We start from the raw sequence: 72,089 nt of genomic DNA on the forward strand, positions 1-72,089 counted from the left end.
TGACTTAATGTTGTAATATTTTTTAGAGAATATTCAAGCAGATACACATCTGTACATATTGATGGGTATATAGAATAATGAGTCACACTTCTTAAATCAGGCCCAAATCAGTTCAAATCCTCTCACTGACATTTAGTAGCAGCCAGATCTTGGGAGAGTTGTTTATTTAACCTCTCTTACCATCAGTGTCTTCATTTATAACAGTGAGAAAAATAATTTTAGGCTTAAAGACAACATTTTTAAATATCTGTCACTTATTTCTTAGTCCACTTTATCACTGAAAATATCCCTTGATGTGTGTGTATATGTATGTTCAGCTATTCTATAAGAATGAAGGATTTGTAACGTCTCATACATAGGTTTGATATTTAGAGCTTTGGCTCCAATCAAAAATATTTTCAGCTTTATAGATAAAAGGAGCATTTGGGGTGAAGTGAAAGAAAAATAGTCATCCAACAAAAAGTGATGATGCTTCTAACATCTTTTTACCAAGGTGATTTTTGCCTTTTATGGTTAATTATCTACCAAGTGCCTTTTACCCCCTTGCTGGGGTCATCATGTTCTATTTATTTTGAAGTCCTTCCAGAAACATTTAAGGAGATAGCAAACTCCACTTGATCACTGGAATTTAGAAGGGGTTGGATACACAATGCTGATGTCCAACAGAACCAATGCACCTCTTTCCGACGTGTCCAAAACTCCAATTTTCTTTTTGCGTATAATTTTACTTAAAAAAAAGAATTGAAGTTTGACCTTATTCTATGTTAATACCCATTAGCTTGTCAGCAATTCTTCTTCTTATAAAATATTGCATTTTTAACTCCTTCCTGGAGGCTATGTTACCCAAGAGAAAATTTTTGCAGAATATGATCATATTTGAACCAAAATGTTGATTCTCAATTGCTACTGTTATTTAGTTTTCACTTAGAACTGATGTCATCTGGTAGAAGCAATCATTGTTAACACATACATCAATCTGGATTGTGTTAACTATTGAAAACTCTAGTTTATTTCATGGATCTCCCTTGTGTATATTGGCACATTTAGTGATGACCATTGGGCTATGATAAATTTGAACTCCTGCAATTAGGTGTAACACCATTTATTTGAATAAAATTGTGGACTCTCTCTCTTTTAGATATTCACTATCTTTCAGCTTCTCTAAAATCTGACTATTTTCTTGTAATAATAAATTACAGGGTAAGAAAACATAAGATTAGTAACTGAGAAAAGAATGGATAACAACAAAGAAATGAGTGACACCAATACTAATAACATCCAGCAGTTCCGAAGCATTGTCCATATGATAAACACTGAGTTAAACACTCTATGTCAGAAACCTCATTTAATCCTCATGAACAGCATATAAATTAGAAATAGTAATGTATTTCCATGTAACTGATGAAAAAACTGAGGTCAGAGGGGTTACAGGATAACCTACTCAAGATCATAATTGCAACACCAGACAGATGTGTGTGATGTATCGTATCAAAGTGGGCAGAGCTGGGCCCCAAGGAATCATCTATGTTTTGTGTCATGTCATGACACATGCTTCTAACCTTTACTATGGATTTGGCACAGTCTCTGTATATTTGTATCACTCATTCACTATTTCAATTCTGGGCAGAAGCACCCACTTGACAGATGCTGTGGGGATTTCTTCCCATGCACACCTAGGGCTTATCATAACAAAGTGGGGTTTTAAAAATGTTAAATTGGGTTATAGTTAGCTCCTAGAGGAACTGCATTTGTCCACATTGACTCATCTTCATTCAAATATTCAATTATGTTTTTTATTTGATCAAAAGGCATGAGTTTTGCATACATATATAGATATACACACTGACTGGATTTAAATAGGTATTGATGTTTAGCACAGCATTGGTTTAGAATCACTACTTGTTTTTATTGTGGAAGAAAAATGTACAGAAAACTTCTATGTTTACAACTCCATCACTGGTGCTAATCATGTTTTTATTATAATATCAACATTTAGGTAGCTAGTGTCTACAATCAAGTAGTAATATACTTGGATTTTTACAAGATGTTTATATTCTTTCATCTTGAACTGCATAACTGAGAATAAATTTCTATCATGTGTTATTTTTTTAAAATATTATTCTTTCATCTTTTAAATGAAGAGCAATCATTGTTATGCACTTATATATGTCATTTCACATTGTACCATGTGCATTTGAAATTTGGCAAATACCGTGTTAACATCAACAAATGATGGTTAAATTAAACTCAACTCGGCCAGTATATGTGTCTCTGTGTGTGTGTGTGTGTGTGCATGCGCGTGCGTGTGTATAATACAAATTTGATTAAAAAAAAATTCTAGAAGTCAAGGACAAGAACTGTCTTAATCATTTTTGTTCTAGCAACACATTGAAAATGTATATCCTCCTGAGTAGAAAGATTTGGCAGCATATACTGCTATTTTGCCTCTTCTTTTAAAGTTGAAATATTTGTATTAAGTTTTTGCTTGTGAACAATGAGAAACAATCAATTAACTCAAAAAGAAAGAAGTTCAATAGAAGGATATCAGCAAATGCACAGGGAGGTGAGTGAACCAGAGGAGGCTGGCCAGAGGAAATACAGATCCCATCCCTACTTCTGGTTCTGCCTTTCCTCCCAAGAAAGGGATGCTGCTGCCTCCACTTCAAAATAAACTGTGAAGTGTCTACACCTTTCTCATTACTCACTGAAGATTCCAAGTCCTGAGCAAAAAACGCTGATGTGCCACAGAGAAGCCAGGTCATGTGACCACATGTTAGTTACCAAAGAAGTAGGAGGAGAGAACACTGGGCATTTGGATTTCTGAGTTGGGAGCAGCAGAAACAAAAAGAGGTGGCAAATGTCTCCTGGGAAATGATTAAATGGGGTTGATCACCATTGATTTCAGTGAAGGGTTATTTTCATAACTAGAATACGTTCATTTTAGAGGCGGAAAGCAAAAATAAATAAGGCCAGAAAAACTGTTCAAACATACTTTTTTGGCTACTGATTAACTTTGGGATCAAAACCATAACAGTTCCTTGGTGAAAATGAGAATGTCCAAACTACCTGGCACTTTTCAGGTAGAAGAGGTTATCTGTCCAAGTGCAGTTACTGAGCTAAATGAAAGGGGCAGGTTTGTCATAATAACTTTTAAGCTTCTTCCCACTTGTATTCCTGGGGCTTTACTAGAAAAACAGAAAACAAAAAAATCACACTTTTATATTATCTGTGGTTCTCCTTTCAAGTTTGATAGCTGATTTATTACAAAAGGTTTCAGAACAAACTGAAGTCATAACCAAATTCCACAATATAGCTGTTGCAATCATTTCTGCCCAGCCACATGTTTTCAAAAGAAGAAGAAAAAAAAAACTAATGAATCTGATAAAATCTTATACATGTTACCATATAAACAATACATGATTTTAAAAACAAAAGAAATTCTTATAGAAATGGACAATTGAATGGAATGTCTGGAGTGATGAAATTAAACATACCAGGGCTTTTTACCTATGAATGAAGTTTTAACACATAGACTTGACATAGCTTTGACTTGTTTATTTTATTCACACTTTGTTTAAGCATTTTCATAGTTACACCACAATTTCCTTTCTCTCTCAATATAATGAAATAATAATGATTACAACCACCACCAACATTAAAATGACTTTGTTGAATCAAACCCTTTAAAACAATGATTTAGTTTGTCTTTGTAATGACATGATATCAGCTTTTTAAAATGTTCTTTTTATTTTATTTGCTGAAGTCTCACCATATTATTTAATCATAATGGGGATAGTGAATATCCCTGCACAGTCTCTAAGCCGGTGCCTGTCACCTGATTGGTAACACATGAATCTCTGTTGAATGAAATTTGATGAAGAAACCATTTATTATGTAATGCTAGATTAAAAGTAAGATGTCACAAAATGTTATATAGAAGGAGTCAGTCAAGATCGAGTACATCCTATATAATTCAATTTTATGAAGTTCGAGAACAAGCAACATTTATATATGGTGATAGATATTAGTTTAGTGGTTTATCTCTGGAAAGGGTTTTGACTGGAAGGGTCAATAAGAAGCCTTTTGGGGTACTGCAAATGTCTTTGGTCTTATGCTTTGTGCATATTAAATTATGCCTAAAAATAAATCATAAAACAATACATACGTAGAGTTACTGATAAATTTTAAATATGTGTGTGGGAGCGTTTAATTACTTTGGAGAACATTCAAGCATATTAAAGGTCTTTTTGTCTTAGATGCTGCAGTTATGGGTAATTATGTTTTTATATCATATATTTTATAATTTTCTGTTATGATTACTTATATACTTTAATAAATGAAGCCAAAGATTTTATCATTGTATCACAATACCTATGAAGTCTTATACAGAGTTTATGCTCAAGAAAAACGAGTACAATTATTTGGCCAGGAATAGAGCTGTTATTCTGAGTCAGAGGTTTTGAGCAGAAATAGATATTTCAGTTCACTTCATATATTTGTGTTTTGGATAAATGTCTACTTTCTTCTCCATAGTACCCTTAGTGGCTAGAATAGTTCTTGACACAGAGTGGGATGCCTATTAAATATTTGTTAAATGAGTGAATGAATCTCATGCACACTAAAATTATTACAATGAGCTTAAGTATAACTTGAAGCAGAACTCAAGTGTCCTTTACCTGTAATGAAATTGTGTTTGTCTCTGCTCAGATAGGTAGTGAATAAACAATGAGGCATTCTCTTAAAGAAAAGCCCTCCTAGTTTCAATAGCAAGTCATGTAGCATAGCAAGAATAAGGGATGGGGATTAACATCTGACAGATTCATTTGAAATCCTGATTTTGTCGCATTGTCTTTTTGTGAAGTTTGCCTGGCTGCCCAAATATTCAAGTCCAATTTTCTTTATCTGCAAAACGGAAATGCTTCTGAAATTGAAGTAGATGATAAGAGTCAGCTCCTACTAAGCATTTGCTATGTACATTCTCTGTGCTAAAAGCATTGCATATGTTACCATATTGCTTGTATGCAAAGTATATGAATTACTTAGCATAAAGCTCAATAAAAATACATTTCTTTTTTATGGCAATTCAATTCTTAAGACCATTCCAATTAACTTTCTACATATTTTCTATTGTCTAATTTCTTTTCTTTGGGTTTTGTAAATTATTTTAGATTGTACTTTGTTAGCATTTCCCTAAAGACTTTAAATTTCTTAAAGGAATGAACCTTTTGCTTTCTGAGTGGTATAAAGTTCAACGAATTACCGAATCTTAGCATGGTCAGTGATGACATGTAATCTTTCCCACAATAAAGGCAGTATTTCTCTAATGATGACACATTTGATGGATTTAGGATACAGGATTTTTTTGAGATAGGGTCTTGCTGTGTGGTCCAGGCTGGTCTTGAAATCCTGGGCTCAAGCTATCCACCTGCCTCGGTCTCCTGAGTATCTGGGACCACAGGCACACACCACCATGTCTGGTGGCTTTATACTTTGAGTGAAGCACAGTTATTCTCTTCTGAGATGCCAAGTTCCATTTTTTGACAACTCTGTGCCTTCCACTCTTAGACCATTCTTTTTTTCTCTGAAACAACATAGTTCTCTGACAAGCTGGAGATGGTTGCATATGAAAATCCCCATAAATTGATCATAAAAATAACAAATAGGGTAGTGATAGCTCTATTCTATAAATTGAAACTTTATAGGGAGTGGCATATTCGATTTAAGAGTTTTGACTCAGAGAAAGGTAAAGATAGTGGAATCTGGAATAGGTTCTGATAGAGAAGAAGGGTGGTTGATTAAAAAAAAGTGGAAGAATTTCTTAACTTCCAGGGACTGGTGCCAACATAGGAGATGTCTTGGCTAAGAAACTGGAGAAGTGACATTTGCAGAGAAGATGCCATGGAAGAGAAAGACAAACACATACAGAGCCTCCTCCTTGAAAGTAGGTTTGAGAAAGGTGACAGGTTGAGTGGATGGATTCAGGGACTCTAGTCACACTAACAGTGCCAAAACCGATAGGAACTGATGTCCCTGGAGTTTCTCTATAGTGAGGGGACTATCAGTTCCTTGTGGAGTGTCTGCTTTGTGTCAGCTTCTCTGCTAGGCATTTGGAGGAGTTATTTCATTTGGTATTCGGAGCAGCCTCCGTGTTAGGAATCATTATCCCAGATGAAGAAGCAGAGGCTGAGGGAGATGAGGAGGGGGAAAGAAGAGAAAAAGGCATAAAAACTTTCCTCCTTTGGAACACAAATGAGAATGAGGCATGAGTTTTTTAAAAGTACTGAGATTTCTCTCTACACCCCCTCCCAGCTTTTTTTAATGTCCTCAAAAGGCTGGGATTAGGAATCCTCCCACAGCCCATGTCTCCTGAGAACTTACATAGCACTGCTTCTGATTAAACTAACAGATTAGACCCAATAGCATAAGGCACAGCTTCTATCCTTTGAGAAAGAGCAAGTAAGAATGAAGTGTTAGGTTGCAAAGCTAATTATACATTCTGTTCAAGTGTCAACCATCTGTTGCAATTGTTTAAAAAGCAGACATAAGTCAACTGTTGGGGCGGGATGTTTATTGTAGTGAACACACAGGAAGCTTTCAACACCCTTGGAGAACCCTTGCTCTACGACGTGCCTGTAGGCTGCAGTGAGATTCCACTGATGTCTTGAGAAACCCACCTTTTCGAGGGAGGGTAAGTGATAGCTCCAGGTAGCTGAAGATTAAGGACTAGTCACAGAGACTCCATCAGCACTGGAAAAGACCTTAAACATTATGTGATCCACACTCAGTGTACAGATGGGAAAACAGAGATACAGTGAAGACAAGGCACTACCTATTACTTATAATCTTAAAATTTTCTGCAAAAATTTTGTGTCTGCACATAGAGCCCTCTCTAAAGGAAAGGGTAGAACACTATTTTTATTTTTCTCTGTACTTTATGGATAGTATAATACTCAATGCAGAAAAATAAAGGAAAGTTCTTCTCAACATTGGAAAGTCAACAAAGAGAAGGAAGTTGTCCAAGGGTGTGCTGCTAGTAATGGTCAGGGTCATTTGTAAAACGTTGTAAAAATATAATTAGTTGTAGTGTGGATGAAGGTCAGGATGTACAGAGAAAGCGGCACATTCCCTCCTACGCCAGAGTCATACTGTTCTTTTCCTTATCAATTTCTTTATTGAATAAGCTGAAAGTTCTACCAAACTTAGGCTGCCCATAATTTTTTTTGTTAAGAACAACTGGAATGAGCCTGGAAGTTATTTTCACGTACAAAATGGGAGTCAATTGACATCCAACAATAAGGAACACTAACTCAAACCAGAAAAAAACATTTTCTTCTGATTCATTCTATTTCTGAGTGAATAATGAAGTATTTTTGATAAAAGCAAATTTTGCCTTTTTGTATTAATGAATATATTTAGTTTCTGAGACAATCAAGGGGAGATTGTTGTAGGCATCATGGGGGGGACTTCCTCCAGCCCAGTTGCACTGGAGTCTGCAACCACCGTGTAGAGGTGGGAAGCGTTCTCTTGCATCCCTGGCTTCAGATCACTCACCAGAGATGTGCATTTCACTATCAGCATGTCACAGTGCATAGACTGAGTTATCTTTCATTGATTTGAATGAAAGACAACTTCCATGTTTCTTTTTGTAATTCTATAATTGGTTTTTAGTTTTGCCATCACTAGCAGCATGTCCATGTACAACTTGCTTCTCTCTTTGTTGATGTTCCAATGCTGAGAAGAACTTTCCTCTTCTATTTTCTATGAAAAATTACAAAATCCCTTCACTTGTTCTTCACGAGACCTATTACCCAGACTCTGGGACTGTTTCCTGTGGAAGCATTCCTGTTGTCAGTGACCTGTGAAAATAACATGCTCAGGTTTGGCCAATGGAATTTCTGAAGAATAAGTGATGGTTCTAATAACACCTTGCCACTGAGTTCCTATTTAATTGAATCACACTCAGGGAGTCAGGTAAGAATAAGAAGTTGTTTCAGATTAATTACTTTTCCTCAAAACTAGACATGATTTTAACTCAGGACTTCAGTTGGCTGCTGAGTCTTTCTTTTATAATTTTCCCCCTATTTTCATATTCATGTCTTGGGCATTGGGTCCTGGGTCAACAGAGGAATACCTGACTACAATTTTCCAGCCACCTACAGAGTCATTTCAGCCATTTCCACGACTTTTTCAAAGAGAGTGAAATGGGCACTACTTTTCAACCTGAAGTGTGGCTGATGAAGCTCAGTAGAGCTTCTACCTTTGAAATTAGATTGGTGATTTTTTTGTGTGTCAAAAGGAGTGGTCACTGAGGTTCATACAAGGACAACTTTAAGGTGTTTAAAAAATACTACCCCCTCTTGGGGTTTGGAGTTGAAGATCTCTCGGTGGGACTTAACTAGAAATTAGGTATCTTCTTACAGCTTAGAGAGAAAATAAATGAAAAAAATTATTGCAAGAAAACTCACTGGTTTTTTTCCACTTCATTTTCTTTACATTTCGTTCTGATGTCAGAGCTGCTGTGGCTGTATTAATGCCTCGACCTCACGATTATTTTTACCCTGTTTTCTTTACTGTTCTTACAATGTGAAGACCATATCGTTGCCTCACATAAATGCTGCTCAAATGACCACCTCACTCCCTCACTCAGGGGAATGCTACCCTCAGTCTCTATGCTTTTAATATCAAGAAAAATAAAACTATCAGTGTATCTTTTTTATTTAGTAGCGTTTATTTGCATACTACCCCCTAAAGATTTAAAGTGCATTTTAACAAACAAAAAACAAAACAAAACAAAAAATATATATAATAAAATAATGAAAAACAAAATGAGAGTAAGAAAACAGGAGTAAGAGGAAATATTATTGAGAATAGAAATTCAAAATCATGGTGAAAAATGAAATTAAGTGTTCTGCCACATTATGGCCACTTTCCCACCTCCAAGTTGGCCTCAATTTTGTTGAAAGCTAAGCATTATAATTTATATAGTTTTCATCATGGAAAGGAACAAGATAATTATTTTATCTTGAGTGTTTTCATCCAGATCTTTATTATAGTTGATGTGCAATGTCCCAGTTTTATTTTGCATTCTCTTAATTAGAGTGAAAATATATTACAGTTAATGTTAAAAGTAGTTTGTGTTTCAGTAAAAATACATAATATGACAAATAACAAGTCACAAGGAGTGAATAGGAATGAGAGAATGCACATAGCTCAAATCCATGTAACTAAATTTCTCCAAATTCTCTCAACAGTAGCCTTTGTTGTTAGCAATGTGTTGCGATACCATAAGGAGGACTCACAAATTAATGTCATCACAAAGTTCAGATGAGTGTGATCGCCTAATTGCCCCATCTAGGGCAATGTGACCTTCACATACTGAGTTAGTCCTGTTGCAGACTAGAAACTCAAGGAGCTCCAGGTAAGGAGTGTCTGCCCTCCTCCTGATCTTGCTCCTCAGCCTGAGTAACTGGGATCCGGTCTTTTCTGGTATTCTGGCAAAAACTGGGTCACTACCTTAGAACAATGTCTAGTTATCCCTTCTCTTAACTGGGTGATATGTTTTGCTTTCATCATACTTCTTAGGCACTCTAATTTTTACCCTAAATCCTGTTCCTGTGGTTTGTCGTCTGCTTTGACCTTTGTCATGAGTGTTCTTGATACAATACCAGCCAGATCAATTCATCTTCTTAGTAGCTGTAGCACTGACTTCCCTTTTTTCGCCTCCTCCTCTAGGGATATTTGAGGAATAGTTTGGTCTGCAGGTCTCCACCCCTAACCATCTGAATTATTCAAATGTCAACCCAGTTAAATTCTAGTAATAAATGTTCATCTCTGGATGATTTCTTTTTCTTTTAATCAATCATTAGAAGCTTATTACTTTACAGAATGGTTCTAACTATAAATAGATGTTTTTCCCAGGAGCTCTCCCTCAGGAAACTCGGATGTTTGGGCAGTTCTTTCTTTTCTTTTATTTTCTTTCTTTCCCCCTTCCGGTCAATGTATTAGTCATCCTCCCAGGAGAATTTTGAAATCATGGGATTCACCCCAATGCATCTTTATCAAAAACCTATTTTATTTTATGCAGATTTATGCCCAGGCCCTTTTCATACATTTTATATTATTTCATCTCAAAAAAGTCCTTATAAATTTGCTATTACTAGTATCTCTGTTTTACAAGTGATAAGAATGACAAACAGAAAGTTTATGCTATTTGCCCAGGGTCACAGAATTAGTCAATGACAGATACGGAATTGGACTTGTAAATTTCTTCTACTTTCTCTCTTAGGGGCCAACGTTATGCAAATATTTTAATACAGTGTTTCTGTTTCAAAGTATGATTGTTTCTTATGAATTCAAACTGATGTATTTCAAACTTTATATTTCAAAGATGAAATCCAAAATCATCTGGCTCAAATATATTATATGTTAATGGTCAAAGTACTCCTGTTGAAAATGTCGAATTTTGTGTTCGGTTACAGGGAATATGGAATTCCTAGAGAAGGAACCAATGGGGTATTTTTTCCACAAGTTTTATTTGAAGGCCTGATGTTGCATTTTATTTCTTTTTAATTTTTTTAAATTAATAGATTTAGGTAAACAAGTGGTTTTCAGTGATATGGATTAACTGTGTAGTGATGAAGCTTGGACTTTTAATGTAGCCATCACCCAAATGGTGTACATTGTACCCAATAGGTAGTTTTTTTAACCCGAACCCTCCTCCACGCTTCCTGATTCTGAGTCTCTAAAGGCAATTATACCACTCCGTATGCCTCTGTCTACCCGGAGCTTAGTTCCCACTTATCAGTGAGATCATGCAGTAATTGGTTTTCCATTCCTGAGTTACTTTACATAGGATAATAAACTCCAGCTCCATCCAAGTTGCTACAAAAGGCATTATTTTGGTTTTAATGAAAGAGCAAGGTACGGCACACTGTGGCTCACACCTGTAATCCCAGCACTTCGGGAGGCCAAGGTGGGAGGATTGCTTGAGCCCAGGAGTTCAAGAGCAGCCTGGGCAACATAGTGAGATTCCATCTCCACAAAAAATACAAAAAAAAAAAAAATTTATCCAGGCATGGTGGCGCACGTATAGTCCCAGCTACTTGACAGGCTTAGGCGGAAGGACTGCTTGAGCCCGGGAGCAAAAGTTGCATTAAGCTGAGTTTGGTTTGTGCCTGTGCACTCCAGCCTGAGTGACAAAGTGAGACCCTGTCTCAAAAAAAAACAAAAAAAAAAAAACACAAAAAAAACCCAAAATGAGTAGTCTTCTATGGTGTACATATACCACATTTTCTTTATCTGCTCCTCAGCTAAAGTTAGATTGGTTCCATGTCTTTGCAATTGTGAATTGTGCTGCTATAGACATACAGATGCAGATGTCTTCTTGATATAGTGACTTCTTTTCCTTTGGGTAGATGCCCAGTAGCGAGATGGCTGGATTGAATGTATAGTTTAGTGCTTTGAGAAAACTCCATACAGTTTTCCATAGAGATTGTACTAATTTACCTTCCCACCCACAGTGTATGTGTTCCCTTTTCACTGCATCTGCACCAACATCTATTGTTCTTTGACTTTAATTCCGACTGGAGTAAGGTGATATCTCATTACAGTTTTAAATTACATTTCTTTGATGATTAGTGATGTTGAACATTTTTTCATAAGTTTGTTGGACATTTGTATATCTTCTTTTAAACAATGTCTTTTGTGTTATTTACCTATTTTTTTAATGGATTATTAATTTTTTTCTTGCTAATGTGAGTTCCTTGCAGATTCTTGGTACTAGTCCTTTTTCAGATGTATAGTTTGCAAATATTTTCTTCCATTCTGTAGGTTGGCTGTTTACTCTGTTGATTATTTATTTTGCTGCACAGAAGCCTTTTACTTAACTCTTATTTATCTACTTTTATTTTTGTTGGATTTGCTTTCAGAGTCTTAGTCATAAATTCTTTCTTATGCCAATGTCCAGAGAAGTTTTTCATAAATTTTCTTCTAGAATGTTTAATGTTTTGGTCTTATACTTAAGTCTTTAATCCATTTTGAGTTAATTTTTGTATATGGTGAGAGACAGAGATCCAGTTTCACTCTTCTGCATGTGGCTATCCAATTTTCTCAGCACCATTTATTGAATAGAATATTTCATCCCTAGTGGATATTTTTGCCTGCTTTGTCAAAGATTAGTTAGTTGCGTGCATTTTGCTTTATTTTTGGTTTTTCTGTTCTGTTGCATTGGTCTATGAGTTATTTTTACACCAGTCTCATGCTGTCTTGCTTACTATAACCTTGTTAGGTTATATGAAGTTAGGTAAAGTGATATACCTCTAGATTTGTTCTTTTTGCTAGAGATTGTTTTGGCTATTTGGGTTCTTTTTTGGTTCCATACAAATCTTAGATTGTTGTCTCTAGTTCTGTGAATAATAACATTGGTTTTTTGACAGGAGTTGCACTGAATCTGCAGATTGCTTTGGGCAGTGTGGTCGTTGGCCAGCTCGCCAGTGGGAATGTGTGTCACTGAGACAGTCTCTCTCCTATTCAGGCTCTGGAGACTTACAGCTTTCTGTCTGACTCACAGTACTAGTTGCTGCTCACTGATCCTTTCAAATAATTCAAAGTTTCTTTCACTATTTCTGTTGAGTTCCCACGTTCTTCTTGGATGAAAGATCACCATGTGACTCTCTACACATTATCTTTCTCTTTCCACATGTTGAGGCATGTTAACCAAGCCTCCAAGCTAACATCTTAAAAATGCATTTTATTTCTAATTCTGGTTTCTTCTGGTCTGTTCTGTACCTTGCCCAGGGTTAGGCACACATCAGAAAGATGTCTTTGGCACTCTCCCTCCAACAGTGAATAGCTAAATGGCGAAAGTTGTTAAGGTGGGAAGACTCATCTCTGGCCAGTCTGTTTTATTCTCTAGGTCTGGGATTCTGCTTTTGTCTCCATGACCAAAGTACTAATTCATCTTTTACAGGAGAGTTATATTCTGAAAACCTTGCAGTTAAATTTTTTGTGGGACCAGTTGTTTTGCCAAACTATAAAAACAATTCCGCTTCAGGAATAGAAGTTTCCTGCCATGATTGAAATGCTGCTCTGCTCTGAAGATAGTGCTATTTAGAACCATGGGATTTCACCATTTGACCTACTTTGTGGATTACTCCATGTTAGGGATGGTTCACTAATCGTACAAGGCCCTGGAGGCTGACAGGAGCTAGGAGAGGAGGGAGGGAGGACTTTCTACCCTCAACAACATTCTGCCTCTCTCAGTAACTGGGATGTGCCCAGATCCAAAGGAAATTCATCCAAGAAACCATGAACTCTTCATTTGCTTTATCACCTTAGGTATAAGTTGTTCCATTTTTCTTTTATATATTCATTCACTCTCTTCATTTTTCCTTTCTCTGACCTATAACTTATTTTCTTTTTCCATTTTAATATCAACAAAAATCCACAAAACAATGATTTTTTTAACCCTAAATCCTAGTAGTTTTTGCTGCATCTCTTCTCTTGGTTTACTGCCAAGTTGTTGAATGCCTAGTGGAAAACCTGAAGTTTCTGTGTTCTTTCATGCTATTCACTCTGTTTGGCTATGTACTTCATTACCCTCGTAGAACCCTTCTGAATCTATTCCTCAGTGCACAGAGTCCTAAATACTATTTGTCCTTATATCAGAAACATTAATACTGTTAAGTCTTCTTAAAATGTCCTTTTGTTTGAAAATCTTACCAACTGTGGTTTACTTTGCATGTTTTTGTTTTGTTTTGTTTTGTTTTCTTGTCTATTTCTGAAAATAAAGAGTGAGCTTTCTGAACTCAGTAAGCAAAGACTTGGGTTTGAATTTCCATTGATTAAGTTACCAGCCACTTACTCTTGGACAATTTATTTATTTATTTATATTCCCTAAGCACCTGTTATCAATACAATTTTATTGCTCCTATTGTTGTTACCATTATCATTCTTCTTTACATTTCCCAAAGTTCTTCCTCTTTTCTTAAATTTAGCTTCCCCTTTGGTTGACTCTTGGCTCTTCGTCTTGTACATATACCCTTGCTTATCTTTAACGAGTATGTATATTCTGGTAACTCTCAGTTTGTATCTTTGGTTTCATTTTATTCTATAAATTCTAAACTTTTATATGTGACAGCCTAGTAGACAACTCCCACTGCTTCTAGCACATATAGCAGCAAAATGAAATATATTTTAAAAAATAAGTAACAAGGAACAAACACATAATAATAAGAAAATCACTATAAATTTACTCTGCCACCTGTGTTAAAATCTGGGAAGCATCTTAGACTCCTTCCCATGCTTGCATCTAACTCACCTGTAGATTTTAACAAAAAGAAATTCTGTAGATTTTAATAAATTAGACTCTTTTTCCATTTTCATTCCTGGAGCTTGAGTTCTTATCTCAGCTGGATTAGCACAAAAATTTTATCAACCATTCACACCCTTCTCCATCCTCTATCCTAAGGTCAATCTTATGAGAGTAATCTTTTCCAAACTATAGTAAAAAATGCATAAATAATTAATATCATGTGTCTCCCCCATCAAAAACTCCTTTAGGGTCTATATTGCTTATAGGGCCCATTCCCAGCTACTTAGCCTGGCTTAGAGGGTCATGCTCTGAGTCCTACCTACTCTTACTTAGAGGTTGCATGGTATAATTGTTAAGAATAGGGCTCCAAAGTCATCTTGTCTGGGTTTAAAATGTGCCTTCACCTCTTCCTCCCCATCATCTTGGGGACATGGGATAAGCGTCTCCTGTTTAACCCTCCGAATCTATATGTCACCCTTCACCTGCTCTGCCAATTAGCTCCCCTGCCCTCTGGAGCCACCAAGCTCCCCAGCCCTGCAGTGCCACTCAGATTTGGCCATTGAAAGCCACCTGCAGGACCTCCTCAGGACACCAAGAGAGTACTCCTTCCCTGCTGGGCTGCACGGGTTGATAGTGCTACTGATGGCCACAGCTCCAATTAGATAGACTTCTCCTATTTCTTCTTTCTGGGTTCTGATAATTGCCTTCTCTTCTTCATGGACTGAGGATCATAGCATCTTTTTCCATATTGCCACAGCCCCATGGTACTGTACCATCCATGTTGACTTCCCTAAACCCATGGTTTTCAAATTTCAGAGTGCATCAGAATCATCTAGAGGGATTTTAAGAAGAGAAATTGCTGGACCTTATTCCCAGAAATTGGGATTTTGTAATTCTGGGATAAGGCCTGAGAATTTGCATTTCTTACAAATTCTCATATGATGCTGACAGTGCTGATCTAGGGAACCCAACTTTGAGGACCATTGGCTTAAACTATGTTCACAGCTTTATAAATAGTCCCTTTATTACACACTCCAGAATCATCCAGTTTGAATGTTCTGTGAATTCACCAACTGAATTGACATGCCACTAAACTCTCTAGAACTCAGCTTTCTAATCTGCTAAATAATATAAATAGTAAAATTGTTCCAGTGTCACAATTCAATGGAAAGATGAAATGAGAAAATGGGTGAACAGTATATGGCACGAACCAAGAGCTCCAGATGTAATAGCTATTGTTACCAAGTTGCAAAGTCTCATTCTCGCCTGCTTTCCCAGGCATACCCTGTATTTCAGCCAAATGCAAGTAATTAAAATTGCTCAAAAACAAACTCTCACATTTCTATGGATACCATGGTTAATGTAGGTGCTTTAGCCTGAAGTACTCTCTGGCAGCTTTCCTGCCTCTTATGTTTGTAATTTAATGCTTCAGGACTCAATTCAAGACTCCAGTGCATTCTTAGAATGAATGCTTTCACTTTCACTTCCTGATGCCATCGTACTTTTATCCTAATTCGGTTTTGGTCTTGTCATAGGACATTGTTTTCATGCCATTTTTCCCCGCTAGACTGTTGTGGGTAGCGATAGTGTCTTATACATGTTGGTAACCACAGTTCCTTGTCTAATACCTGAAGCAGAGTAAATATTCAATAAAGTTGAGTCAAATGAATGCATCAATTATTTCTAGGCTTTGTTTCCTAAGAGTGACCATGTTATTTAGTTTTGCCTATGACATTCAGAAAAATAGAAACCCAAACCCAAAATGTCAGGAACCATTAGTACTGTAGTGGCAATGTGCACCTTTACTGTCACTGTTTCTCATTATCTGAATAAGACAGCACAAGGAAACAGATGGCTTGGGAAGGCATAAAATAAACATGAGTAACACAAAACCTGCCATTCAATAACGCTAATCACACCACAGATTTTGGACAGTGACGTCTTCTCCACTTGCTAATAAAACTATTGTGAAACATATGTTCTGGGAAAAGTGAAAATAGATAAAAGAAAGTTAGAAAAATTTCAACCCTGCCACTTGCTTTAAAATACTTGTCTTCCTGGGATGCTTTGCTACAAAGTCAGTGAGTATACATTAAAACTTCTCCATTTCAGAAGGCTCTCATACCATATACAACCTTTCTATCACTTACTTTAAAAACCAACCTGTGCTTTCTCTGAAACCCTGTCATTTTTGTTTGCAAAAGTATTTCATATTCTAAGGCTGACATGATTTGCATAGGTCTAGGTTTCTTATTTCGTGCAGATATGACAGCTTTTCAACAAAAATATTTTGAAGCCATTATGTAGAATTATTATTTTATGGCTTTTCTAAAGGCTCGTTTTGACTTTTAAAAGTTTTATACTGTTGCATGTTTAGAATTTCAACCTTCAAATAGACACATCAAAAGAATCAGTGGAATTTTTGATTCTATGCAGAAAGTTTTATAATATAATGTATTTGAAATAAAAGTAGTATGACCCATTTCTGTACCAGAGAACATGGCACCAGGTCAGTTTCACTATTGGAAAGCATTATATGTAATTTTTCCCTTATTACATTTTTTACCTTAGTCAAGTCTCCACTTGTTGCTCCAGTTAAAACCCTGGATTTTGAAAGTCATATCATTTTAAAAATTTATAAAATATAATATCTGAAATCATTTAGTATTTGAATATTTTTAACTCAAAGATATTTGACTCTTAGAAAAAAGATACTTGATAACAATCCAAACACAGTACTTTTTTTTGGATCCAAGTTAAATTCTTCTGAATTCAGCCCACAAATACTTGGCACTACTTAAGTCTCTGGGTAGAATGTAAAAACTGGCTCATCCATCAAATATTTATTTGGTACTTTCTGTATTCCAGGCATTGTGCTTGGCCCTGGTGGTACAAAGAAGAATGTCAGACTTGTATCACTTGTTTTCTTGGGTTTACCAGAAATCATTGTGAATTGAAGGAGGCGGTTCCTTAGAGAAGTGGCTAAGGCTCAATGAGAAGTCAATAGGAACTGAGTGTTACAGGAATGCAGAGAATGGAGGGATGAACTGAGAGAGAGTCAGAGAGATTATTCAGTTAAATTGAGAGGCACCAGTGGGAGATTACTCATGGAATCTGAGAGCAGAGACTTACAGACACAGGAAATCATGCTGAACTGCATGCAAAACATAGAGAAGTGAACTCCCATGTACTTTGAGACAACATCAGACTTTAAAATCCATAAGTAAGTGGCTGTGTATAGTTCATGTTCCATTTTAGCCTAGCTAAATGTGTCTAGCACAGTGCATAGCATACTTTTATTGGACATGAAATACTAAATGAAAGAGTAAATGAATGACTAAACTACAGCTTTTGTCCTGTGATAATGAAAGAGGTAGTGAGTCCTCAAACTAAAAATTTTGGCCAGGCATAGTGGCTCAAACCTGTAATCCCAGAACATTGGGAGGCCTAGGCAGGAGGATCACTTGAGGCCAGGAGTTAAAGACCAGCCTAGGAAACATAGTGAGACCCAGCCTCTATAAAAATAATAAATTAGCTTGGTGAGGTGGTGTGCACCGGTAGTCCTAGCTGTTTATGAGGCTGAGGCAGTAGAACTGCTGGAGCCCAGGAAGTTGAGGTTGCAGTGAGTCGTGATTGCACCACTGTACTCCAGCCTGAGTGATAGAGTGACACCATGCTTTAAAACACACGCACACACAAGCACACACACACGCACACACACACACACCTCAGTAGGTTAGGAGTTTGTTGGAGTATGTGTTATGATAATTACTTAGGATTTTATGCTGCAGGATATGAAGGATCATTATGGCTAAATATTAAATCAAACTAAACTCTGAACTGATTAATACATTCTTCTTTCAAATAAATATTTATTGAGCATCTACTGTGTACAATTGAAGTGCAACTAAACTCTGCCTTCTGTCCTCCTGAAGTAGTCATTCTAATTAGTATTATAACAATAAACAGGTATAAAATAACATAAATGTTATAATTATAATTTGTCGTAAGTATTATGAACCAGAAAGTCAGCCAATTACCTCTGCTTGCTGAATCCTACCAGCTTCCTATTTTGTGAATAAAATGATATTGTTACACACTCATGGTTTTTCTTTACGTAGTGTCTGTGGCTGCTCTCAGGTTATGGTGACAGAGTTGAATGAGTGTGATAGACACCTTAGGGCCTGTGAAGCCTAAAATATTTCTACCTGGGTTTTTGCAGAAAGAGTTTGTCAATCCTCAACATAAATGAAACAAATGAGGAGCAGAGATGAAAACAAACAGAGAGTAGACCACGCCAGACAGGATTCCAGAAATAACCTTGGTAAGCAGGTGACATTTAGGCAAGGGTATAAAGGATGAGCAGAAGTCAGCCACATGGAGATAGAGAGGGGACCCTGGAACAGGCAATAATGTGAGCGAAGGCCAAAGGCTGGAATGGCCTTAGCCTGTTTGGTGTCCTCAGATATGAGCAATGTAACTTGGGGACATGATCAAACAGAGAAGGGGGTTGTTATCAGATGATGTTAGAGATAAATCAGATTTATCTCTCTATCAATCTGTCCATCTACTTCTCTAAGGAGATAAACCTTGATGGGATTTAAAAAATCAGCTTAAAAACAACTCATGCAGACCTTAGTCTATCAGTAAACACTTCTTGGATTTTCACTATGAATATTGTTAATAGACATAACGGGTATACTGATGACAAAGATAGGCTCTTCTCCAACAGTGGCAATAAAGCTGGCATGAAGAAGGTTATTTGTGAGGCAAAGCCAATTAAATCTGCATTTACGCTGATTTTGCAGTGATTCTAGAGTAATTTTTTTTTCTTTTGAATGGCAGAGCTGGCAAAATGCTAACAAATTCAATGTACCATGCACCACATGAAGCCCAGAGAGTATTTCTAGAAAATGATGATGGTTTTCTAAACTAGTTGAAAAGGGGAGGGTTATTTTAGCCCTAATGCACTCCACTATATCAAGTTGGTTGCTTGAATTATTTATGTGTGTATTGCGATTTTTAAACGGGAGCATCAGAGACACTTAAGCCACTGAGAAGTTAAAGACCTTGTAGGTCGTTCAAGGAGAATGTTAACTAGGGCAAGCGGCAGTGGCTGGAGAAATATGTCCAATCCACTTCACAAGTCACAGGGGTTTGGCTGTCAGTACCGGATATGAAGATGGATTCGGCTATTTTTCAACTCCATGAACTGAGGCACTTACTACCCTTACCCCAAGCCTCAGTTTCCAAATCTCTAACCTTGGAATCATACATTCTGGATTAGAATTTACTGTAAGATTTAGTAATACGCCAAAATAATGTAATAAATAGTAAATATAATGAATTCTAACTATTGCTATGATTATTACTGTTATTTTACTCCAGAAAAATCCAATAAGCATAAGAATGCAAACTCAACACTAGGAATTTCACTGGGTCCAGAACACCTTGGTTCTTGTGGTACTGAAGAAAAAATAAATCCCACATAACTTAAAATCTATGGGGAGAAGGCCAGTGTTTTATGAATATCTATGAGTGCTTGTTAAAATACTGTGCCCTAAGCCCCATTCTAAAATTCACTGAATCAGAATCTTCTAGGGAACAGCTAGAAAGCTACTTGTTTAACAGATAACCACGTAATACAAATTGTTTGATATTATTCAGTGATCATCCATGCAAACACATATATGAATTCCTGCATTAAGAGAAGCATAAACAAAATGCATTAGGAAATCCAAGGTGGGAAAAATACCCCTAAATAAAGTCCTAATTTTCTGACTCTGAGAATGTATTTAGGAAAAAGACAATTGTTATATACAATTAAAAATAAAATGAGCGAGACTAAATGATAAAATATATCTGAACCAAAAAGCAAGCTTTATATCTGAATAATAAAATACTTATTTTCAGGTAAACTTCTTCTAGGATTTGCAATTGAGAAATGAATTTTCTCATCAGCTAAAATATCATGAAATTTAAGTCACAGATGCTCTGTGAGAAGAAGGAGTATGTTTTGCTCAAATCTAAATAGTAAAATACAGCAAGCAAACAAAGACCTGCCCTTAACATGTATCATGACATGGTTGCCCCACTTTCCAGGAAGGAATATGCCACAAGAAGTCAGATGTTAACATATTTAGGTCTCGCAAAGTTCTGACAGTGCTGAGGTCAACATAGCCATTGGGAATAAGAATATCCAGCCCATATTTTTTTTTAACTTCTATTTTTAGGCTCAGGAGTACATGTGCAGATTTGTTATATAGGTAAATTGCATTTCATGGGGGGTTGGTGTACAGATTATTTTGTCACCCTGGTAATAAGCATGGTATCTGATAGTTTTTTAATCCTCTCCCTTCTCCCACCCTACACCCTCAAGTAAACCCTGGTGTCTGTTATTTTCTTTGTGTCCATGTTTTCTCATCATCTCGTCACTTATGATGATGTTTTCATCACAAGTAAGAACATGCGATTTTTGCTTTTCTATTCCTGCATTAGTGTGCTTAGAATAATGGCCTCTAGTTCCATCCATACTGTTGAAAAAGACATAATCTTATTCTTTTTCATGACACCACGGTAATTAATGGTGTATGTGTGTTTTCTTTATCCTGTCTACCACTAATGAGCATTTACATTGATTCCATATCTTTGCTCTTGTAAGTAGTGTTGCAATGAACATACATGTGCACATATCTTTATGGCAGAATGACTCATATTTCTTTGGGTATATACCTAGTGAAGCAGACACCAGAGGTTCATTGTCTCACAGCCAAGGAGATAAAGGACATGGACAAACAAAGGGTGAGGTTTAGAGTAGAAATTTAATAGGTGAAGGAAAGAGAATAGTTCTCTGCTACAGAGAGGGGCTCCAGAAAAATGGGTTGTTGTTTCAAAGTTTGGATACAGAGGCTTTTATAAGAAACCCATAGTGGGTTGGGCATCTCATTTGCATAAGGCGTGCATTTCTGGTAGTTCCACCCCATCCTCTTAGTGTGTATGTGGGCTCTTAGCTTGAGTTACTCCATGTTGCTTTGTTCCCTTTACTGTGCATGTGTCAGGAGACAAAATTTTCCATTGTGGGCATGTGTGGGAAAGTCTCCTGTGTAGCCTTTCTCATCTATGTGCCTGTGGGGATGTCTTAGGCAAGCCCCCTGGGAAAGTTCCCTTATCTGTGCCTGCAGCTTGATTTTTCAGGCTATTCTTTTGTTTGAAAGAATTTAACCAAGGACCTGCTCTAAAACTAGGACCCACCCTGTCTTCCTGATTGGTTTCTTCCTTTCTCCTCTCTCACTAGTAATAGGATTGTTAGCCCAGATCTTAAAACCCATCTGAACAGCCCAAAGTCAGATCTGGGGACAAATACACAGAAAAAAAAAAAAAGGCAGATCTTGAACTTTATTCTACGAAGAAAAGTCAGATAAAATAGCAGTGGTAAGAGGTAGTTGTAGCCAAAGCAGTAGTGGTAGAAAGGCAATGGTGAAGCAATGATGGATTACACACTTACTATAATATATTACCAAAACCTTGAGTGCAACATCTCCATTAATCATCTGCCATCTTTTGCATGGATCCTAATGTTGTCTCGATTTTACAGAAGAAGAAAATCAGCTGGGCTCCAATCAAGTGCATTTCATTAGGTCAAAAGCTTATAAGTGGTTATGCTGAGATTTGAACCCATGTTCTCTAACCTCTAACCTTATTTCAATTTAAAATTGCATCTCAGGAAGTAAGAATGAGAAGTCTGATTCTATTTCTTGTTGTTTGACTGTGAACAGCTATTAGACTCATCTCCTTGTTCTCCACATCTAAAAAAAAAACGCAAGCAAGCTTTCCTCCCTTGGCCCGCATAGGAAATTAAAACTGTGCACATCACTGCCCACCTGGAACTCTCACTGTGGGACCCATCCTTTAACAATAAAAACCCAAACTGTTACCCACAAAAGGGTGAATTCAATCACTTGCTTGCAGTGACAATCCAATGACCACAACGAAGGAGGATTTAACAAGGAGATTTTGTTCCTTGTAAAGAGTAATACGGACACCCACCGGGGTAGTCCCTTAAAGCAATGTCACCTCGAACAACAGGGAAAACAGGGCTTTCATTAGGCTGGTGAGCTGAGTCATTGTATGTAGAGGTGGAGTAAAGGCAGAGCAGGTACAATCACCAATCATGCTTCTGCATATGTCATGTGTATAAGAAATAGCAGATAGGCTCCTCCCAGGGAGGTGCTTTTAGTGTTGTAGTGAAGAAACTTCACCATGGTTCATCTCCACCTCAGGTGTCTCTGGGTCCAACAAGTTTTTTGTCTTTCCCAGGCTGAACTTCTTCCAGACACTTTTTGAAACAACAAGAACTCAAAGTTCAACCATTACAAGTGGAAATTTTTTCACAGTACATACCCTAAAACCCAGGAATCCTGGGTTACAAAACCAATTTTCTTTCTATGCTATCTCAGGCCATATTTTGACCTTCTTGAAAGTCCTGCCCTGATTGTCCCAGAGATTTAAATTATATAAGTAATAAACCTTTTAAACCCTCTTGGGATGTGTGTGTGTGTGTGTGTGTGAGAGAGAGAGAGAGAAAGAGAGAGAGAGAGAAAGCGTCATTAATCTTGACATCCAAAATAAATTTTGGGTGGGAGTTTATCTGCCTCTACAGGTGACCATAGCAAATGAAATGTGTTATTTAACTTGTCTCCAACTTTTGTTTTTTCCCCATATGCAATATTTTGATATTCTACACTAAACACCCTCATCTCCATCCTCCTCCCTGTTTCACTCGGGACAATCGTTTTAATAGCAAATGTTGAACGTAACAGGTCTTCCTCTCTGAACATTGGAAATTATCACTAACCAAGTACAGCCTCATGTCTCCCTGAGATCTGTGGCAACTCTGGCATTCTTCTTACAATTATTACTTTCCAGACAGCCAGAGTTGATTAATGTTGAGAAAATAGATAAAATATTTTTACTGTCCTAGACGTATGTGTTTGTGTTAGGACAAGCAGGGAGCTGTGGCTGTTCTTCAACTGCAGTCTGGGTATATAAGATGACTGAGATAGAGTAGTTGTTAGAAATACTAAGCAATAGGAAAGGGACACTGTGTCTCAAAAGTCCTTCAAAGAGGCAGGAAAAGTAAGTAATGTCAGAAATATATCTGAGATATAATAGGGACTTCAGGAGCTTTGCTTTATATAGTTGAGACCTGTAGTTCTCGAATATGTATTTTTCTCAGATTTGATTAAAAAAACAAATAATGAAGCAACAGAAAAACTTATTTTCCTTAGCACCAACTGAGTAGCACCCATTAGAGAGACCCCCGTAGGTACCTTTACATTCTTGAGAAAATATCATGATATTAAACTCAGGGTGTAACAGTTGGTAGAATATCCCTTGAAAAATATTTTGCCTTTCAGCTGCGAAAGTTTCTCTAACAAAGTGGATGTTAGAAGAAGCTCCCAGGCACCCCTGGCTATGTCTAGAGCTCATTATCTCCTCATTACAGGGAACCTGAGGGGGATGAGGAAAATGCATTCGGAAAGATGCATTCATGTTTTATTGATTGCCAACAGAGCTCAAGTCTCTGAATTCTCACACTCTGGGATATTTTGTTAGGAAAATAAGCACAGTAGGCTCTTGTTTACATGCCCTCTTCCTTCTGGTACAATTGATTCCAGCACAGCACAAAACTGAGCATCTTCCCCAATTAGGTTCTCATGAGCCACCAACACACAAGAACTAAAGCAAAGCTTTCAATAAGCACATTGCTTATTGTCTCAGAGGATCTGAAACATATCCCATTCATTCAATCCCCTCTTTTGATGAATGAGAAAACCTGGGTCCAGAGAAGTTAATTGGCTTGTCCCTGGTCACACAGCCAGTGGTGACAGAGCCTAGGTTAGAATTCAGGGTTCCTGATGTCTTCAATCACACCTTTTTGGTTATTCTAACCATATTATTTATATTTTCTTATTTATATTATTATATTATATATAATATAAATAACCATATTATTTATATTATATGTATTTTCCCATTTCTGGAGAAAAAAGGTAATAAAATGGTAATTTTAAACTGTCCTCTATAATTACAACATATAGAGTCCATTTGGCATGCTATGATAACTCAGTTTGTGGAGAACTCAGATTATATTGGGAGGTAGCAAACTGGGGAGGCAGTATGCTGAGGCTATGACAAATAACAGATTTGTGAAGAAACTTAGGAGATTTCATCCTGACATAAAGATACAACATAGTGGAAGCATGATAGCTGTCTTGAGGAAAAAGGAATTGATTGACTCTTCAGGGCAGAAACAGGTAGAACCAATGAGAAAATTGTTATGAGCATGGACTTTGGAATCAGAAAGAGTGACTAGGATAACTTTGGGCAAAATATTAAACTTTTTGAGTTTCAGTTTCTGTGCCTGTAAAATAGAGATAATACTTAACTTATGGAGCTAATACTTAGAACAACTTTATAGGGTGGCTGTGAAAAAGATATTAGACCATATTAAGAATGACTCTTCATGAGGCACTTACTGTGTGGTGTTTTAAGCATTTTACATGTGTACATTCATTTTTGTCCTCCCACAACCCTATGAAGCAAGTGCTATTATCTTTTTTTGGATAACAGAAAAACTGATGCACGGAAGAAAGAGTTTATAGTTGGAAGAGTAAAGATTTTTGGGTTTTGGGTTTTATCCACTAAGTCAAATTGGCTCCAAGATTCGTGATCTTCACCACTATGTTAGAATTACCATACTTTAAGAGTCCTTTACTGAGTGCATAATAAATGCTCAGTAACGTCTGTAAAATGATAACTTCTATAACAATAATAATTACTATTGTCATAAAACTAAAGATGATAAATAAAAAAAAAAAAAGGAGGAGGAGGAAAAAGGGACAGAGGAAGAAGGTAATTAAGAACTTGCCTAAGTTCACATATGTGTTGCATCAGCCAGAAAAGGCTACATTTTGCTAACAACTAGCCACAAAATCTTAGTGGATTGATACAATTCACTTCTATTTACATTGAATTGTTCAAGGTAAGCCACAAATCACACTTCATATCAGAGTGAATAGGGAAGTTCCATAATATTTGTGCTTAGAAGAAATTTAACGGTTATGAACTGTCTTAATGACTTCTATTGTCAGTAAGTAGGAGAGCCAGAAATAGAAACTGGGTTTTAGTTTTTAAGAAAGAAAGTTCTGCATTCATTTTCTATGGCCACATCACAAATTATCATCAATTTATCAGATTAAAGCAACTCATACTTTTCTCACATTTCCCAGGTCAGAAGTCCATGTGAGCTCAACTGGGTTCTCTAATTAAGGTCTCATGAGGCTGAGATCAAGGGATGTGCAGGGCTGAACTCAGACTTGAAGAAAAAAATCATTTTCAAGTTCATTCAGGTTGTTGACAGAATACTTTGTTTGGAAGGTCCCCTGTTTCCTTGTGTGATTCTAGAGGCCATCCCCAGGTCCTTTCAGATGGGCTGTTCCATCTTCCAATCAGGAACAGTGTGTCAATTAATCTCAAACTTAATTTCCTTGGTTTCTCTTTCTGTCACTATCCAGATAAAATGTCCTGCTTTTAACAGCCTATGCAATTATTACGTTGGTGCAAAAGCAATTGTGGTTTTTGACACTACTTTTACTCGTTCAGGCCCACCCAGCTAATCCCTTTAACCAAATCACTTGTGCTATATAACATACACAGCCATGGAAGTGATAGTTCATCATATTTCTGAGTTCTGAGTTGTCTTACTCAGTTTGAGCTGCCATAAGAAAATATCAAAGACTATGTACCTTATAAAAAATCAGAAATTAATTTCCGGCTGTTGTGAAGGCTGGGAAGTCAAAGATCAAGGCACCAGCAGATTCAGTGTCTGGTGAGGGCCTGTTTTTGCATAAATGGCACCTTCTTACCCTGTCTTCACATGTGGAAGGGGTTAGCTGGCTCTTTTTCATTTATTTTATAGGGGCACTAATCCCAATTATGAGGGTTCTTCCCTCATCAACTAATCAGTTCTCCAAAAACCCCACCTCCTAATATCTAAAATAATTACAACATATACACTTAAAGGAGGTTCCAACATTCAGACCATAACATGAGGTTAAAGTGGAACATCTCTGATGGACCATTTTAAAAAATTCATCTGCTGCACCATAGCATTCACCAAAGGTGGTATGGATTGTCTTCCAAGGCAAGTGTTTTCTTAATTGCAAGCAAAAGTCACAGCCCAGGATGGAAGATATTCTTTCAGTTAAGTTGCAGAGAGGATATTTTGGCTTCCTGGAGCCTAAATTAAATACTCAATTGTTGACTCTTGTTTATTTTTGTTTTTTATTTCTTACATAGTAGAAATAAATGAAATTTAACTGTATTAGCTTGTAACCTGTAACCATATCACTGAGTGATTCACTGTTTAGGTAAGAATGTGTGTGATTATATACCACATATATATAACTGTATTAGCTTGTAACAAATTACCCCAACATAGTTGCTTAAGCTATCCAAATTTATTATCCTACAAGTTCAAATTTATTATTCCACAAAGTGGAAAATGTGACAGAGGCCTCACTGGACTAAAATGAAGGTGTCATCAGGGATGTATCCTATCCTTTCTCAGGTTTTAGAAAGACTCATTTCCTAACTTTTGTGGATTTTAGAGGCTATCCACATTCCTTGACTCATGGTCTCCTTTCCCCATCTTCAAAGTCTACAATACCAGATCAAGTCCTTCTCACATGGCGTATCTGCCCCTTCATTTGTAATTGCAGCTCTCTTTAACCAAGTGTCCTGTAAAGGTTCTAAATAATTATTTGTTTTTAAGGACTCATTTATTTAGATTTGGCTAACCCAATATTCCAGGGTAATCTCCCCATAACGAGAGTATTATCCTTGATCAGATCTATAAAATTCCATTTGTGATGTAAGGTAATACATTCTCAGGTTTCAGGATTAGGTCATAGACAATTCTGTGGATTATTTTTCTGCCTATTACACTGACTTAACCAAGCAAAAGTGGAAATCTATTCTGAGGATTTTTGCATTTATCAGGTAAATTTAGGATTTCCAAAAGAGTTTGGGATTATAAACCAGGAAAACAGCTGCAATCTCTCCTTGTGTGTTTTCTCTGCTCTTTCTGAAAATCTGCTTCACTTTTTCTTCTCACAGAAACCACCTTTTCTGTCTACCCAGTCCACATAACAGAAAATGGCTGCTTCACATCTCTTGATTCTAGGATATCGATCTAACCACTGGCAGAGATTGTCTTGGCTATTTTCTCAGACCGTATTTTCAAAACAAGTAATAGTGAAGCCTTGGTGTAATAAGCAACACTGAGTAGTAAAGGATTATGAGGCCAAATAACAGCTGCTAAAGATCAACCACAGGGTTCAAGGGTGATTACTCATAGACGGGAAATGTTGGCTTGTTCCCAAGCAAGAGGTGTCCATTTCATGTCAATTTGACTATGATTTTTGTCGTATTCCCGCCATAACTATGGTCTTTTCTACCAGAGTAAGATTACACATTGCCAGAAGAAATGTCATCAGATACCATGAGGCTAACATGATGCATATGTGTGAAGCAGCTTTGCATGTGCAGCTCATTGATGCATTAAAACTAATTTTGTGAATCGCAAAACATGAAAGAAATCAGGCAGAATGCACTGAAGAGATGACAGAAAGTTTTATGTGCAGGAAAAAATGGAAAAGCCAGACACACATGGGATTTTGTTTCTATACACGTGGACACTGATTGTCAGAGCAGCAGTGCTTGCCAGGCAAAAATCATCAAGTAGCTTTCTAATGTTTTCTTCTGTTTATATTGAACTCAGCTGATCAACAAAATTAAAAACTGGCAAAGATATCATCTAAAAACTCAGCATAAGGTATGTAGAAATGTTGTATTAAAATTCTTATGGTTGGACATAATATCAGACTCAGTCTGATATCTGGCCTACTGGGGGAAAATATACTATCGAGATATAACTGAGAATTGAAAATATTAAATATAAAATTATACAACGGTAAAAAGTAATACAAATAAAAATTCAGTAACAACTATTTACATGGCATTTACATTATATGAGGTATTACAAGTAATCCAGAGGTGATTTAAAATATACAGGAGGATATGTGTAGGTTATATGCAAATACCATGTCATTTTATATAAGGGACTTGAACATCTGCTGATTGTATTATCCACAGGGATCCTGGAACCAATCCTCCATGGATGCCAAGGAACAACTGTATATATACATGTATATATGAGTATATTTACATGTATAATAGCATCATTCTGTGCAAACCTGTTATTTGGTGGAAAATATGAACATTGGTTGCTATGTAAATTTCATTCTTTTATATGGCTACACCATAAGCCATTTAGTCCAAATCCTAATGCTGAAATTTTGTCCATTTGCAGTTCACTAGTATGTACAAAATTGTAACTTCTTTGATTATTTCAAAATTTAACTTCTAGAATTTTTTTTTTTTCTGTGAAGGGAATGAGGCTATTGATGCATATTTAAAACTACCATTTAAAAAGGTTGAATTAAGGAGTTGCCTTACTGTTTGGATTAGCATTTTTGCCTAGCATAAAGGTTGAATGAATTTTTCCCCAAATTATATACAAGAATTACTTTTCTTTCTCAAAAAACACTAATGCTAAATATCATCATTAAATCAAATACTGAATAATATGACTTTATTTTACAAAAAGAAATACAAAAGAAAATTTGTGGAGGTGTACCTAAGTATAGGTAGAGGATACTTAGCAAGATTTTGGACATCTATTGTCAGGAAATGAGACCACCTCTCTCCCGTATTTGTATGCATCAGTTACCACCATTGCCTGAGAAAAAGCATATTTTTTATGATTCTGTCAAATAAAAAATTAATAAAATCTGTAAGTAATAGTGAATATCTGCCTCTGTACAGGTATTGGGATTTTAGGAATCTGGCAACTGTGTCCATGAAGCATTGAGAAAGGGAAAGGACATCAAGATCAGATGAAAATTATTTGCAATACTTTGGAAGAAATGCAATAAACTGCATATCTAGAGTGATAGATATGACAAAGTGGGAGAGAAAAGAGATATGAGATATATTGTATATAAAGAATAAGCTTGACTTTGTAACCTATATGTTTTTTTGAATGGCATAATAAAACAGAAATCAGAGATAATGAGATTTTTTAAAAATTGGTCTACTGGCTAGTCATTAGTAAATTTAGAATGTACATGTATATACATATGTGTGTGTATATATATAATTTTATATAGAGAATTATATATATAATTATATATATATAATTTTATATGTGTGTGTGTATATGTATATGTAATTCTTTTTTGAGACAGAGTTTCACTCTTGTTGTACAGGCTGGAGTGCAATGGTGCAATCTCGACTCACTGCAAACTCCACCTCTGAATTCAAGCAGTTCTCCTGCCTCAGCCTCCCAAATAGCGGGGACTACAAGCTCATGCCACAACGACTAGCTAATTTTTTATTAGTAGCAGAGATGGGGTTTCACCATGTTGCTCAGGCTGGTCTCAAACTCTTGACCTCAGGTAATCCACCCACCTTGGCCTCCCAAAGTGCTGGGATTACGGATGTGAGCCACTGTGCAAAGCCAAAATTAGAATACATTTTAAGAAGCTGTATTGGAAGAAGAATCTGATGTATTCAGGAGCCTTCTGTGATTCTTTTATCAGAAAAAAAATCAATGCACAAATATAAAATTAATATTTGCTAAGTAGGAATAAAGACTCGGAGTTCAAGGCTAAGTTCAGCTTCTAAGATCAGAAAATAATCTATACAACATCAGTATAAAAGTCATAGAATTGAATGTGATGCCAGGATGCAACTCCAGGAAGAAATGAGAAGAGACTAGTCATGATTACGAATTTCAGAGTCCAAGATTATTGGTTTTAAAAGGATGAAAACCTTAATTTCTTTTAGATTTATGAAACCATTTTAGTTGCTCCTTAAAAATACAAGTCAACAAATTTAAAAAAATAATAAAATGATATCTCTCTAAATAGTTTCAAGAACTGTCACATCAGCCACAGCATTTTTCTTGTATTTCAGCTTGTTCTCTATGATGACTAAGCATGGAATAGATTTAAAATACAATGAGACTAATTTTTATATTCAAGCAAGATATTAATTTTCAGTGAAAATCAATTATTTCCTTTTTTGAGCCATTGAGCCTTCCTTTGGGACTTTTTAAAAAAATTATACTTTAAGTTCTGGGATACATGTGCAGAACATGCAGGCTTGTTACATAGGTATACACATGCCATGGCAATTTGCAACACTCATCAACCCATCATCTACATTAGGTATTTCTGTTAATGCTGTCCCTCTCCTAGGCCCCCACCTCCTGACAAGCCCTGGTGTGTGATGCTCCCCTCCTTGTGTCCATGTATTCTCATTGTTCAAATCCTACTTAATAGTGAGAACATGCGGTGTTTGATTTTCTGTCCTGTGTTAGTTTGCTTAGAATGATGGTTTCCAGCTTCATCCATGTCCCTGCAAAGGACATGAACTCATTCCTTTTTATGGCTGCACAGTATTCCATGATTTATATGTGCCACTTTTTCTTTATCCAGTCTATCATCGATGGGCATTTGGGTTGGCTCCAAGTCTTTGCTGTTGTGAACAGTGCTGCAATAAACATACATGTGCATGTGTCTTTATAGTAGAACAATTTATAATCCTTTGGGTATACACCCAGTAATGGGATTGCTAGGTCAAATGCTATTTCTGGTTCTAGATCTTTGAGGAATCACAACACTGTTGTCCACAATGGTTGAACTGATTTATACTCCCACCAATAACGTAAAAGCATTCCATTTCTCCACATCCTCTCCAGCATCTGTTGTTTCCTGACTTTTTAATGATCACCATTCCACCTGGTGTGAGATGGTATCTGACGGTAGTTTTGATATGCATTTTACTAATGACCAGTGAGGATGATCTTTTTTTCATATGTTTGTTGGCCACATAAATGTCTTCTTTTGAGAAGTGTCTGTTAATATCCTTCACTCACTTTTTGATGGGGTTGCTTTTTTTTTCTTGTAAATTTGTTTAAGTTCTTTGTAGATTCTGGATATTAGTCCTTTGTCAGATGGATAAATTGCATCTGACATTTATCTGTAGGTTGCCTGTTCACTCTGATGATAGGTTGCCTGTTCACTCTGATGATAGTTTGTTTTTCTGTGCAGAAGCTCTTTGGTTTAATTAGATTCCGTTTGTCAATTTTGGCTTGTGTTGCCATTGCTTTTGATGTTTTAGTCATGAAGTCTTTGTCCATGCCTATGTCCTGAAGCGTATTGCTTAGGTTTTCTTCTAGGGTTTTTATGGTTTTAGGTCTTATGTTTAAGTCTTTAATCCATCTTGAGTTAATTTTTGTGTAAGGTGTAAGGAAGGGGTCCAGTTTCAGTTTTCTGCATATGGCAAGCCAGTTTCCCAATACCATTTATTAAATAGGGAATCCATTACCCATTGCTTGTTCATGTCAGATTTGTCAAAGATCAGATGGTTGTAGATGTGTGGCACTATTTCTGAGCCCTCTATTCTGTTCCATTTTTCTATGTATCTATTTTGGTACCAGTACAGTGCTGTTTTGGTTACTGTATCCTTGTAGTATAGTTTGAAGTCAAGTAGCATGATGCCTCCAGCTTTGTTCTTTTTGCTTAGGATTATCTTGGCTATATGGGCTTTTTTTTTTTTTTTTTTTTTTTGCTTCAGTACGACATTTAAAGTAGATTTTTCTAATTCTGTGAAGAAAGTCAATGGTAGCTTGATGGGGATAGCATTGAATCTATAAATTACTTTAGGCAGTATGGCCATTTTCATGATATTGATTCTTCCTATTCATGAGCATAGAGTGTTTTTTTTTGTTGTTGTTGTTGTTGTTGTTTTCCATTTGCTTGTGTCCTCTCTTATTTCCTTGAGCAGTGGTGTGTAGTTCTCCTTGAAGAAGTCCTTCACATCCCTTGTAAATTGTATTCGTAGGTATTTTATTCTCTTTGTAGCAATGAGAACAAAGACACAACATACCAGCATCTCCAGGACACAGCTAAAGCAGTGTTTAGAGGGAAATTTATAGCACTAAATGCTTATAGGAGAAAGCAGGAAAGACCTAAAATTGACACCCTAACATCACAATTAAAAGAACTAGTGAAGCAAGGGCAAACAGATTCAAAAACTATCAGAAGACACAAAATAACTAAGATCAGAGCAGAACTGAAGGAGATAGAGACAGAAAACCCTTCAAAAAATCAATGAATCCATGAGCTGGTTTTTTGAAAAGATTAACAAAATAGATAGACTGCTAGCAAGACTAATAAAGAAGAAAAGAGAGAGGAATCAAATAGATGCAATAAAAAATGATAAATAGGATATCACCACTGATCCCACAGAAATACAAACTACCATCACAGAATACTATAAACACCTCTATGCAAATAAACTAGAAAATCTAGAAGACATGAATAAATTCCTGGACACATATAGCCTCCCAAGACTAAACCAGAAAGAAGTCAAATCTCTGATTAGACCAATAACAAGTTCTGAAATTGAGGCAGTAATTAATAGCCTACCAACCAAAAAAAAACCCAGGACCAGATGGATTCACAGCTAAATCCTACCAGAGGTACAAAGAGGAGATGGTACTATTCCTTCAGAAACTATTTCAAACAATAGAAAAAGAGGGACTCCTCACTAACTCATTTTATGAGGCCAGCATCATCCTGATACCAAAACCTGGCAGAGACACAACAACGAAAAACAAAATTGCAGGCCAATATCCCTGATGAACATCGATGGGAAAATCCTCAATAAAATACTGGCAAACTGAATACAGCAGCACATCAAAAATCTTATCTACCACAATCAAGTTGGCTTCATCCCTGGGATGCAAGGCTGGTTCAACACATGCAAATCAATAAACATAATCCATCACATAAACAGAACCAATGGAAAAAAGCACATGGGTATCTCAATAGATGCAGAAAAGGCTTTTGATAAAATTCAACCCCTCTTCATGCCCTAAACTCTCAATAAACAAGGTATTGATGGAATGTACCTTTGTGACCTTTAAAATAGTACTCCCATTTCCCTTGCTCAAATGGTGGGGTTGGGGGAAGATTAGGGAGTTCGAGAAGAAAATGAGGAACTCTGTAGACCTATTCCACAGGAGAGCAACCAAAATTTGTAAACACTAAAAAACATATAATACGAAGAAAGAAACACAATACTTAAATTCATAAGGATATATAGCACATAAAGTAACTTAAAAAGATTTTTTAATAAAAAATACTGAATCCCCATATGAATAGGAAAAGTCTCCAGAACTTGAGCCATGACCCATTTTCTGACCCCTCAGCTCAGTGGGACAGAAGTGCCTCTACTGACAGGTGTGGAAAAGAAGGTAGATTGTATTCTTCCCCCAGGCTACCAGGTCTATGATATTTTCCAGAGGGAAACAGGACACCAGCTTTCTTATCTCTACCAGCTCCACACTGCAGAGGCTAAATTCCCCGAGTATAGTCAAGAGGCTGGGTGCTTCCTTATTCCACCCAGCTCTCACTTATAGGGCAGAGGCTCTATGCCAGATGTAACAGTCCAAGAATAAATACAAGGGTCCTTGATTGCTCTCAGCATAGCAATCACATAGAGTGAAGTTTCCACAGTGGGAAAAGCATGTTGAAAATACTAGAGGCTCCTGCCCATAGATCCGCTCAAAGAGCTGGAGGATGAGAGCTATATGACTGGGAAAGTAGTGGGCCATTGTCCCTACTTCAACTGAAGAGCATGTTCTTAGATACTTTGCCCAGGCAGAAAGGCAGGCCCTTAAGATGCAGAGCTCTAAAACTCCCCTCAAATGAATTGAAATTAGTTGGAACAGAATGCAGAGAAGTTCAAGCCAATGAGCATTCTCATAAACAATGGATATTTTGGTGGTAAGAAATTCAGAGGAGACTGGTAGTTCCGTAAGAAAAACAAACTAAGTCATTTGCCAGAGGTTTTCCAGAGAGTCAGAGAAAAGGGCAGCTAAGACGATCTCTCCTGAAGTCAGAACAGTTCTCAGAGAATGGCTTCAAAGTCACCTCCTGCAAAGAGGACCTATTTTATCGCAATTTGTATCCCTGGAAATTGTCTAAAGTCATAGCACAATCAGCTAGTAATTTATGGAGCTGATTAACCGGATGTGATACCAACCCAACCAAGGCAGACAGCTTAACTGCTAAATCAGGGGGAAGAAAAAAACAAAAAAACAAAGAAAGACCTGACAAAACTGTTGGCATCCAAGGCTGACTGTGGACATGCCCAAGTGTATATACTGGAAAAAGTGACATTAGATGCAAACTCTGGGAGAAATAGACCAGGGTATTCAATAGCACAGTTAAGTCACTAAAATAATAAACAAATAAACAACTACAGTAATAATCCACGTTGGATGGGATTCAGTGTCCAGAGTTGCTACATTATGTTACCTAAATATTAGGAAAAAAAAAAAACTATGTGACATGCAAATAAGCAGAAAAGCGTTCTCCATACACTGGAAAATAAGCTGCCCAGATATTGGACTTAACAGACGAAAATTTCAAAGAAGCCAACATAAATATGTTGAAAGAACTAAATGAACTCATGCTTAAGTAAGTAAAGGAAGGTAGAATGACAATATCCCAATAAAAAGGAAATATGAATTAAAAGTTAGAAATTACAGAAAAGAACCAACTGGAAATTCTGGAATTGAAAAGTAAAGTAACTGAAATGGGCTGAACTTGAATAAAATAATTAATCTTGGAGCTCAAGGGTAGATTTGAATTGTCAGAGGAAAGAATCAGCAAGACCAAAAAGAAGAAAGAAGATAAAGATGTCCACTCTTATTTATATTCTATGTTATACTGAAGGTTCTAGCTGGGATAATTAGGTATAAAAAGAAATAAAAGACATTCAAACTGGAAAGAAAGAGGTGAAATTATTTCTGTTTTCAAATGACATTGTCTTAATTATGGAAACACCTAAGGAATCTACACACACACACACACACACACACACACACACACAGAGATAGGGGAAGGACACAATTAGAGGTAATGAATGAATTCAATGAGGTAGCAGAATACAAAATAAATATCCAAAAATCAATTGCATTTGAATAAATTATCGATAAGCAATCCAAAATAAAATTAAGGAAAAAAATGCACTTTCAGTAGCACCAAAATTAGTAAAATTCTTAGAATTAAGTTTAACAAAAGAGGTGAAAAATATATTCTGGGAACAACAAAACATTTATCAAATAAATTAAAGCTTAAATAAAGGAAATGACACTTTATGTTCATCTATTAGAAGCTATTGTTAAGACAGAGATATTCTCTAAATTGTTGTACATATTTAATAAAATCCCTATCATAATACCAGCTGTATTTTTTTCAGAAATTGACAAGCTGCTATTAAGGTTCATATGAATTAAAGAATCCAGAATAGTAAAAACAACCTTTAAAAAACAAATTTGGGAGACTCACACTTTCCAATTTTTAAACTTACCACAAAGCTACAATAATCAAAACAGCTTAGTACTGTTGTTGAAATAAGGAAAGATATGTAGTTCAATGAAATAAAATTGAGACCAGAGGTAAACACATCTGTATCTAGTGTATTCTTTTTTTTTAATTGAGACGGAGTCTCCCTCTGTCACACAGGCTGGAGTGCAATGGCGCAATCTGAGCTCACCGCAACCTCTGCCTCCTGGATTCAAGCAGTTCTCCTGCTTCAGCCTCCTGAGTACCTGGGATTACAGGTGCCCACCACCACACCCGGCTAATTTTTGTATTTTTAGTAGAGATGGGTTTTGCTATGTTGGCCAGGCTGGTCTCAGACTCCTGACCTCAGGTGATCCGTTCGCCTCAGATTTCCAAAGTGCTGGAATTACAGGCATGAGCCACCGTGCTTAGCCTGTATTTTTAAAAAGACTCTCAAATTCATACAATATGAAAGACTGACCCTTTGGAGAAATAGTGCTGGCATAATTGAATATTAACATGTGAAAGAATATTTACATCCAAAATGTTGGTTGGGTGCTTTCTACACAACACACAAAATTAACTCAAAATTGACCATGGGCCTAAACGTGAGAGCAATAGCTATAAATCACTTAGAAAAAATATAGAAGTAAATCTTTTTTACTTTGGGACTTTGGGTTAGGTAAAGCTGTCTTACACATGACACCAGAAGCAAAACCAATAAAAGAAAAAAGAGATAAACTTCATTTTAAAAAGTTTGTGTTTCAAGGGATACCATCAAACAAGTGAAAGGCAACCCACAGGATGGGATTACAAATGTGCATTATAAATTATATACCTGATAAGTCTGGTATGAAATTTTTATGTATAATATGTAAACTTATTTTTACAGCTGAACAATAAAATGACAAGTAACTCAATTTAAAAATTGGCCAAGGATCTGACTAGATATTTCTTCAAAGACAGAATACAAAAGGCCAATAAAGTCATAAAAAATATGGTCCATACTGTAAGAAGTACTTTTAAAATTGTCTATTTTCAGAAAACAGGCCCAGGCAAGTCCGGACAGCTCCCTTGAGGACATGACAAATCACATGGTACAGACATCTGGGAAGAGTGATAAGATGCACAGAAGTCAGAGGGGAGGGAGAAAAAGGCCGGGGGCCTAATCCATAAAAGGAATGAAAGCTTTGCCATTGGAAAATTGAAACTTAAAGTGGGGAAGGGGACAAGATATAACTTTACAAGGGGATAATGAAACTTAGGCGTCCTCCAGGAAGATCGTAACCCCATAGTTCTCACCCTATGAAGAACTAGGGGAAGGATTTGCACACTAGGGGATAAATTGCTTGTTGAAACTGCACTGGGTGTGTTTGCTTGCCAGATACCCGATCTTGCAAGACGGTCATTAAAGTCTCACTTTTGCTGTTCTTCATGTCTCTAAGTCCATTTTCTGGGTTTGGACAGGTGAGTGTGTTTCTCACCAACAACATTAGCCATTAGGAAAATAAAATAAAACACACACACAATGAGACACTACTTCATATACATTAGGACTGCTCTAACCAAAAAGAAAAGTATTAGTAAGTATTGACAAGAATGTGGAGAAATTGAAACCCTCAAACACTGTTGTGCAAATATAAAATGGTGTACCTACTTTGGAAAACCATGTGGCAGTTCCTCCAAAGTTTACACACATAGTTATCATGTAACCCAACAGTTCCACTCCTAGGTATATACCCAAGAGATGTGAAAATATATGTTCACGAAAAAACATATATATTCAAATACTTACAGCAGCATTATTTACAATTGTCAAAAAGTAGAAAATTCCCAAATGCCTTGAATCAATGAATGGATAAACAAAACTTGGTATATCCATACAACAGAATGATATTTGACAATTAAAAGGAATTAATTAATGATATATGCCACAACATAGACATATCTTGGAGATATGTTAAGAGAAAGAAGATAGTCACACACACCCTCCACATATTTTATGATTCAATTTATATAAAATGTTTGGATTAGAAAAATCTATACAAACAAAAAGTAAACTAATGGTTGCCTAGGGCTGAGGGTTTCTAAGGTAAATTGACACTGGTCAGTAATGGATATGGATTCTTTTAGGGGTAATGAAATGTCATAAAACTGATTGTGGTGATGTTTGTACAACTCTGAATAGACTAAAAAAAAACTGAACTGTATGATGTAAATGTGTGAATTTTATATGAATTACATCTCATAAAGATACTGTGTGTGTGTGTGTGTGTGTGTGTGTGTGTGTGTGTGTGTGTGTGTGTTTTGAGACGGAGTCTCTCTCTGTCGCCCAGGCTGGAGTGCAGTGACGCAACCTCGGCTCACTGCAAGCTCCACCTCCCAGGTTCATGCCATTCTCCTGCCTCAGCCTCCTGAGTAGCTGGGACTACAGGCGCCCGCCACCGTGCCCGGCTAATTTTTTTTAGTTTTTAGTAGAGATGGGGTTTCACCGTGTTAGCCAGGATGATCTTGATCTCCTAACCTCGTAATCCACCCACCTCGGCCTCCCAAAGTGCTGGGATTACAGGCGTGAGCCACCCTGCCCAACCCTAAAGATATAATGTTTTTAAAAGATATGTATGACAACTTTTCAGAGACTATTATATTTATCTAAAAATTATGAAGATAAAAAAACATGAGCACTTAACACTAAGGCAAAGGCATATTTGATTAAGGTTTATTAAGCTTATACATTACATTTCTGGCCATTTTATTTTCTCTGATTCTTTACCTTAACTTGATTGACTGGTTTTCTTGCAAAAGGAATATTAGAAACATTAAAGTAGAAGCAAGAGACTGTGACATTAATGAGACAGAAATGAAAGTTATACAAATAACAGTAAGAATGTAACTACAAAAGGATATATAAATAAATAATGCAATTAGGGGTCATTTTTCTACAGAGCAAGTAACTGGCCACTCTTCAGCAATTGGTATCTATAAAGAAGGTCATGATAATCAATGGTTTTAACTTAAATTTACAATTTATATTTAGTAATACAGGAAGTACATAGGTGTTTCAAAACGATATAAAGCCAAAATGACTGATTTAAACAAATTTAGATTTCAAAGTTGGATATATCAGCTATCTGTAGTATATATTTTATAAAACAATACACTTCCACTTATTTCAAAGAAGGCATCATTGTTTAATATTTCCTTATGTTTAATATAAAGACATCAATTAGAAATGTCCCTTTTACACCATGAATATGTTTCTAATAAAGATGTAAACTCTGTGTTTATGTCCTCATGTGTGTGCATTTATGTGTGTGATTATATGTTATCTGCAAATTTGATAGGTGCAGAAGAACCCTATTAGGGAATCAGACACTCGTCTCTCATGCCTTCATAATTCAAATCCAATGTCAACACAGGATCTAGGACTCCTCCAAGTGTGATTTTATTACACTTGTAGACAAGTGACATCCAGCACCTGGTAAATGCTCTTCATAACATTTCTTGATTTTCTGTGCAGTTCAGCTTTCCCCTAAGCAATCTTTCCCAGTTAGTAACTAACGGTTTATTCAGTGTACAAAGTTTATTGCTTGTTTCTGAATGTGTTTCACTTATATTTCAGGCAATAGTAACAAGTTAAAGTCATAATGGAGGAGAAAGCAAATAGGGTCCAGGAAATGTCAATGCTGAGAGGTTGTAACTACACAGTCACATTTCTGGTTTAGGGTTTCCACATGTTTGATTGGAAACAGGGGGATTCAGTATTTCTGGGAAAGAGATTGAGAAATACAGTTTTAAGTGTCCAGTATTTTCAAATTAAGTTTCATTATTTCCATCTTAGACTGTGATTTGCACTGGAGGATTCCTTTTTGCTCTCTCAATTTGGATTACATGTCACTATGTGGTTTATGACTCAGACACAGTCATCCGTAGCATTACTGACCTAGCAACAAGGGAACCTCAAAAGCTGTGCTGGACACAGGCCTGTTGGTATGGTTGTAAATCCATATTAACATTGCCTGTCTTACAGTCCGCATGCAAGCTGGTCTGCGGTACCAAATATTCCTTGTTTTACAGCTGTGTGAGTTGTGAATATGTTTTTCCTGCCTTTAACTACCTTGTATCTCACAATACAATGACTTAAAGCTGATTACTTTCTTGTGATTTTAAATAAAAAGCTCATTACCAAAAATTAAAACCATCCAGAAAAACACAAAGAAGAAAGCAAAAATGTACAAATATCATACCTCCCACCCAAGCCAAATTATCATTATTTTCATTAGCTGAACAGCATCTCTCAAAAGCAATAGTATTTTAGGGTAAAATTGTATGTCAGCTGCAACTACAAACAGTGATTTTAAAAGAATAGTGCTGAGACTTTTTAAAAGAAAGAATGAGTGCTTTCTTTTCCTATGGGGAAGTTGAACTTTCCATGAAAGAAATCCATAGTGCTTATATTCCGTGTAGTGCATAAGCGTGCTTGAATCAGAGAATCTGTGCCGAAGTGTACCTCAGCACTGGGAGAACTGAGTGTCTTTAGGAATTCATCACATCATTTACTGAATGATTTAACTTTTGCCAGAACCGAATATATATGTGCGTGTATATAAATTCGTATTTTGAAGTGGCAATTAAAATTATATTTGTGTCACTATGGGAAATAGAGCCTCCTCTGAACTGTCTACATTAGCAAATAGGTACTCTGAACATGTTGCAAACTTACTTGCAGAAAATCATATCTCTTAACAAATAATAGGTTAACAAATAAAGTCCATCGCACCTTTTTTTGTAATAGCTGCATATATCTCTGGTTCATTACTGCAAAGGGCAGACCCTGAAAGAACTGCCAGTTATTCTTGCCTTCTGGTATTCACAGCAGAAGGGACTGTGTTGTCTCCTCCCATAGAGTGGCGATATGACTTGTTCCTAAGCCATACAATATTGCAAAGGAGATGGACTGTCACTCCTTCCATTGTGTTACATTATATGGCAAAGGTCATGGGGTGTCATTTCATGATTACATGATATCATATGAGACATAATCTTCTTTGAAGATCTACATTAGATTTTCTTGCTGTCTTGATGGCATTGTAGAAGCAAGCTGCAATAGTATGAGCTGCTTTTAAAGAGAACATTAGCAGGGAACTGCAGAAGCCCTCTAAAATCGGAGAGTGATCTATAAGAAAACTAAGACCTGGGTACTTCAGTCCTACATTCATAAATGATAAATTCTATCAAAAACCTAAGGGAGCTTGGGAATGGATCCATCCTCAGTTAAGCCTTCAGAAGAGAACCCAGCTATTGCCAACATCATGACTGCAGTCACACAGAGGAAGCAGCCAATCAATGTCAAAATTCCTGCTCCACACTGTGAGCTAATCCATGTGTATTATTTGAAGCTACTAAGTGTGCCGAATTTATTATATGTTAATTGATAACTAACATAGTTTTCTAACTTAAATGCAAGTGTGGACAAAAAAGGGTATGGATTCAACATATGGATGCAACAAATTGACAGTGCAGATAGTTTAGAATATATTATTTAATATGCATGTATATTTTGGTTTCAAAATACAATGCGTGTCTGACAAAAAAGCATTATTATCTGGGAAGCCTGAACTGTGTATTTGGGAAGCCTGAACTGTGATGCCTATTGCCACGAGGATCTTTGTGTATGTGTTTATGTGTGTACATGTGTGTTACGGAATGTTTCTGGCATGCCTATTGTCCCCAGAATAGGGAATCAAGAGAATCAAGACTCTCTTTATAGATGGACTTACTCAGGATATAAGTCTTCCTATGGCATTCTTTATTCTTTCACATTTATTATCTTTTATGATATGTAGATGTGGCAAAGATTATTCCCACTTTACAGATGAAGGAGCATTTATTTGAAAGGATGCAGAATAAAAACAGATATAATTCATATGCTAAAAGACGCTTCATAGAAAATGACACAATTATTTCTCCAAAATGCCCTACATTATATGATTTCTTATCTTCATTGCGTTGCTGATTAAACAGTTTAAGTGATTTATCCAGTTCCTCTCAGGAAGTGGCAGAATAGAAAGCTGTGATGGTTAATTTTATGCGTCAGCTTGACTGAGCCATGGGGTGCCCAACATTTAGTCAAACATTGTTCTGTTGTATCTGTGAGGATCCTTCTGGATGAAATCAACATTTGAATTGTTAGACTGAATAAAGCAGATTGCTCTCCCCAATGGATATAAGCTCATCCTATCTGTTAAAGGTCTGAATAGAAAAAAAAAAAAATGTTGACTATCTTAGTCCATTCTGTGTTGCTGTAAAGAAATATGTGAGACTGGGTAATTTATAGGGAAAACAGGATTATTTGGCTCACAGTTCTGCAGGCTGTGCAAGATGCATGGCACAAGCATCTGCTTCTGGAAAGGGACCTCAGGAAGCTTCCAATCATGGCACCTGGGGAAAGGGAGAAGGGGAAGCTATGCCACGTGGCAAGAGAGGTAGAAAGAGGGAGAGAAGAAGAAGTTGCCAGGCTCTTTTTAACCATCACTTATCATGGGAACTAATAGAGTGAAGACTCAGCACAAAGTCATGCATGAAGGTGATGAAACGGTTTCCACTAGGCCCCACCGCCAATGCTGGGGATCAAAATTCAACATGAGATTTGAAGAGGACAAATATCCAAACTATATCACCCTCCCATAAGGAAGAAGGCCCCTCCTGATCCCAGTGTGTTTTAGTTTAAGCTACTAGGGAAGGTGAGGCAGGAAGATTACTTGTTGAGCCTAAGGGTTCAAGTCCTGCCTGGGCAACATAGCAAGATCCCACCTCTAAAAAAATGGACCCCTCCTGTCAGAGTACACCAGATATTTCCTGTCTTCTAACTTGAACTGAAACATCCACATATTTTATGTCTCAAATTTACAAATCTTGGGACTTTTTAGCCTCCATATCACACAAGTCAATTTCTTATAATAATAATGATGAAGATACAATATATAGGGTATATATTGTTTCTGTTTCACTCAAGAGCCCTAATATAGAAGACAAGCAGCATCCTCTCCAATGTCACAATCAGTGCTTTTTCTATGACATGCATGCTCCTCTCCGAATGAAAACCTGGCTCACATTTTATGCTAATATTAAGGAGGAAAAAACAATCCATTACTTATTGTACACCATAAAGCATGTTTTCACATGCACCATCTCAATTGTTGTGAAGTTTTTATTATTTTTAGAACGGTTTTTTTATTCACATCTTCACTCACCAAAATGTTAAAGAAATAGAAGCATCACTGTACTGGTTGAAGCGGAGGGATCGCAGGCGAGGCACTGTGCACTCTTAAACCCCTTCTGCAATTCCAGAGCCTCACAGAACATACCTTGAAGAAAAGGTAAACATTTCAACTGGTCTTTCACACTTCTGAGGATATGAATGGCAGGGATTATTTTCTCTACTTGATATAGGAAGAAAACTCTGTGGGTTTAAGCGAATCTATCATGGTAAAGCATGTTTCCAGCAAAGCCTAAATAGCAGTGTCCTGATCTGGGGTACTAGAATTCTGGCTTCATCATTTCCTTAATGATTATTTCTAAAGAAGTTGGTTCTGTCCAGTTACCATGCTCATGCAAGTCACTTCTGAGCATCCCCAAACTGTTTAACGTCTCAGATAGCCTAACGAATCCATATCAATTCTATTGACTCTATCTATCTGAGATACAAACAATAAAGAAGGAGTTTATGTTTCATATTGATAGCAAGATCATTATGTGAAAGCTAATGGAGTCTAATGGTTAAAAGAATTTTAGTTGTATGAGTTAGGCAACTTTCTTTCCCTCCCCTGCTTAGATTACTTCTCTGAAAATGAGGATGATTATGCTATCTCATGGATTTTCTGTGACAATTGAAGGAACATACATGATAGTACCTGCACTATGATTAGAGATAATTATACTAGCTATCAGTAGACATGTAAATTCTTCATAAGGTAAATATTATTTGAATTTTCAGATCATGAATTGGATATATTGAAAACATAGTTAGAAAATCAATGGCAGGTTGCCTCAGTGAAGAGCAGCATGTTTTGTATAATACAGCAAAATAGAATTTCAATTTATTTTCAATAAGACCGAGTTCTACTAGCACACTGAAGTAATGAATGCCAAATTATCTCATTCAGACAAAAGTGAAATGTCCCAAGCTTAATAAAATAAGATAATTGGTTTTGGCTTTTATATTAAATTTCTATTTGGCTACACACTGTAGTTTCAGAGCAGATGCCCTGCAGGTGAATGGAGCTATAGATGAGGTTACACATAAACCATATGTCCCCTTTATAAGTCCCCTTGTACTGTCTGTGGTTCACTGCTTTCCAGAACATAATGAAGACCAAGTGCTTATAGTACAAAAAGCGGGTCAATCAGAAAGCATAGAAGCAAGAATGGGGTCTCCTCGTGGTCCAGGTAATGCTTCACCTCCTTATGTAGTGGCATGTGGTATAAAGCAGGAAGAAACATCTGTCTGACTCTAGTGGGATTCTTGGCCTCATAACCTGCAGATTCTCGTGTCAGATTCTGAAGATTGATAGGTCACTGGCAGGCTCCATGTGCTTTATGTGCTTTTCCAAAAAAAAAAAAAAAAATGCACTAACAAAAGAGGATCCCCGTTGAGTTTTTAGTTAACTCATTAACTAGTTTAAGCACCTAGGCTTACCCCCTATAGATAATTGGTGTGTTCTCTGTACTGGGTCATATCTCACACAGTTAGAAAATATCCTTTTTTACCTGAGTATTAGAGGTACTTCTAACCAGGCTCTCAAATAACAGATATTATGCTCAAATGAAAACGAATCTATAAATCCAAATGTCTAAGTTTTAATTCTTCTGCCATTAAACCCTGTGAGTCCCTATTATTAAGTTATCTAGCTATTCCAGGTCGTAGTAAACTCACCATGAAGCTGAAACCATTGAAATCCCCATTTAAACAAATGAGAAAACCGAAGTTCAAAGAGTTGAGATATTTCATGGAAGATCACACAGCCTGTAAGCCACAGGGTCAAGTTTAAACCAGATGTGTTAGCACCACTGCCCACATTCTTGGACCTGCCCTTACATCTCCTACTGTATTGAATGCTTATCAAAATCATTCTGAACAAGTATCAAGGTAAATTGCTGGTTTTCACAGAACACAGTCTCCTCTTACATTAACTCTGTCGTCTCAAGTCAATCATTCCAAATTTTCTGAGCCTCTGTTTCATTATCTGTAAAATGTAAATGAGATGATAAGAGTATTTAAGTCATAGCTTTATTTTAAGGACTAAATGGATTATCACTTTTAAAGTGCTTAGAACAGTACCTCAATAAACATTGGCTATAATCATTATTATTTATTAATTCCTGAGGCTACCTAGTGACTTAAAACAACAATTAGTATGGAGCCAGTATCAGTTGACAGACACAAGTGTCATTCACATTCAAGCAAACAGTTTAATAAAGGTAATTTTATTACAACTAAATGCTAAATTAAAAACTGCTGTTTATGGTACGAGCAAAAGACAGTTGAGTTGTGGGTGTGGCATAATCTCTCAATGTTGGAAAGGCATTAGAATCACCTAGGAGTTTAAAAAAATGTCTGTACCCAAGTCCCATTTGAGACCAATTAAAATAGAATCTCTTGGTTTGGAATCTGCGTATTCTTACATTTTTAAATCACTCCCACACCAGTCGATTTGGAGTTAGGAAGGGACCAGTTTATGAAGGAATTTGAATTCCAGGAAGAATTAGTATTTGGGTAGGGGAGTGGGGCTAGAAAATATTAGTCAGCGATTCTGCACAGGGCTACTATACACTTATTTATAAATATTTTCACCTTTCAGCGATGGCTTCTGCTGTCATCCTTTGGCTCACAATAAATAAGCTTTTAGTTTCCTCTATTTGTTAAAGTTGATCTAAACACACTCCCTCTGACTTGGTTGTTCCATAATCAAATTATCATCTCACTGGAAGCCATCCTAATCCTATTTAAAGAAAGACCATTTTCCTCCTGACCTGAAGTGTCACTTTTTATCTTGCTGGCTGGGTATTCAAGAAGTACATTCAAACTGTTGAAAATCCTGGGAGTTAAGATCACCCTGACATTGTCAGGTAAAAATAAAAAGGAGAAGAAACCGGAATGTAATTTGCTTATCCTCAATACAGCTTTATTTCTTCCAGTTTTAAGCATGACTTTACATTTCTTTTTGTGGTAGTAAGGACCAGGACTGTGTGGGAGCTCAGAGATGGAGAATGACAACTCTCTAGTCATTGAGCCATAACACATCCTCTCCCTGAGCAATAACTCCTAAAAATAATCACCTTTTGGCTGATTTAAACATTTTTTTTGTAAGAGAGTTACCCACGTCCAACCTGGCGAGTGAATTGCCCAGTAGACCGGGATTGTTAATCAATCGGAAAACCATTTTAAGATCCAAGTGTTTACAACCCATTAAAGTCTGCTCTATGTATGTAGTCTTTGTCACTCCCCAACTGCTAAGTTGTATTAGTTTTAAGTTGTTTACTTAACTCGGGCCTTTGTTTTTATCAGGAATGATATAAAAAGAAAGGAAGATGAGATGAAGAGAACAGTGCCTACCCTCAAAGAGGTCCTAATCCATTTGTGCATGTTTGGGAGGAAGACAAAGAAAGAAACTTCCAAATGTATTACTATATGGTAAGTACCAGTAGTGGAGAGGGTAGAACACATTGGAACAGCCCCTATCTGACCCTGGGTCAATAAAGAAAGACTTACTCAGAGAGGTGGCCTAAGTTGAGTCTTGTAGGGCTTCTCTATGAGAAAAGGGAAAAACACAGCCTGTGGAAAGGCCAGGAGAGTCAAGAAAACAAGGCTTTTCTACAGAGGTGCAATGTCAAGGGGTGCTATCAGTGAGTCAGAGAAGAGATCGGCAAATATAACATCATGAGCACTAATTGTGAGAGGCAAGAGTTCATCCTTTATTCTGATGGTGGCTTGAAAATAATTTTGGCTTTTAAGTAAGACAGCAACATAGTTTGGTTATTATTTTAGGTGGGAAAGAAGGTACTTCTGATTGCTGCATTTAAAATCACATGGGGATATCAGAGGAAAATGTCAGGTTATTGAAGGAATTCACATTTTATTATATAAGGAACAGATTATAGAACTGGTGCAGATTTTAATCTGGGGGAATAAGACCAATGTAGGATACCTGATGCCATGTGAAAGAGGAAGAAACATTGTTATTCGAAATTTTTGGAAACCGAAAGACCTATTAATTATTGGTGCTGTATTTCAGTTCAACATAACTATATTGCCTCTGGATGTTCAGAGTTGTTTCAAGATGGGATGTTTTGCCTTTTGCATCTGATTGACCTCTGGTTGATGCCGTAAGTGCACATATCCAGTGGATACTGGGTTGGGTCTACTTAAGTTCTTTGCAAAGATTGTATGCCCATGTGGATAGCTTTGGTCACCATATGCAGCCACTAGAAAGACGAAACAAACTAGTTAAAGGTCACTAGGGAAGCAAGCTTCCTCAAGGGCTGAGATGGAAGTTCAGATAATGAGAACTCTTTGTACTCGTTGTAGACACATTCTTTCAATTAGAAGCAAATAACAAAGTTAAGGTCCTTAAAAATCTGTGGCCTTCACCTTATATGCAAAAGGATATGATTCAAAGAGTTCTTGATTGGATCCTACCAGCAAGGGATCTTATATCACTTTTTTTGCATAAGCTATCATGATTCATAGGGCACAGGCTCATCTTTACAATTATATTACTGAACATCTTCTTTTTTTTTAATTTCCTGAAACATGGAGGTAAAATATAGCTCATAAAATGCTACATGTTAATAAAAAGGATATTTTGAGCTGGAACAAAACATAGAATAGTTATGTGTGATTCACATATACAAATAGTTACATGTAAAATATGTTATCACATAGAATATGACTTTAACATATTATCCTTCACACTATAATATAGTAGAGATGATAGTCTATGAGTAATGAAAATATTCATGGGGGCTCTTAGAAAAATAAGAGAAAGGAAGGTTTGTAAATATCTGTTCTTTCAGTTTAACATGCATTTCAGTGACAAATATAAACCAGTTTTCTGGTCCAGTTGAACTGAGATCTAGAACCATTTTACTTGACATTTCATTTGAAATTTTGAATTAATTTGCCTTTGCAACCATGGAAGCAGAATAAAATTACTTGTTGTTGATTATCAATCTTAGAGCACTGTACCTGGAATCGGTTAGGTTGAACCATACAAAGTTACTGATATTTAAACATTTTAACCTAAGAATTGGCAATTTCTATGGTCTACCCTAAGGGAAACCTTTGTTTCAGTCTTTGTTGTAACACAGAGACTTGAAAATTAAATAAGTTATTCAACTTTTTAGAACCTAAATTTTTCTCTTTCTGTTAAATGTGGACAATAGCAGCAATCTTGCAGAGGTATGTGCATTAAATGAGACACTGGGTAGGAAAACATATTGAAAATTGTAAAGTAATTTGAATTGCATTTAGAATCCTCAAAAACCCCAGTGAGATTGTTGGGTTTATAAACTTTCACTCCCTGCTGGTTAAGTGATTGCTTGGTTAGAATACACAGGGGTTTATGTGTTTATATTTCTTTCTGAATATGATCTGACTTTCCCCCTATTTAGTGTTTATTCTGAAAGCTGTTTCTTCCATCCTTGGATTTACAGTACAGATTTCTTCTGAATGGGTAGAATATTTATACATTTCATTAACAATATGTACTCAGACTTTCTGGTTCGTTCATCCAGTGAAATGCTCAGCAGAAAATGTGCTTCAGGATTTTCCCCTACCAATGGGGAGTTGAAATTAATTCTATTATAATTTCCAGGAGCTTTAAGCATTTGTTTTGTTTAGGAGTAAAACAACTGTGCTGGCAAAGCTTTTCTTATTGTTAATGTGCTTTGGCCATTTATATCTGGATGATACATTTTACAAGCATTGATCAGATAGTACTTTCAACAACTGTTCTATGGACTATGGTTCCAACCTTCAGTGAGATCTTTTCAACCTTCAGTTTCTCTCCCCTTCAAATCTATTGTCCAACTTACCAGCTGCGTTTTACTTCTAATCACAAATGGGATCGTAATATCCCTTATTTTAAAAGAATCTTGCATGACTCCCCTGTGTGTAAAGGATAAAATTCTCAATACATGGTTTAGTGTACAAGGACTTCTTAAAATATTACTTAACAACAATTTGTCTGTAGCTTTTACTCTCCCTTCTTCTGAACCCAATTTACTGGACTCATCACCATTCTCTAAATATTCTATGATAATGTTATTTTCTCTCTGCCTCTTCACAACCTGGTCCTCTACCTGGAGTGACTCTGTCTTCTTTGACTAGTAAAATCATCCTTATGCTATATCCCTATAGCGGTCCAACTGCTCAAATTCCATCTCTCTATGAAGTCCTTTGCTCCTCCCCAAGGCAATTCATCATTTATTCCCCTTAGAACTGTGCATAATCTTTTTATGGTGATAATCGTTTTACTTACCTGTTTCTCTTTCTCCAGTCTGTGACCTCTTATAAAGCAAGGACTCTTACTTACTCACGTTTGCTTCCCTAAGGCCTAGATGCTCAGCGAACATTTTTTAAAGGATAAATGAATCCTGCTAGTACTGCCTAAATAACACACAATGAAAATTCATAATTACTCAGTGAGCGTCCAAATGTCTGAAGCTCTCAGAGAAGAAAATTACTGAAGAGTTTTCAAGAGAGAATGAGTTTCAGATATGTGATTCCCTACACCCTGGCAAAATGTGAAGGGGTATACATAGGGTCTACTTCCCCAAATCCGGCCATAAGTGGAGAGAACATGGAGATGATTTGTTTTGGTGTCTGGGAATAGCATCTAGCATTTGAGATGATCACTGGCTTAATGAGATGCTGTAGATGTTTGGTGTTATATTCAGATCACAGAAAGCGAATCTTTAACTATACTCGCCCTCAGGGAGAATACATCTGCATTAGTTGGTTCACTGCATAGGATATTTTTTGAGAGGGACAATGTTGAGTTACGGCTGGCCCATAAATGAGGAACCAAAAAGATGGAGGGTAGACATGACACCATTAAAGTAAAAGAAATTGAGATAATTAGATGAACATGAAGAATAAAAGAGCTACCATGTATTCACACTGGGGCCACCAAGGTGAAGAGTTGACACATGAAAGGGCGGTGGAATGCATGTCCCATTGTACCAAAAGGAAAGGACACTCATTACAAGGAAGTCATCTTGTTTCTGTGTTACAGGGGGACAGGCTTCCTTAGCAAGTTAGCAAGTGAAAGTGCCACATAAAATAGTGAGTTTTTTGCCCTCTAAGCAGGAGGTGAACAATCATTTGCATTGCATTTATAGTAATAGGGAGGAGACTAAATCAACATTTCACAAACATTATTATACATGTGAACAATTGAGGATTTGGGTTAAATGCAGATTCTTTTTCAGAAGATCTGGGGTGAAACTTGTGATTCTTCAGTTCTAACATATTCCTAGGCAATGCTGATACTGCTGCTCAGCGGTTCGTGCTCTGAGTAACGATGCCCCAGATAATAGGGAAATGTTGTAGTATGTCATAATTGTTAGGAACATAAATTTCAAAACCAGAAAGCCCTGATATGAGTTTCTATCAGATGTAACTTTGGCAAAGGTGCTTGCCTTTCTGAGCTTTAATTTCCTCATCTATAAAATAGGAATTGCTATTGCCTCTTTCATATTGTCTTGGACCAGATTAATGAGAATATGTTTGTATGTAGAACATTTGATGTCACACTTAGCACATAATAAGCTCCTCAATAATGTTAGTGGTTATATTTTAGATTTAACAATATAGTACCTTTCACTTCTATGATTATATTATTCTGATTTATTTCCAAATGTATCAGAACAATAAGAAGACAAAAACTCCCCATGAAAGTTAATTAAAGTGAATTTCATTGTTCTGATCATATAATGTTTAATAAAACTACAGCCAAGATCAGCCCAGTGCAAAATTATTTTTCTGATGAGTAACTATACCTATTTGAAGGTTCAACTGAAATATCACCTATTTTTCTATTTTATACCTTCTTGATAACAGCCAGGGGATTATCACTCAGCTTTTTGGCCCGTCTGGTGTACCTGCTGCAGGCGTATCTTGCAGCATTCCTCATAGAACTATGCAAACAACTGCCTGCGAGCAAGTACATCTCCTCCTCTGAACTGGAAATGCATTACATTTATGTACTAAGTCTTACACACATCGTGTCCCTACACCTGTATCTAACATGAAGTATGGTCAATAATGGGTCTCTAGTATAATGGATGAGCAAAAAACAAAGATGAATAGCTTAATGGATTAATGACATGGGAAAAGTCAGTTGTTGGTGCTCACATTTTCCTTTCAAAAACTTCCTGCCCTGTCATGACATTTTCTGCCTCATTGGGATGGGGTTTTGCCCCAAGATACTGTGATGATAGCTGCCTTTAGATGTTTTTAACAAAAAATATAATACTTGTCTTCTCTTTGAGGAAATTGTATTTCAACCAGGGTTATTAGGCGATATGTAGATATGTAAAGATATATCATTAGATAAAAAACAAACTAGACACTGATATATGATACGGATATTTGAAGGGAATTATAGGTTATTTCAAATTCTTTTCAAATGGTAAATATTCAACTCTGTCCATAAGGTCAGTTTTGCATCATTTCAAGAGTAAAAATTAGGAATAAGGAAATTGCTCTGTTTGTGCTTTTGCTCTCACTTTATGGAGAGGTAATTCCTTTTTTGGCACCAATGAGAGACACTCCATCCACTCAGCCAAGAGCATCATGCAGAATATGCATCATTTGAGGAAATTCAAATGGCTAAGAAGTTAAGACCTCTAGATTCTAAAGAATCTTACAGATCATCCTGTCTGTTCTTCTGTTTCTAGAGATAAGAGCTATGTTGAAATGCAGGGCAGCCCCATGTTTATATCATCTTTGTGGACTAAACTTAAATTAATTTATTTACAACTCTTTTTTTTTTTTCTGCAAATTCTTTCAAATAGTACAAAGGAAAGCGAGGCCAGGCATGGTACGACCCTTACCCTGCTGACAATGGCTGCTACTAGAATTGCAAGTGGAGTAGATAGATAAAGCTCTGCAATTCCTCATGAAACAAACTAACAAGAGTAGAAAAAATTATTGCTTATTTTGCAATATTGATAATTGTTATACTATTAATAATAGTAGCTGCTATTTATTTAGTGCTTGCAATATGTTAGACATTGTACTAATATCTAAGTGCATTATCTTTTTTTTTTTTTTTTTGAGATGGAATCTCACTCTGTTGCCAGGCTGGAGTGCCATCCTGGCTCACTGCAATCTCCACCTCCTGGGTTCAAGCAATTCCCCTGCCTCAGCCTCCCAAGTAGCTGAGACTACAGGTACACATCACCATGCCCAGCTAATTTTTTTGTATTTTAGTAGAATGGGGTTTCACCATGTTGGCCAGGATGGCTTCGATCTCCTGACCTCGAGATCTGCCCGCCTCGGCCTCCCAAAGTGCTTGAATTCCAGGCATGAAACACTGTGCCCAGCCTTCAGTTTGTTTTCAATCTCCATGAAACATCTGAGAAGGAGGTGCTATTATCCAATTTTAGACAATAGTAAAGTTATCTTAGAGGTTAAATAATGTAGACAATATCGTACCTCTGTACATGCAAAGTCATGTTCTCCACCACAGAGTTCTATGCCTCGCTACCCACAGAAGCATTGTAATTTCCATTTAAAAAACGGCACCATTGCTTGTCCAAAATCTTTAAGATTGTAGAAAGATACACAAGAGATGGACTTTCCAGATAGAATGTTTTTCTTTTTGGAACATAAAGATTAAAAGCAATAGTGTTTTTAAAAGCTTCTTAAGCAAATGCCTTGGAGGTACAATAAGCACACTTCCTTGCATGTCCCTCTGAAGCTGCTCATGGAGTTTCACTCTCTATATTGGCCACTAAAATCTTTAAATAGCCCTATCTGTGCTTTGTGGCTTTCATTGCAATGTTCCTCCTAGCATCTGTAGTTAGAGGCTATGGGAAACATGTGGCTGGATATAAAGTTAACCCCAGCATGAGGTACTCAGAGTCAGCAGAGACCAGTATTAGGGCATGCAATAGTCATCTCTTCTGCAGGCTGGCTTAAGAGCTTTAGGTTTTCCCCTATCCTTGAATTGAGGAATTTCCAACTTGTAAATTTCTCTTTTTGTTTTTTATGTTCAGTAAAGCTGAACCCACCTATAGGATCTGGCAGACCCATTGCTCAAGTCTATAACTGAAATTGGATGGCCTGACTTCATATTCAATTGGAACATTTTTCTTCTTATTTCTCTTTTTAAAAATCAATAAATGCTTTATGATGCCTCATAAAGAGATTGAATGAGTGGAAAGCAGGCTTTTCCATAGTATTACGCCAACTAAACACTCTGGAATAGATCCAATTTCAAATATCCTATCTTGTCCCCCATTTGTATATTAGGTCAATATTTGCTGACTTTTTATTAGAGAGATACGCTTTCCTCAGAGAGCAGAAAAGGAAAGGAAGCCTTTTTGATCATCAACATTTTTGGCAAGAAATTAGACTTGGAGACACACACACCCACACATACACACACGCACACACACACGCACACACATACACGCACATACACACAAAAGGATATACTTGTGTACATATGTATACATAAGTGAGTAAGTGTGTGTGTGTTTTGTCCTTATCATGCTCCCATTATAACAGTGGAAAAATTGAAACCTACAAATTTCTCTTAGCTATACTGCTTTTGAGTAGCTGACATAGAGTTCCAACCTGATAGTCTGTCTTAAAAGCCTGTGGTCATTTTTCTCAATCTTCCTATATCCTCAAACTTATTTTTTAAGGGTAAATTTTTCCATCTTCATCCAAAACTATTTCTACTGAGAACATGCCCCAGGCTCCTGGTCATCTGGCTTCAGATGCCAGGTAAAGGGGTAAGTTGCCCTGTCCTGAGCCTTCTATCTATTCTACCCAGCTTCCTGCCTGTCCTGTCTTTTCCTAACTCCTTAATTCTTGCTCCTGGGAGATGTGAATCAAACACCACATACCTGAACTGGTGCCTGCCTGAAGAGCCATGATTGATTGCCGTGTACTAATTGCTTGGAAGGATTGGGAGTGGGTACAAGAATAAAGATGATCACAGAACAGTTAAAAAGAGATTTGTTTCTCTTTTTGCTGCTCCCCTGTCATTTGCAAATGTCTGTTGGTTTTCTTTCAGCATATTTGTGATTAAGAATCCTGCTGAGATGACACTTGGTGGTTCCAAAAGCCAAGTGTTTCTGCATTTCCGCAGGTAATTTAGCAATGCATCCGTGGGAAGCCCACCCACACATTACAAGAGCAAGCCTCCCCGTAACCTTTTAAAAAGTCTGTAACAAGTGACATAAAAACACCAAGGTCAAATTTTCTAGTGAGAACATAATTGGTGAAATATTAAGATTTTCATTAATAAATCCTTTGACTATCAGCTTTTCACTTTATCTTGCTGCTTCTCTTAAACACATGCAACACCACCATTCTGATGATAGTTAACAACCAAAAAAGTAAACATAGCTTTTAGGTAATTTATGTGGCAGAGACGCCCATCAGGTATCATTACTGGAATCTTTCTATGTATGAGTCAGGGCCAGGGGAGCGTTGAAATTAAATCTTTGTAAGGAAAATAACCTACACAGGTTTGCAAGATTCAAAATTATAAGAGTGACCCCTAGTGACTATGAAACTGCTTAAATCTTCCCTGAGTCTCTGTATAGTGTTCAATGTGAACATCTGAAGAAAGAGAATATCCTTTTTTAAAGCACAAAAAAATTATTCATTTTGAATTTAGTAGTTATGTTTTGAAAATAGTAGGAATGGACTATCCCTCAAAACATTGTTTTTGTTTTGTTTTGTTTTGTTTTCCCCAATAAAATACATATGTGTCTTACTATTCCTCCTTTGGTTTACATCAAAGAGCCTGCATCGTGAACCTACTGTGTGCAAAGTGCCTGGAAGCCCTTGAGGATGGGAAGATTAAGGCCTCCTCGTGGTTTCTCTGGTGCCAGCAGACTCCGGAGGAAAGAGACAAGCAAACAGGAGCCTTGCAGGAGGGGTGAGGGGTAAGTGAGACAACAGAGTGTAATAATAGGGGCTCTAAGAACAGAATCATTTTTATAATGGTTGTGTGGCCTTTCCTACATAGAACAGATCAGAGTAAGAGTTTACCCAATGGGAGGTGAGAGGGAACAGTTCTACCTAGGCACAAATAAATGAAACAACATATTTTTGTGTAAGAATCACAAGTAGGCTGGGCGCCGTGGCTCATGCCTGTAATTCCAGCACTTTAGGAGGTCAAGGCAGGCGGATCTTGAGGTCAGAAGTTTGAGACCAGCCTGGCCAACATGGTGAAACCCTGTCTCTACTAAAAATACAAAAATTAGCTGGGCGTAGTGGCAGGCGCCTGTAGTCCCAGCTACTTGGGAGTCTGAGACAGGAGAATGGCTCGATCCTAGGAGGTGGAGGTTGCAGTGAGCTGAGATCGTGCCATTGCACTCCAGCCTGGGAGACAGAGCAAGACTCTCTCTCAACAACAACAATAACAACAACAACAGCAACAAAGAATCACAAGTATTTCAGCAGGGATACAGAGTTGAGCAATCAAGATGTACAAGATGGGGCTTGAGACATAAGCATGAGATGGCTCAGAACAGTCTTGGTACACTGCTGTTGGCCATTCCACTGAAGGCAATAGGACTAGGCTTAAGCAAGAAACGAAGGTGCACTGATTAGCATTTTGGAAGAATTATCTGGCTTCTGGGCAGAAGGTAGTCTCAGAGCAACCAAAACTAGTTGCGGAGAGATCGCATAGGAGGACTCCAGCATTTTCACTGTTGGAAATGTAAGACTTCTCTTTCTTCAGCTAGATCGTAGATATCTGGGCCTGGTGCTTTATACTTCATTCAAATTTGTATTATCAGTAGACATAATATGTTTTGAAAAATGCATATTGAATAAAAATTAGCATTAATTTTACTCTGAGTTAAATTACAATGCCATATCTAGGTATGCATGTATAAATGTGTTATATATACATATTTATATATGAATATAAATTATGAACACACATATACTTTGATAATACATGTTAATGAAAAAGTATGTATTTTGGTTGTGTAGAAGTAGAAACATTAATTCAGATATTATAATTACATAAACCACATCATGTTTTATTTTAGAATCAAACCTTTTAAATCTTCATTACATAAAGACTTTCAGCCAGGCACCATGGTGTGCACTTATGGTTCCAGCTATTTGGGAAGAGGCTTGAGCCCAGGAGTTTGAAGCTGCAGTGTGCTATGATCATGCCTGTGAATAGCCACTGAACTCTAGCCTGAGCAGAACAGCAAGACCCTGCCTCAAATATATATATATATATTTTAAATGAACCAGAATGTACCGTATTATTGATATTAAATGAACCAGAATGTACCTGTATTATTGATATAATAATCAAATATATACATTTATTATATATAAATATATTATATAAATGTATATTATGTATGTTAATATATAAATATATATATTAAATAGATCAGAAAGTACCTGAAGAAGGTTTTGTAGCCCTAGTTTTTTCAGATATGATGTCAGAAATCCAAACATGGAACTATAAACCTTGTATTGATGATTGAATGCCCACCTTTCTGATACATCAAAACATTTACTTCAATATCTTACTACCTTAGTTTGCTAGGGCTACCATAAGCAAACGCCACACACTGAATGGCCTAAACAACAGAAATTTATTTTCTCACATTTCTGGAAGCTGGAAGTCCAAGATCAAAGTGTTGGCAGGTTTGGTTTTTCCTGAGGCCTCACTCCCCTGGCTTGCAGACGGCCACCTTCTTGCAGTGTCCCCACATAGCCTTTTCTCTGTGCTTCCCTGATACCGTTTCCTCTCCCTATAAGGATACCAGACATATTAGATTAGGGTCTTAACTAACCTGTCCTCTGACCTCAACCTGCAAATATACAGTCACATTGGCAATTAGAGTTTTGACATGTGAATTTTGGGGCAACGCAATTCATTCCATAACTGCCATAAATTTCCCTGATGAGGAAATGATGAAGAAGAGAACTCTTCTTCTAGAGTTATACTTTAAGGAAACATCTTGAGCACAATCAGAAACTAGACTTTTGGCAACAGGAAAAACAATAGCATTGGAAACTGTAGTGGATGCTGTGGTGTGTTACCCTATCATCCCCTTCAAAACTAGGGCATTCATTCCTCCAGCTACTAGAAGTGTTGCCTGCTGAGTCATTTCAAGGCTAGGTTGCTTTCCAGAATTTCCCAAAGCCAAAATCAATTTCCTTGTTCAATGCTAGGTAGCAGTACAAATCCAAAGATGTACCAATATAGGCTTCCAAAGCCTAGCTCCTAAGCTTCTACATGAATGGGACAACTCAGAAGTGACATCCAAAGTCCAGACCTTCTTGTGTTGATGGCTAAATGCTTCATTGAGACTGCAGTGCAGCCCATCTTCTACCTCTGCCCAGTTCTGCTTTCCACCTTCTCTTCCACAGAGTAGAACAGAGAGCACTGAACACAAATCTGTATTATTATTCCCAAGAAATCTAATTATACATATGCCAAACATTGGAATGCTGAATGACACTAAAATAATCCATTTTAATGCCATCAATCTGCGGAAATAGAGGACATAATTTATATCCATATTGTTTTTAAATTATTGATTATTCCTTACTAAATTTGTTTGGTATTACATCGCACCAGGATATAAGCACCATGGGGACAGGAATCTTATGAAATTAGTTCTTAGAAGCATTCATAGCATCAAATAATATACCTGAAATATTGGGCATACCAATAAAGTATGTAAAATTATAGCTTATTGCATCTTCTCTAGAAAGCAGATAAATATCTTGGTATAGTTTTGCATGTACAATTATTTCCTATCCATCAAAGACTGGGTCAAAAGCTACTCCTTCATGATGTTTGCATTGATTTATCCCAGGTAAAAGAATCAATCCTCACTGAGTTTTCTGCTCCTTTGCAATGTCTGTTACTTCCTGCCACCTATTACAGTTATTTAGCTCTCTTTGCTACATTTTTTTTATTAAACAGCAAACCTTGAAGTTGAATGAAGGGAATTGCATCCGTTCTCCATGATGGCTGAAGAAGGTGTGGAGGAGGGAAGCCACATGTGGATGGAACCTTTTTGAAGCATAAACATTTGGGTACACTCTAAGATTTGGAACAATCTTCACCATGATCAGGAAATATGTTATATTGCAGTATCCCCTACTGTGCCTAAAAATGTAATGTGTTCACTTTGTCTTACAATTGATTTCTAATGACTTCAAACTTATGTATCTTCTTTGTGTCTTAAAGTAAATTTCAAATAATGGAATGTCAAGCATCAGAATAGAGGGGTAGAGGTGTACACATATTGCAATTATGTCCTTGATACTGATTTAAGTAATCACTTCCTAACTGTACTCTAACATTGTTATAGATTATGAACTCTGGTGAATTTTATAGCTGCCACCTTTGTCTGCCTGATCCTATACTCTTAAATCTATCCAGTCCACATAAGCATGAAGTGAAACAAAGAAAACCAGTACAAACTAAACTTACATCTCCAGCATTACATCACAAAGTTCCAGACCCCCTCAATATCTCCTGAATAGGTTCATGCTCTTACTCAGTTCTGCTGCGTAACAAGTTCTTGAGCTCTCAGAGTTCTCTTTCACTTCTAGAACTCATGTTGTTGTGGCATGTAGAATTTAACTCCTGCATCTTAAACATGCTACTTTTTGTAGGACATAGTTGGAGCTCACACTCTTTCTCTTCTTTAGATATTTGAGTCAATGAACTGTTTTCAACAAGTATGAATAATTGCTGTTTTTCAGATACCTTCTGCTTAATTTAGGTTCCCAGAAATAAATACTGAGATGGAGATTTGTGGGCAAGACTTTTTTTTTCTTGGTGAGTGCTGTCTTCAAGATTGTCCTCAGTTGGGGTGAGGTGCTTTTTATGCGTCTCCATGAAAAAGTTATTTGAGGTAGGCTGCCTTCAGGGGAGAGGATGTGATCTTGGCAAGACAGCTGTCTTTATCTGAGGCAATTCTCCAAGATGCTTGACAACTGAGGGCTGTCTGTTGGCAGCATTCCCAGCAGCTGAGGAATAAGTCCTTTTCTGTCTTAAAGCGAGATCTGGACAGTGTTGCATAGGCTCCTATAGTTGGTAAGGTCTAAGAACCTTCCAATAGGTAAAAATGTCTTAATAACCTAATTTTTGGAAATATATCATAAGAAAAATTTCAGTGTGATGGTCTTCCTGTAAGAATAATACAGTATTTCTCAAAGTGTGATTCTGAAACACTACTACTATTAGGAATATGTTGAATACTGAATAACAATCTCTGGAGATTGGTTCAAGGTCATTATATTAATTAATACTCCTCTAAAACCAAGTGAATCAGACCTTCTAGAGTCTGTGGAAAAGACTGCTATGTAAGAGGGAGGATTTTCCTGGTCTTAAGGCAAAGCCGTCTTTACTGGTATGTGTGTGTGTGTAGATGGGGGGCAAGGGAGGCAGGGGTGTGTGTGTGTGTGTATTGAATGAATGATAAGTATTCATGTTGATAATGTGACACACATAACAATTTAAGTGCAAATTGTATATGAAGGCCTATTTTAACAAAAACAATATTTTGAGGATTTAGGGTTTTTTTGTTGTTAAAATGGACTTTGAATGAGTGTTGACAAATTTTTGAAAGAGGAGTAAATTCATTGGAATGTAAGATATTTAGCCATTTTAAGTATCCATAAGCAACCTCAGTTATCCAAAATCATTTGGAAGCCTTTGGATAAATGGGAATTTGGTTAAAATGTCTTGTTAGATGGTGGCCAGGAATAAATCACCAGCTAGTGAAATTCATCTAGTAATAACCTGGGATCTACCAAACAAAACTGTTTTGTGCACAGGAACTGCAAGAGATGATGTAAATGTTGGCCTTCAAGGTAGCCATGATTTTTTAAATTATCACAATGAATCAAATTCATTGTCATTAATAGCTCTGTCAGCCCCTTGCCTTCCAACTCAATGAAGATGACTCAACATTTACATCTCCATCTGCAATATCTTGGCTAATCTCCAGATATATTAATTCAAATTCCTGCTTGAAATCTCTACTTAGATTTCATAAAATTCCACTCGAGCATTAACAGAGCCAAAAGCAAACCTTTTATCCTCTACCACATCATTCCAAATCTGTTTGTTCTCTGGCATCCCTATGTCATTAAGTAATGCCACCATATTGAAATTGTTCAACTCAAAACTTGGAAAACAACCTCAATCCATGACTCCTTCAGCACCTTCCTAAAGCTAAATGTAGTATAATTGTCCCCAACTAGCCTCTTTTTCACTCTTCTCTCAACTCCAAGCCTATATTGTCTCCATACAGCAGCCAGAGTCATCTTTTCATATTATCATTAGGTAGCATTATTACCCTTTTGAAATATCATCAAAATCTTTTCATAATACATTTTATAACATACCAATGACACCTATCATATCCTACACATTCCTACTTGGCATGACCCCTGCTCATTTTTCCAAATCTTTTATCATTCTTTTCTTTGTTTATTCTTCAAAGCACAATGGCATTCCTGTTAATTTTGGGAAAATAAAAGTGAGTTCTTATCTTGGAAATTTTTTCTTGCTGTATTCTTCTTCTGGAATGATCAGCCTCCAGATCTTCTCCAGGAGGAAGTCTGAATATTCCCACATGTACCCAAATATTATCTTTCAGCCAGGCTTTTTCTTACAATCCAATATAAATCACCACCTCGCCCATCTTCCCCTAACATATCACCTTTTATTTATTTATTACATTTGTCATTATACTATTTATTAGTGCTTGTGAATATTATTCTTAAGATAATTGAAACTAGACAGATAAAGTATCTTGCTTGGCTTATTGGCTACCATGTTTTCCGCTTCAGTAACAATGTTTGCATATTGCAAACACTCAACATATATTTTGAATTAATGAATTGATATCAACTATAATAGAAATCACTAATTTTATTTAGCCCTTAATATGCACCAATTTTAAGCAATTTAAATGCGCTATTTCATTCCATTTTTACATTGGCTTTATGAGGCACCACTATACTAAAGAAAATTACAATTGTTAAAAAATTATAGTTTTATCCTGGTAGAATTTACATTAATAAACTTATGAGTGTCTTTATTATCTGTTTATTATATAAGGAAATAAAAGTGTTTACTAATTTTTAAATTAATTCCTACATAATTTCAGGGTGAAAAAGAATATACTAAGAGTAGTATATGTGAACTGGGGTATTTTTGTAAAACACTATCTTGGTTCACTTTGTGTTGCTATAAAAATACTTGAGATTGGGTAATTTAAACAAACAAAGAAGAGCTTCATGTAGCTCATGGATCTTCAGGCTGAGAAGTTCAAAGACATAGCCCTGGCTTCCAGCAAGGGCTTTCTTCCTGTATTACAACAAGTGGAAAATGGTGGAGAAGGACAAAAAGGAAGTGGACTCATGTGAAATGAGAAAACATGAGTGGTGTCCTGGCTTTATGAAAAACTCATTCTGGTGGAAACTAATCCATTTCCCCAAGAATAATCCAGCTTCACAAGAGTGAGAACTGACTCATTACTGCTATATCAGCACCAAGTCATTCATAGGGATCTCTACCCCTAACCAATTACCTCCTAGTAGGTCCCACCTCTCAATACCACTGCATGGGTATCACATTTCTATATGGGTTTTAGTGGAGGAAAACGAATCATATCCAAACCATAGTAAACCGAAACATTTTCGTTGGCAACGTCAAAAATCTACTTACTTAAAGCAGATGAACCAGTGTCTAGAAGCAGAGCATCTTTTAGTTATACACACATATTATGCTAATAGAGCGTATTCTTTTATTACTATAAAGTAGTCTGAAAATTTCCTCAAATTGTTTTGGAAAATAATTCATGGGAAAAATAACAAATGTTCATAGAACTGCATGAAGCAATACTGCTGGAAAACAAAATAAAATATGTGATAGTGTTTTATTGATGGTAACAATATTATCTAGTACTTGGTTGGCAAGATTAATATGTATCTAGGACTTGGAGCTATTAAAACCCATCAAAAGTATCTCATTAGATGTTAAATTATTAAGGAAATAGAATTGCAAATATCTAAATCATCAAAACAAGTCTGCTTAAAATTTTATTCTCAGAGGTTTAGTAAAGAAGATATGGCATTTTAAAATAAATAGTGCTTGTGACCATTTACTTAAAATAATCATGTGATTCTTCATCTTGGCCATGTAAAGAAGTATGAGTTACTGCCTCTGAGTTGGCCTGAGATGACAAGACTTTCAAGGTGAGGATATCTCATAAATTCCCTTAGTGTTAGCTAATAATACTTAGTGTCATTCTATCCTTCCAAATAAGTTGAATACGAAGTGCAAGCTATGGATTTGGGAAAATGGGCAGAAGAACTTAAGAATGTTTTGGAATAACCAGATTTAAAAACTATAATTTAAGATGCTTTGTCGTCGTTGTTGTTTTTGGAGTAGAGACAATAAATTTAGCTTCATAATCAATAGAGTCTGAGATTATGGTCAGGGAGGTTATTATCTGGTTCTGATCTGGGTAACCTCTAGCTTTATTTCTTTTTATTTATGGTATTTACCATTGAAAAGTGCATATTAGAAAACTTATCCCGGTGTGGTGGTGTGCACCTGTAGTCCCAGCTACTTGGGAGACTGAGGCAGGAGAATCTCTTGAACTTGGGAGGCAGAGGTTACAGTGATCTGAGATTGCACCAAAAAAAAAAAAGTATTAATTATAGATAAAACTAAATGCTCACTACATACTTCATTCTCTCAGCCATTCTGTTTGATAAATTTCATTGATCAGTAATCCTTAATGTGGAAAATAAAGACTCAGATAATTAAGTAAATTCCCAAATTCAGGTCCAATGTTGATTAGAAAACACTGGGACCCAATCAATTGTCCTCAGTCTGTTCTTGAACCCTCTTCTTCCATTTCCTTTTACATAAGTTCAATGCAAGACTATACAATGATCACCACCATGCCAGACCCCATAGGAAGTAGCAAAGGAAAAAGAATACCTAGCTGGATCTAATTCATATATTTGTGCTGATACTTAAATGTGATTTTTTAAAATGCTAAGCACATTGACTGGCTTATGGTTATGTTTATCAAATCATGGAGTTTATTTTTTCTCCTCCTCCTCCTATTTGTTGATGATGGTGATGATAATGATAATGATGACTATTTCTGTCTTCAGGAATTGAAATCTAATGAAAGCAACAAATATAGAGACAAATAAAATCATTAAATGAAAGAAATTTGGTAGATGTTACAGGTGCTATGAGTACAGGAGATGAGCCTTAGAGTATTTTGTTTAAGAGATATCTTACATTTTGAGTATGATTTAGCTTAGTAGAGGAGAAGGAATTCTCAGCATTAAAACTTTCTTGAGCATAGATGTGAAAGAAACTGTCTCAATCCCAAATCAACTTGAGGTTGAGTAGATAGTGGTAGAAGATCCTCTTCCGGAGATTCTGACCCCTTCTCTTCAATGCAGACCATCAAATCTCCTGAGGTTTATAAAGCTCCCAGCCAAATCTCACTCCATTCAGAAGTGTTAGATTTCCCTACAAGAGAGGAATAAAAAGGAAAACCTCTGTGGTGTCACATATATTCATCTCTCTCAAGATATACTTTAGAGCTAAAATGTTCTGTCCCTGATTCAACAGAGAGGCCTGTTGTAGGACTTTCTAGAAGCAATGGCTCTGTGAATACCTGTTCTAGTTCTGATAACTTTCTCTGTGAAACTTTCTGGTATTAAATTGACTGGTTTTAGCCATTTCTATCCCTGTCCTGCCCTACCACAGCGACTTCCAATGATTTTTAAAATTTTTTTCTAGTCACTGATTAGTTCAGCTAGGATGAATCTGATTTTTGCTTAGTTCTGTGCAGATTTCTTCCTGTGAACTGCTGCTGGTCTGCTGGGGCCCTGCCAAGGACACTTCCTCACCTGGAATCTTGTTTAGAGTTTCAGGCAGCAAGTTGGCAGCTGAGATGTTTGTAGTCATAGTAACTCCTGTGGAAGATTAGGGATGCACCTATGTGAAGATGTCTGGCCGTGTGAATGTGAAGCTGCCTTTCTCAATTCTTCCTTCTATCCATTCATTCACTGATTCAGCCTCCACACATCATTACTTACTTGCTTACTTTAAAAGAACCATTCATTATTTAATCCCTGAAAAAATATTTTTGGGACTTCTATAAGACAACCCTTCTCTGAGTTCCTGAAATGTAGGGAGGAGATGAATAGGATACAGTGCTTACCGTATAGTATATGTCATCCAGAAAAATCCAGAAAAACAAAAGAGCAACCACTATGCATAGAGCTCAGTGCCAGATACATTATTTTGAATCTACTAAAATATGCAGACATAAAAGCAAACTTCACTGCAGTGAGGGAAGTGTCACATAACTCAATAGTAGCGGATCTCAACCATGGACTATATGGCCCTACCTGGGTACATTTAGTAGTGTCTGGAGATATGTTTGATTGTCAGACCTGAGGAATGTTACCAGCACTGAGTAGGTAAAAGACAGCAGTGCTGCTAAACGCCCTAGAGTCTACAAGACAGCCCTCCACAACAAATAGTTATCCAGCCCCACATGTCAATAGTGCCCCAAATGAACTTCACTCTACAGACAAATGCAGATGGCTATGAGTGAAAAAGAAAGGTTTGGTTCACCATCTTGAGGGTCAAAAAAAGACTTTCCAAGAAGAAGGCATTTCAGTTGGCGATTGTGGACTTCACTACACATTAGCATGATTTCTTATAAACCGGAAACTTTATAGAATAAACAGCAAATGACAGAAAATACTTTTCGGTTTATTTTCACCAAAATTACTGGGGAATATTTTTTCCAGGTGATTTTGTTAAATATTCCCAACTACTCTGTCATGGATATGGAACAAATAACAAATACTATTTTTCTGTGAAAAGTAAAACTCGAAGGGATCATGTTTTGTTTTATATATCCCTCTTAGTCCTAAGTCACCACTGTTTGTAAATGGCATTGCTCATCAAGTCTGATAATTGCCGAAAATAAGCCAGTCTACTCTAGCAATGAAGAGACAGGAGAAATATCAGAAATTCTTCACAAGGTATAATGATAATGTGCTGTTGGACCAAAAGTTGTACTTTTGGGTGATTAAGTATCAGGTGTCTTGGATTTTTTTTAACCTCATTAGAGACCTTCTATTATTTAACAATACCCTAGTTAAATAATCTGACAATACCATGCTGTTTTGGTTACTGTAGCCTTGTAGTATAGTTTGAAGTCAGGTAGTGTGATGCCTCCAGCTTTGTTCTTTTTGCTTAGGATTGTCTTGCTTATATGGGCTCTTTTTTGGTTCCATATGAAATTTAAAGTAGTTTTTTTTTGTTTTTTTTGTTGTTGTTGTTGTTGTTTTTTAATTTTGCGAAGAAAGTCAATGGAAGCTTGATGGGGATAGCACTGAATCTATAAATTAGTTTGGGCAGTATGGCCTTTTTCGCCTTTCCTCCTATCCATGAGCATGGAATGTTTTTCCATTTGCTTGTGTCCTCTCTTATTTCCTTGAGCAGTGGTTTGTAGTTCTCCTTGAAGAGGTCCTTCACATCCCTTGTAAGTTGTATTCCTAGGTACTTTATTCTCTTTGTAGCAATTGTGAATTGTGGTGTATAGGAATGCCTGTGGTTTTTGCACATTGATTTTGTATCCTGAGACTTTGTTAAAGTTGCTAATCAGCTTAAGGAGATTTTGGGCTGAGATGATGGGGTTTTCTAAATATACAATCCAAAATAGATATATAGACCAATGGAACAGAACAGAGGCCTCACAAATAATGCCACACATCTATAACCACCTAATCTTTGACAAACCTGACGCAACAAACAATGGGGAAAGGACTCCCTATTTAATAAATGGTGTTGGGAACACTGGCTAGCCATATGCAGGAAGCTGAAACTGTATCACTTCTTTACACCTTATACAAAAATTAACTCAAGATGGATTAAAGACAAACATAAGACCTAAAACCTTAAAAACCCTACAAGAAAACTTAGGCAATACAATTTAGAACATAGGCATTGTCAAAGACTTCATGACTAAAACACCGAAAGCAATGTCAAGAAAAGCCGAAATTGAAAAATGGGATCTAATTAAACTAAAGAGCTTCTGCACAGCGAAACAAACAATCATGACTGAACAGACAACCTACAGAATGGGGGAAAATTTTTGTGATCTAGCCATCTGACAAAGGGCTAATATCCAGAATCCACAATGAACTTAAACAAATTTACAAGAAAAAAAGCAAATAACCCCATCAAAAAGTAGGCAAAGGATATAAACAGACACTTCTCAAAAGAAGACATTTACGCAGCCAACAAACATGAAAAAAAGCTCATCATCACTGGTCATTAGAGAAATGCAAATCAAAACCACAATAAGATAACATCTCACCCCAGTTAGAATGGTGATCATTAAAAAGTCAGGAAACAACAGATGCTGGAGAGGATGGGGAGAAATAGGAATGCTTTTACACTATTGGTGGGAGTGTAAATTAGTTCAACCATTGTGGAAAACAGTGTGGCGATTCCTCAAGGATCTAGAACCAGAAGTACCATTTGACCCAGCGATCCCATTACTGGGTATATACCTAAAAGATTGTAAATCATTCTACTACAAAGACACATGCACATGTATGTTTATTGCAGCACTGTTCACAATAGTAAAGACTTGAAACCAACCCAAATGCCCATCAACGATAGATTGGATAAAGAAAATGTGGCACATATACACTATGGAATACTATGCAGCCATAAAAAGGATGAGTTCATGTCCTTTGCAGGGACATGGATGAAGCTGGAAAACATCATTCTCAGCAAACTAACCCAGGAACAGAAAACCAAACACCACATGTTTTCACTCATAAGTGAGAGTTGAACAATGAGAACACATGAACACAGGGAAGGGAACATCACACACTGGGGCCTGTCGAGGGATAAGGGGTTGGGGAGGGATAGCATTAGGAGAAATATCTAATGTAGATGACGGGTTGATGGGTGCAACAAACCACCATGGCACGTGTATACCTATGTAATAAACCTGCACATTTTGCACATGTATCCCAGAACTTAAAGAATAATTAAAAAATAATAATAATCCGACAAATAAATGAGGACCATTAACAATGACAATTTAAACCCTTTAGAAGAGCATTGATTTGAGGAATGCCCCCAAAAACTGCCAAGAAAACATAGAATTGTGCAGCAATCACATTTGGCAAGAAATGGAATAAGGAATGGAGTTGAGCTTCATTAGTTATTTCTCTAATGGACTTCCCACCTGCAGGGAATGCCAGAGTTAATCAGGTAGATAATTCTTCAGATACTCTGCATCACCAAAAGGTTTAGTTGAGGCTTATAATCACTTGCCCACTTGCCCATGTGTAGCTATTTCCTTTCAAAGCAAGTCACCCATATCTGCTTATTCTACCATCTAAATACTAATCTGTTCCTAATCTCTGTTTTCCAGTGTACAACTAGTTTAGGATATTGACTACTATATTTTTTATATTCTGTTTCCATGTTACATCTAAATTATTCAGCTAACATATTTATCTAAAATCACAAACATAATTGGATTTATTTTGAAAGAAATAATCCAGGAATGAGAAACAACCTCAAGACAGAAAGAGAAAATAACCTTAAAGCAATTACAATGAAAAACAAAAGGAGTTGTTTAATTCTACCTGGAAGCCATTATGACGAGGTCACCTCTAACTGCTGAGAAGGGGATTAGCAAATTTTAGAGAGGTGTTAACAGCCATGATCAAACTGTGACCTTCTCTTCCATGTAATCAGGACTGAAAAAGCACTGAAAAAAGAACCTCATCATGTGAATGGTGCTAATTTTAACCTATTTTGCACCCTGTAACTCATTCCATGCCTCATCAGTGGTATGGATCCCTCACTTTGAGAAACACTGATTCAGGCTTGTCATCTTGGCCTGGACCATTGCAAGGCATTTAAATTGGCCTCTGTCTCATTCCCTTCCAAAATGCCCACCACACTAGGCACCCATGTGACTTGAAAAGGCAGATTTTTATTTTTCTTTTAAACCTTTCTCACTTTAAACTATACAGTGGTTTCATGGTATGGTATGTGTCCCCAAAAACTGTTATTACAAGGAACGGAATTTTTAAATTTTTTTTAAAAAAAATTCTGAAAGTTGTGTTTTGAGTTACCAAAAGACAATCATGAAAAGATTGGAAGGTGTGGATGTAGTTTCTTTCTTTTATCTTAGCCAACAATAATAATAACTAATATTTATAATATCAAATTACTCAAAATACTTAAAGACAAAACAGTGTCAGGAACTGTTCTAAGTAGTTGTGTATATGAACAAATGAAACAGATCTGAAAACTGGAGTACAGTGACGTGTCCTGTCCGACATTTCAGACCCTATTAGTGGCAGAACCAAAGCATCGCTCAGATTGAACACAGGTGGTCTGGCTTCTGAGTCAGTGTTTTCAGCCATCTTTTGAGTAACTCAAAATCTAATATATTTCATTAGAATATTTTGTGTTGTTGACATTTAATAGGTTTGTATCCTTTCAGCTTCTTTAGATAAAATGAGGGATACTGCTACAGAACACCAATTTTATGCAAACTACAGACAGTTTTCTGTCAGTCTGGTTATCAGTGGGCCTGAATTGCTTTGTGTGTGTGTGTGTGTGTGTGTACACGTGTGTGTGTGTGTTTGTGTGTAAGACAAGAAGGGAAGAGTAGAGAGGAGCTTTGCTAAATTGTATAGAAACAGTATATTATGAGGTGGATTGTAAGATCATTTTCACATATTGGACATTAATTCTATAGAATACCACTGGATTCTGAAACTCTTTATGTAGATTCTTTAAAATGGTCTTTTGCAGCTTGTGCTAAGCATAATGAAAAAGGATTATGCATTTTTAGGCCTGTCTTGCAAAGAGGTTATGATATCAACAGTTCCTATTTCCCATTTTCAGGGCAGAAGTAAATCTAGATTCCTCTTGCAAGACACAGCTTGTCACAAATGCTAGACTAAATATTCAAAAATAAAGGTGAGCTCCAGAGAGAGCACAGAGCTTCCAAAGGCCAATTTGTACACGCTGTCTTGAGAGCTATTTTCTGACAGACAACAAAAGATGCTGTTCTTGAAAGAAGAAGAGCTTATTTATTTGGGTTGTCTGCAGTAAGCTTGTTTGATGTTTCTTTGACTCTTGATTTTTGTTGGAGGAAAAATGGAAGAGAAAGAGAGACAGAGAAAAAAAAAGTCTATTAAATTGGTAAAGTTCTGGTTCTAATTTTGGAATAAAGAATTCTTTAACCCCACTGGAAATACAGATCTATCTTGGTTTCCCTTTCTCTGGCTTCTACAGCTCTTTGCTATGGGCTATACTCCAGCTCTCTCTGCTGTCTCAGAACCACTTGCTCCTTGGGAAACTGCTGGCAGGGGGAGGAAGATACTCAATACTTTAAACTTACTCTCACCCCTTTTATGAATATACAGGGATTAAGATTAAGTTGCTACCTCCTATATGGAATCTGGGGAGTCAACTTTGATTATTAGACGCTGGCTTACCGGAATGGACTGTTGAGTACCAGGATAATTTTGAGTCTCTAAAATCTTTCTTATTCCATATTCTTAGCCTGGTTAGTAGCACCCTTCTCAATTCTGTATCCCCTTCTTTCCTTCTCTCTCTCCTTTCTCATTCTCTCTCTTGTGTATTCCTTTAACAAACATTTCTGACAGTTTTTCTACCATTACCTATGAGAATCATAAAGGAATTTCACAGATATATTAAAACACAATTTCCTAAAAAAGATGTCATAATATATGGGAAACCATATGGAATACCACTTGTTGGTTAGCTGTTGGGATGTCTTTGGAAGATATCTAGGACCTCTTCAGAACTGGAATTAGAAAAGCCACAAAGAGCCCAGGCAATCCTAAATCCTTATTCTTCTCTTCTATGCTTTTCTCTAAATCTGTGGTATGTTCTCCTTTGTACAAACTACTCGTCTTGGTTGCTTCATGTCCAAAACACAAATTTTCTAGGTTAAATTGTTTCTATTATGCGAGTAAAACCAAACTCATTTACAGGCCCCCAGTCATAATTCCAAATTTCCCAGAAAGAGTCTGATTGTCTCCACTTGCTTGAGATGTGATGCCAATGTTTAAGTGATTTCTTGAAGAAGAGCTTCTCTCTTTTTCAGCCATAATCACTTGCTCTGGTAGGGATGTCCTCTCCTCTACTTTTGTAGTTCGGTCTTGAAGCCCCACATCATCGTCATCATCGTCGTTGCCCTGATTATGTGCTAGAATCATGTTAAGACGCCCCCTGGACTTGATTTCCCTCCCTGGGTGCCAGCAGAATACTTTGACATATAATAAATGTTCAACAAAAGTTAGTGGCAGTACAGTAATGATGATGCTGATGATCAGCAAGAAAAGAAAAAAATTATTCCAGACCAAATTGCAGTTAATTGAGGCAAACGTATCTCAGCTAATTAACTGGATTAATAAGTCTGCTTAGGCCAAATTAATGTCCCCACACAGTAGCAAGATAGGTAAATAGACAAAGATAGTCTTAGAGGAATACATGATATGTAAACACTCAGTAAATGTCAGTTAATACTATATATACTCCCATAAAAGTAGCTTTAGGTGTGAAAAAAAACCTGTGTAAGTGCCTCTGTGTGTGTGTGTTCATGTATATGTATCTTTTCCCAATACACTTGCATCTTTAAAAAAAAAATTCCTAGGTCATTTCCCACCATCCCAATTATCCATTTTGAAACATGTCTTATTTTTTATGAGTTGGTGTTTTGGGGGTATGTACAGTTCAATATCGATTTTTGAAAATTATGTAATACTGTTAGTTGGTGCTGCTGGATGGGATAATGACAAACGATGTCTTTAAAGAAAATGTTTTTTATTGTAAGAAAAAAATAGAAGCACTGGATGTTCTAGCCAGAGCAATTACAAACACACACACACACACACACACACACGAAGCAATAAAAGAAATAAAGGGCATCCAAATTGGAAAGGAAAGTGAAATTATCCTTGGTGGCAGATAATATGATTTTATATTTAGAAAAACCTAAAGAGTCTACCTAAAAACTCTTAGAACTGATAAACAAGTTCAGTAAAATTGTGAATATAAAATTCGAATACAAAAATTAGTAGCATTTCTGTATGTCAATAGCAAACAGTCTGAAAAAGAAACTAGGAAGGCAATTCCATCTACAATGGCTACAAATAAAATAAAATTCTTAGAATTAAATTTAACCAAAGATGTAAAAAATCTCCATATTTAAAACTGTCAACATTAATAAAAGAAATTGAAGGGGTGACAAGAAATTGAAAGATATCCCATGTTTATGGATAGGAAGAATTAGTATTGTTAAAATGTCAATATTACCCAAAGAAATCTATATAATAAATGCAATACCTATCAAAATAACAAATATAATTTTTACAGAAATAGAAAAAATTATAAAATGCATATGGAATCACAAAAGACCCAGAACAGCTCAAGCAATTCTGAGCAAAAAGGACAAAGCTGAAGATATCACATTACCTGATTTCAAATTATAATATAAAGCTATATTAAACAAAACAACACAATACTGGCATAAAAACTATACATACAGACCAATGGAAGATGATAGAAAATCCTGAAATACATTCAGGTATTTGCAGTGAATTCATTTTCAACAACGGTGCCAAGAACATACACTGAGGAAAGGACAGTCTCTTCAAAAAATGGTGCTAAGAAAACTGGATATCCATATGTAGAAAAAATGAAACTAGATTCCTCTCTCTCACCACATAAGAAATCAAATTGAAATGCATTAAAGATGTGACGTAAATCTAAGATCCGAAACTATAAAACTTCTAGAAGAAAACATTGGAGAAACACTTCAGGTTGTTGGTCTGGGCAGAGATTTCT

Source organism: Theropithecus gelada, chromosome 20 (assembly GCF_003255815.1).
Source record: "Theropithecus gelada isolate Dixy chromosome 20, Tgel_1.0, whole genome shotgun sequence".
Lineage (NCBI taxonomy): Eukaryota > Metazoa > Chordata > Mammalia > Primates > Cercopithecidae > Theropithecus > Theropithecus gelada.